Below are 72,089 nucleotides of genomic sequence, written 5' to 3'. Positions count from 1 at the left end.
CTCGCGTGTACCTCATGAGCTACGGAAACAAAAGGTCTTTGTGACATTTTAGCTGGACTAACCAAAAAGACACGGGTGAGTGATTTCTAACTTGGGGTGAATAACACTATAATTTGGATTAAATAATTATTGAAAAAAAGAAGGACGCGGGATATAAAATATATCGCCACAACTAACGCCCTAAAAGTTTTGTCGCCTGACAAAAGTAAATTCCTGAACACCAAATTTGCTATACTTTCCAATTCATAATTGATTTTCGTTTATGTTTATACAATCATTATTTGACTGTTTCTGATAACTGTTCAGGACATTTTTTTTTATATAATTCAATGATTATCAAGCACACTTTGTTAAAAGTAAATCCATTAAATATGTATCCTCCTATCCTCGTCAGCGTCGTTGTGTGATGAATTCATTATGCAAAGATAACATAAAGTTCGTTTTTAAAAGTTATGAAAATGTTTAAACAATGTGAAATCCAATTCGTTTATCTAAAACTCGAAGTTGTTGACTCGACGAATTTACTATTCTTTTCGTAGTCTTCTTGTTTTACTCCTGATTTCAACGAAATTGAAGAATGAAGAGTCGTTGTCGTCAAGCAGATTTTGTCAACAAGTTAAAACTCGTTCCAGATCAGTGATCCCCCAAGAAAACACCATTGACCCCACCCCACAAGTGCTAATGTTATTTGTCGAAAGTCAGTGATTACCAAACATTAACACTCGGCGTGCCCAGAAATTGAATCAAATACTGGAACTTACGTTTCGTTGATACGACGTTTCGTCCGAAACCATCGGACATTATCATGTAACTGATTAGGTCGATTGGTCAAGTGGACGAGGATAACCAATCGACCTAGTCGGTCACCTGATGTTGTCCGATGGTTTCGGACGAAACGTCGTGTCAACGAAAAGTAAGTCAGTGGCGTAGCTTTGGTTCAGGGTACCCGGGGAAAAAGTTAGATCGGGTGCCCCTGACCAAGGGTGTGCCTGGTGCAAAGCAAATCAATTTTGGTATTGAAAGCCATACATACCTACCAATCAAAGTGATGTAACTAGGCGTAACTAGCCAAAATACCCCCTCTTCCTAAAACAATTGCACGCGGGTGCACGAAAATTTGCATAATCAAGTTGAATTTTGTTTTTCAAATGACAATTTATGTTGTAATGCGCGCGAAGCGCCTGAAAATTTTGTGTTGAAGGGAACACAGGATGTGGCACCCAAATGAAGAGTAATTCTATGCATAGTGGATAAAGGTTTCCCAATCCTACCTATAACAATTAATGTATTATCGTGTCGAAATGGTATCCAGGCCTGGGTGCCCCCTAAGCCCGGGTGCCCGTGGCGCGGCCCCCGGAGTGCATAGGAGTTACGCCACTGACGTAATTTCCCGTATGTGATTCAATTGCTGTACTTTGATTTATCAACTGGATAAAATAAGCAAATGTTCAGCGTAATAGTCGTTTTAATACAATGGATATCGTAGGCCATTAAATTTCTCACTATTGCGTATAAAATCGTCTTCAAAACTTTAATTTCTTCTTCGCTTAAATTGTGTCCTTGTTTCGAAATATAATTCACTTATCTTCTTTATCAGTATCTGTGGAACTCCTGATTCCGAATTGACCCGAAAATTACAAATTCAAGACCTAATTTTCAGGTAATTTCGGTTTCACGGAAAAAGTCAAGACTAAATTTATTTACATTACACAAACATCCCTTACATACTCTCACGTTCTTAGGCAAAATTCTTCTCCGGGATTATAATTACATCGAGATGAGATTTGTTTTCTTTGGAGGATTTTCTCACACTGATTTGCATGTTTCCTTCAATACCGCAATACATTATAACACGCGAAATATATATATGTACAAGAAACCTACTTGAATTGAGACAAAAATAAAGTGATGGTTGCATCAACATTACAAATCTACATTTTATCATTCTTAAATATTTCATTGCCTAGTTATTACTATTAGCTACAAACAATTTGTTTCAATAAGGCGACGAAAAAAAGAAACCCTGTTCTACGGGTGGACGGCATTTCAAGTAGGGTCGGTCGGTCGGCCTTTTTTTTGGAAATGACCCCCCAAAAAATCACCAAACTCTGTAAATAATTGGCAATTTGAGAAAATACAAAAACGAAATTTGTTCCTGAAATTATCGGAATTTGAGTCGGCATTCATTAATTTGTACAGGAATTTTTTCCCCAATTTGGTCAAATTCTGGGTCGGTTTTCATTTTTCGTCGCCTAATGAACATATCCACAACATACATGTACGCGCCAACCAATTATACCTCCGGGTTCATTGTAATTACCATGATAATCAAAATACACTATTCTGTGATAACACCATTCTAATTCCATAAAATTACTGGCTAGTGTACTGCTACCAGAATTTTCTAATCTTGTGACATTATAAACTTTTAATTTACAATGATTCAAAATCAATTAAACATACGACATACTTCCTGTATCTATCACCTGCCAAATATATTTGTTTTCATTTTGACATCCTTTGACTTTTTATATTGGTTATTCACAAATTTGTTGATGCACAATAAATCTATAGTATTCTTCTTTCTTATGAGCATTACAAATTATGCCTAATTTTACATTTTCGTTTTTATACAGCCTTTGATCGAGTTGCTTATAACTGATCTAACGATACTGCTTCCATAGTCTGACCTTTACAGTTTAACATTTATTTTGACAGGGTTGGTCTTGAGAGACTCAAGAGCATCTGCGTTCAAGTTTGTTTCTATTTCCCCAGTGTTTCTTGATTTTGGAAAATCCCGCCACTTTATTCAAGATATTCAAGACGCTCATTTCTATAGCGTCCTTTGATAACACGCTCAATTACGTATTCATGAGTTTTATCCTGAAGTGGTGGCAGACCTGGGATGATTGGAACCTTTGGTTTCTCTGTGTGGCCAAAAGAGGAACTTTAGAGTGCTCAGAAGAATCGTCCGGACTAAGTCCAGGAATGGGATCTCTTTGATGGGATCATATGTGACCGTACAACACGAATGAGCCGTGAAGTCTGCCCGGTCAATTTTGTTTTATTTGGTGTTTAGAAAAGATATATCATAAGCTTTAAAATGGTATGCCTATATCATTTGACTTCAAACGATATCCAGAAGCGGAGTTATGGTTTGTTGAACTTTGCTCCCTCAACAAAATGGTCCATTTTTCTACATTTGTCTCTTTTTCCACATTGCTGGTAATAAATATCAAACAAAACGTGGCTGACCAGGGTGCTCAAACAATAGCACAAATCTGATTGTTAATTTAAACAAAACTATCGAAATATTCAATTCTAGAACATTTTATAACACGCTAAATATTTCGACATTGGATGAATGACCTTGACCTCAGTACCCCACTATGGAGTTTTATGCCGGTCACTTCATTCAATCACTTTTGCTAAAACATCAATTAATGAAGAAGTGAAGCTCAGGCGAACTGGCATTAAAATTAAATTACACACAATCGTCTTTATTCACTCTAACACATCAACAGCATACGAAAATGCAGAATGCAGTACCGTACTGCACCGCGCGTTCCATGTACATGATGTATATAGTTTAGTATGTAAAAGTACGGCACGTTATGATATAAATTGTATAACCACGCAAAAAAACATCCAAATGTCTCAAAAATACTGTTGCTACTTTTTTTTATTTATTGTCTCCTCTGCGTCGTCCCAAAATGTATGCTTTAGTCCTAAAATTGCTTTATATGCAACATAGGTAACACCAGAAACACCAATCGCACCACCCACTACCAGTGATCCGCAAGCAGCACCTGCTAGGACTCCTGCTGCCACAGCTTCTGCTTCTACAACTGCTCCTAAGGCTCCTATCGCGGCGGGTGCAGCTATTCCCCCGGCTGACAAAGTAAGTAATGTGCTTGCGAGACTCTTTCTGGACTGGTCGCGGTCACCCGTCTTTTGATCCAAAGGCTTCATGATTTTTTCTTCAACTTTTTTGAAGTCTGCATTGGTGTAGTAGGAATTGCTTAAGATGATACTCATGAACATCTTGATAAGTTCAGAGACCTGTTGCCTATGCTCCTGACTTGTATATTTTAATCTGTTGTTGATGCCAAAGTATCTATTTCCACACTTCTTGAAAATATCTCTTATCTCCTTGTCATTCTCGAGAAGTTTTTCGACATATGTATGAATTGAAGTTGTTGTATCAGAGCGACTATTGTGTAATTGGTCAATATGGGTAAAGACAAACATCATGTGCTTGGTGCTGTTTTCTCCAAAGATTTTGCGGAACGTTTCAACTGTATCCTTGACCTCTTTGGTAACCCTTGCACCCGCAGAGAGGACTATAACAATTACATGAGGTCCTGGGCACAGCTGTCCAATAAAGTCCGTGATGTGTGTTAAAACCAGCTTTTGGTTTTGACTGGCGCTGTGAAGACCCGGGGTGTCTGTTACGCTCAAACAAACATCGGGATTGTCGTCGAGATCGATTCGTTCTGTTTGGCAAAAATGTGTACCTGCCTGAGGATCCACTTTTTCCTCGAAAATGTCTTTACTCAGAATTCCATTGCCAGTAGCACTTTTTCCAACGCCTGTCACCCCTAGAAGTACAATGCGAATTTCTGAAAGCAATCAAGGAAACAATAATTGAAAATATCTTTAAAATTAATAGCCTCTTGAATTATCCACAGTTTCAGCGATAAAAATGATTATCCAAAAGTGGGTTCTTCATCATCAGGTTGAACACAATTTGTCATGTTCTCTATTTCATATACTGCAGTGACGAAACTTAGATTACTATAAAGCGGCCCTATATAACATGTTAAGTATCCCGTGTTAGGCATCAAGTGAGGGCAATGGCAAAAACAGTTTTACACTGAATGCATCGCTGTAGTCACCCCTATGGCTTGGTTTATTATTGAAGGACGGTTTATAGTTATCGGTGGCTCGTTATAAACAAATCACATTAGGTGATCGTATTTATATTGACGCAGCATAAATTTTGTTTAACACATCATCTAATGCAGTATTTTTGTACCACTGAAACAAGTTGATGACTACTAAAAGTAAACTGCCTCCAAACATCTTAAGTTCTGGTCTGACGCCAAATGTAAACGCTGAAAGTAGACCGTATGATCCGCCACAAATTGTTGCCACAAATGCATCCTTGAAATTAAATGCCATACGTCCTTTATCTTGATATATCTTCCTCGCTCCTGCCAGAGCTATGATTCCTAGGACTGGTGGGACCGATCTGATAACATTCCAACGATCGATGATACAACGACAGATCCCAAAGGCCGTTAAAAGTGCCCCAAGATACAGGCAACTCATTGATATGATGCGGCTCGCCTTGCGTGTATTTGATTCCAATCCCAGTATCTGAGGCAGCCTAATGCGAGAGGTTTCGCGTGATCCAGTTTTTCTGTCTAATGTGACCATTGCAGACTCGATCTGATCACGGAAAGGTAGTGTGTATCTCTCCCGACCTGTTTCTATCATCAAGTCGTCAATCATGGTTAACAGAGTGTTCAGTTGATCTACAGCTTCTTTCTTTTTCTGTGTTGATATGTTGAAATCAATAGAATTATTGAAACCAATATAGCGACTGCAAACTTTGAACAGCTGATTCATGAAAAGGCTTTTGCTTCTGATCTCACTGACATGCTCACTAAGAGGAATGAGCTCTTCACTTTGCGAGGATACTTTCAATGCGTCAGGCGAGGTAAAGACGATGATCATGTGATTGGTGCATGATTCACCAAACATCTTCCGAAACAATTTGATTTTACTTTCAACTTCCTCAGAGAGACGACTTCTTGCTGTAATAACCAGAAGAATAATATGAGGACCTGGACTAAGTTGAGCTAGGAAATGGATACCATCTTCTTTCGTTGTGACTAGCCATGATTCGGAAATGTCAGGCGTATCAGTGATCGTAATTTGTTGCCTTGTTTCCAGTGGTTGTCCAGAATACGTCACTGGATAGGTCGTCGAACTAAGAGCAAAACTCGATTCATGAAATCGATTTTGAAGAAAGATGCTATTGCCAGTTGCACTCTTCCCTGCACCAGCATTTCCAACAAGGAGGATGTGAATTTCTGCAGGATCAGAATTGAAAACGAGTGCCATAATATTAGTCACCTTTGTCCGAAGATTATGTAGAAGAAGACGGTGTTTGATTGGGTACATTTCTAATGGTGTAAAATAATTAAAACTCTCAATTAAAACAAAACTGGTATACTCATAACCTGAGAAAAATAAACACAGGAATAAGAATCGAGCCCATGTTCGATTGTATAAACAACAGCTCAACCACATTGAGCCAGGGATTGGTTTGCATACGATATCTTAGTTTAAGGGCTCTGGCATAAACGACAGTAGTTTTTGTGGGACATGAGAGCACATCAGACATATCGAATTGAATTCTGAATTCGTGTTCAGAATGCAATTCGATATGTCTGATGTGCTCTCATGTCCCACAAAAAATACTGTCCAATCGTTCATATCCCACCTCTTAATACGTACATCGCGAACCGGGCCCTGGTCTGCCGCAGCAATTTATCGATTTCACCTGTGACAGCGCTACGATCGGATTGGAATTAGCAATCTCCGAATCAGGTAATATGCCCAATATTGTGTTTCAATACTAACCAGAATAAATCCAAAGTTGTAACCAGCTAAAATCAAAAGCATTTTGATCAATCTAGCATCAAAAGACGTCTAAGATCATATAGTATAACCATGGACGTTATCGTAGTCGTCTTTTGATGCTGCTTGTCATCCATAATTTAGTACATAGACAAAAAGGCATAGGCAATAAAGTCTTCTAGTTTTTAAGTTTCGTAGTTCCTCTCATTGGCATAACATGAAAACTTGATTAATCTATAGACAGGTAGCAACTCCAAAAATTAAACTGAGTGCTGAATATTATGGTTAAAAGCTGGACATATGATTAGATACATTGTTAGACGAATCCAATTTCACGCATTCCTACACCTCAATGGCAGCCATAGCTGGGTCACCGTCAGCTCCATCTCACCTAAAATGTGAAATGATGCGGCCTTGGCGGGTATTTTGGATTTTGGACGCAGGTATTTTTGCATTCCTATACACCTTGAAAATGTATACAAGTCTTTTACCAGCTTTTAACCACATGTTTGGCAGATTTCTATACACTCAGAACGGTGGTCAAACGATATCTATTGTTGCGCAAGGCTCATTCAGTCATTAAATGAGGCAATACAAACGATCGAATTTGGTGTTGAAATTTGTGAAGCAACATTTTGAGATGTATTTGATTTTTTTCAAACCCTGGTGTTAAACTTTCTAAAGCACATCATATTGAGCTATATGTCATAGCTTTGACAGAACTTCGGTTTTGGTTGCACCATTTTTTAATTTCGACTACCAATTTGGTCAAAATCAACTCGCGAATGCACCAATGGATAGATGATATTAAGTATCGATTATTTCTGCCCGATATATTAGAAATGAAGTTCTGGTTGAACATTTTAGCAGTCGGGGGTGAAAAAAAGTGAAATCAAAAAGGAAATTCTGACCAAACTATAATTTATAGACCCACGCGATGTGCCTTACAGAGGGTGGGAAATATCATTCTTCAGCAAACTAAGCGCAGAAGTAAATTCTGCTTTCAACACATTTTACAGATTTGTAATACAATAGCCCATTTTAGAAAGAGGTATTAACATCGATGGAGAATGGTTAACCGACCTGAGGTTTGCAGATGATGTAGGCCTTACATCACCATCAGTCAAAGACTTGGAAGTTCAGCTAAATAGTTTGAACACTGAGAGCAGGCAAATTGGACTAAAAATACACAAACGGAAAACGAAATACATGACCAACTTTGACACTAGAGAGTCCATTGGAATTGACAATGAACCGATTGAGAAAGTAGACATTTACAAGTATCTGAGCAAGACAGTCAAAATGGAGGACGACACAAGAGAGGAACTGTTACTGAGAATCAAGGCTGGCTGGTGTTGTTTTGGCAGATACAAAGACATCCATTGTGATAAAAAGCTACCAATGACATTGAGGAGGCGTATGTATGATCAATGGGTGTTACCATCCATGACTTACGGTGCTGAAGCCTGGTCGACAACTAAAGATCTAGAACAAAAACTCATCACGTCACAGCAAGCCATGGAGAGACGCATGTTAAACATAACTTTACGTGACAAAATCAGAAACAGTGACATAAGAAGTAAAACTGGAGTCAAAGACATCATGAAAAGGTGATGGACAAAAAGAGTCACCGAGTGGCAACCAAGAACAGGAAAGCGTAGAAGAGGAAGGCAAAGACGAAGATGGTGAGACGACCTAACAGCATAGTAGAGGCATCACTTGGGCAAGGGATGCGCAAGATGAGACAGAAATGGAAGATTCTTGAAGAGGGTTTCATACTACAGAGGATGAAACAGCCTAGGTGAGGTGAGGTGAGGTGAGCCCGTTTTTGAATAATGGCCATTATTTAAGGAGGTTTAGTTACTTCTTTTGAGATGTTTATTATAATAGCATTATAATTTCAATAATAAGTAACGTTAGACAAAATAGTCCAGCAGTAAGGTGGTCGCTGTTTATTTGTTTGTTTAACCGGTCGGTCTGGGTGGACACACGCTTTTGGTTCTGATTGGACCAGTCTCAATCAAAATGCTTAAGTCAAGCCTTAAAAGCTTATAATTATAAGCATGATGGCCTATATGAAGAGAAACAAAAGAAACAGGATTGAGGAAAAAGAACAAGGAAAGGAAAGATAACTCTCAATAAATCAATTGTACAATTTTGCTCTCAGCCCTTGGGTGGAGAAATAAGAATTTAAGAATTCTTATTCCATGCCCCGATAAAATGGTTTGCTGCACGCCGGAATCCCGGCCGGGTTGTAAACTCGGCAGGGAAATGTATTATTATTATTTTTTGTTTCTCCATTAATGCAATTTGACTGAATGTCCTTCAGTTCGTTCTGTCGTTCGTTTGTAACAAACACTTAATTAAAAACACCTCAAAACTGTGAGATGTCGCGGTAGAATTCAAGATTCGTTGCTAAGGAATTCAGAAAGGCTTTGAATTTTGCGCTTGCTCTACACAATAGCTGTGGACGCATTGATTTGCTCGCGTATTTACGCGATGACCGCAGTGTATATGCGTCCTATAATAAAATTTCAATTTAGTAATAAATAGATAAATAAATAAAGAAATAAATAAATAAATATATAAAAAAATAAAGAAAGAAAGAAAGAAAGAAAGAAAGAAAGAAAGAAAGAAAGAAAGAAAGAAAGAAAGAAAGAAAGAAAGAAAGAAAGAAAGAAAGAAAGAAAGAAAGAAAGAAAGAAAGAAAGAAAGAAAGAAAGAAAGAAAGAAAGAAAGAAAGAAAGAAAGAAAGAAAGAAAGAAAGAAAGAAAGAAAGAAAGAAAGAAAGAAAGAAAGAAAGAAAGAAAGAAAAAAAAGCGAACGGTAGCGTAAACGAGAAAAAAGAATTGCATAAAAGAAAGATTGATAGATTGATCGGAATGTTCCATGCCTGTGCTCACTAAGCGTACTTGAATTATGCTGACTGGAGTACATCGTTCAGATCTGGCGATATCGCTCATCTTGCGAAATCTCTTTTGTATACACTCGCGCTATTTGCGCTACTTTTGAGTTCGCTATCGCACCCCTTACTTATTGCTGACCCACATGGGCAACATGCTTATCTTTCGCGGTGTGGCTGTACCTATTATTGTGTTTACTATGAACACATATCAGGATGGATTACGCAGAACACAAAGATCTAATATTCTTATTAGATAACACTGGTTTATTTACTACTGGAGGTCGCCATCTTGTGCTACTCTCATATTATGGGCGCACATCACTATATGATTATTATGATATCAATACACCTTCCCTCCTTTAAAAGATAGGAAGTTACTAAATAACTTGACATCTGAAATTCTAATATCTCAAAAGTCCAATGTGACATAAATTATCCAATTCAGGAAAAATGCTTATCGAGCACAACCAAGCATTTCGGTTGATTAAGTTAACATGTCACAACATGTGAAAACTTTTAAATTATTGAAAACTTACAACTTCAATTAACTCACAAAATTTTGAAATGATACCAAATTTGACTGAATAAAGTGATTTAGAAAAACAATCAGTTCTTGTCTTCACTTTTGTATAATTAAAGTGTGATTATATATCAGACATGTGTACCATAACTTTGAAACAAGTTTTAAAGTTCTTCAGTTCAGAGTTCACAGACTCGTGGTACACAAAATTAATGTTCAAGAGTTCTATGTGCAATCATACACATCACTGCTGTACTTCGGATTAGGCTTCCGGACTCTTGTACTTCTGCGGATCTCAGGTGGATGGTTCACATCTGGTTGCGCAGCTGGTTGGTTGTTGTTCCCTCTGGTACTGGTTGTGCAGGTGCTTGCGGATCAACTACTGGTTGGTCGTCTGCGTCGTACCATTCATCTTCCTCCTCTGGCTCAGTTGTTGCCAACAGATGACGTCTGTTTCTTCTGAGGACTTCACCGGATTCAGTTCTCACCTTGTAGGAACGGTTTGGGAGAACTTCCACAACTACTCCTTTGAGTGACCATTGTGGTTTGTTCATGGTTGGTTTCTCCATGTTTTGTAGTCTAACTGTAGCTCCTTTTTTCAATGTTTCAAAAGGCACAGCTTTTGCTTTTTTTTTCATAGTTAGTCTTTTGTCTCTTTTTCAGCTCTTTTTTCTTTTCAACCACATTAGAGCTGGGCGACTGGTTCTCAAGTAACTTTTTAGCTACTGGAAGATTTGATCTGATACGTCTGTTGAACAGTAACTCTGCTGGGGATTTACCATGTTCCAGAGGTGTACTTCTGTATACTTGAAGAGCTTGATAAATATCTTCACGAGTACTAGTTACTTTCATTATCATGTTTTTCATTATCTTCACAGCATTTTCTGCTTGTCCATTAGACGATGGAAAGTGAGGACTTGATGTAGTGTGATCGAAGTCCCACTCCTTTGCAAACTCTCTAAATTCTTGACTTGAGAATTGAGGACCATTGAATAATGACCCGGAATATCATTATAAACTGGGTCAGCATAAGCAAATTAATCCCAAATTCATTTAGAAAATTTGGAAATGTCTATTAGCAAAGACAAATACTAAGCATACCATCGAGTTTAGCAACTAGTTAACAACGATATTTTAACCCATCATGTTAGTCATGTTGGTAAATTCACTTCCGAAAGCATGCACACCTCATGTGTGACTAGCGCGTGTGACAAACGGTAAAACACAGTGGCGCAGCACGGGGGGAGGGAGGGGGCTGGTGGGGCACGTGCCCACACCCCAATCGATTGCAAAATTTAGGAAATCCCATAGGAAAATGCAAAAAACGGCTTATGCATGCACCCCCGGGGGGGGCACTCACATTTCCCAGCTATACGGGTATGTGCCGCGGCGACGACCCCCTTTTTCAGAGCCGCTAGCCGTTCCTTAGACCCTCTGAATTCATTGATTGCCCGCTCTGAAGCCCCGAAATTTTCTAGCCGTTCCACAGACCCTCAGATCATCGATTTCCGCTCTCATTGGCATCTTGACAGGCGTGTGTTCTGTCCTACTATTTCAAGCCCAAAAGCTACTTTTTTGCGAGCCCAAAAACTTCAAAGGAATTTTCCATAAATTTCTTCCCCATTGAAACACATTGTATTAGGAATAAGGTGAACTTTGGGCGGAATTTTGGGCTCCTTTAGTAGTGGCAACACTGGTTTGTTGTTATAAACAGCACTGCACTGCTGAGTGCCGATGCCTTCAGCTGATGAACATTTTGCTAGAAATAAATGATTTTGAGATCTCTTTTGGGAATAAAATTGCCAAATATGAGGAAAAGTACCTCAAATAATTGTGTGCACATCTTTGCAGCTGGCCATAACAGTGAATTAAAAGGTAATTTACGATCTACTGGTCTAGTGGAATGGTGTCAAATTCTGCACACTTCACACAATCATCTCATGCAGTTCAATGTAGTCAAAATGTTTTTCTTTTCGGCACCGAAAAAAATATTCTTGTGAGTTTGTTTTTATGGAGGGCTTTTATGTAATACTGCTAGCTGCTGCTATAATTATCAGTAGGCTAATAGCATAGATTGTAGGTCTGCAGGGTCTAGTAGGCCTAATTTTGATTCGAATGCTGTTTTGCTTTGCTGAGATTTTCATCGTAATGAGGCTTCTGATTTAATAATTTAATGCACAATTCAAAGTGAAATCGATTCCTTCAAAAATCTGTGGCAAAAACGCAACAAAATTAAACCCTGGTTTGGCCTGCATGGTTTAGTTGCCGAGATTTTTCAGATTTTGGCAGCTGATCAGTTCCCAAGACCCCCCCTTTTGGCCGGTCAAACAGTTCCCAAGACCCCACTTTTGACCGGCCGATCAGTTCCCTAGACCCCCTTTTGACCTGCCGATCAGTTCCTTAGACCTCAAGTTCGAAACTGGCGGTGGCACACCCCTACCAAAAAAAAACTTGAGTGCCCCCCCCGGCATGCACCCCCATCAGATGACACGCTACGCTACTGGCAAAACACAAGTCAACCACGGTGCGAGCGCGGAAACCTTGTTTGTAGCTAAAAATTCCGTTTAGCTATAAACCGAAGAATGCCAAAAACGTTTTACGTCAAAAAAGAGCGTACTTTAAAGTCCGAAAATACCGCAAATTATCAATCGAAAAAATAACCGGGAAAAAGAAACCAAGGGTCCCGTGGAACCTCCTTTATGCAGTTAAGCATTTCGATTTAGAATGTATATTATTAATTATTATCTTGATAATTATTGCACTGCAACAGGCCTTAAAATATCTCACAAAAATAATCACTAAGGCTATAACGTATTTCTTTTAACAGTTGATTAAAGTTTAACTACATCATTATCTTTAGTCAATTGCAATCAAATTGAGAGCGGCTTGCGCTTGTTTCGAGAACATTATAGTATTTGGATTTAAGTAGGCCCTACCTAAAAGAATAAGAAGGATACTCACCTTTACGATTCCGGCTGTGATCTTCGGTCATTTTGCTTCCAAGATATCTAACCCTAAATTGGATGAATGTAGAACCAGAAATGTATAATATTCTTGACCCTAAATTGGATGAATGTAGAACCAAAAATTTATTCTTTGACAGACGTGTTGCTGCAGCGGGTTTTATATACTTGTAATCAATACGAAAAACATTACCAAATAAGGTAAAATAATTTTGTCGAGTGTCTTAACCACGCCTTCCCATATCACGCGACACACGATACACGATATCGGGAATAACCAGAATCGGTTTTTATGCCGCATTGTCGTCAATACATATACACTCTTATTTTCCGTATACGAAATCCTTAAACAACTTTATGCAATCGTAAGCAACGGGTACAGTATATGGCGCGGTTTCCCGATTATTGGTTAAAAGTTGTAACACTCTTCACGGTTTAAGAAACATATTCAATGGTTGGTTATATTTGTAACTTTTGACATATTGAACAGCGAAATTCGGCGTTAATCATCCCGAGTTAAACGTCTGAACATAGTTGTTCACAAAAATTAAGCACATTATTGTTTACATGTGTTTATTTTTATTCAGCTATTGTTTACTTATTTAATGGATTATATTGGAATTTGGGACCATGAAATTGGGCATTCATTTCCATCATTCCTTTTTCATTCTTAAAAAATCCAATTGTGTTGACATCAGAGTAGCTGCCAGGCAATGTCTTCCGTCCCATGTATACCGGTCATGTACACAACATTATAAACAAGACACTCATTTGGGAAGGATCCGACCAAAACAAACAAAAAACAAAAACAAAAACAGACAGATAACGTCCTGTATATCCACGTGTATCAATGCATAGAAATGTTTCTGTACTCGTTGCACATGCCTTCATAGCATGCAGCAATACACATTCCTGCAAGATTCATTATACACGGTGCATCGATCGCGTATCAAATGCCGTGTACCGTGTATGAATTTACACTGCACGGACCTCGGGCACTGAGCTGACAGGTTCGAATCATGTTATCTCTAAAACTTCCAATTGCCTGCCATGGTAATTCATTATTATCCTGAGCTTCCTGGCTACCCATCTAAACAATGTAGATGGAAATTGAAGTAGATATTCCAGCAAACTTTTATGATCATTGCTAGACGGTCACCACACAATGCCTTGTCGATATGTCGTCCACCATTTTATTGTACTCTTTAAACAATCTTCGATTAAAATAAGGGTTGCGCGAACTTTATTGCCAAAAAAAAACCGCAGTGATTTATAGTGCGCTATGCAAAGGCACAACGCCTAGACGTTGATCCACGGGCTTCAGCACACTTTACATGCTGTCCCTGACCACTACGGCCCCAACATCATTCCATAAACCATTTAACAACAAAAATCAGGGACTTGCTGCTACAAGACCGCACACCCTATACATACCACAAATGACCATCGCAACCAGGATCAGCTCCCCGAGTTTCGTACGGGTTACAAAAAGACAATTAGCATTAAGTTCCTTGTCCAGGGGAATTTCAAGCTAACTCAATTTATCCACAAGAACGTACTAGGCACCACCAGAATTCGAACTCGCAACCTCTCGCACCATAGTCGAACGCCTTGTCGATTGAGCTAACTTGACTCGACTGATCAAAATAGATGTTACTTAAAGGCATGTTATTTCTTTAATCAAACATGCTGATTAAAACATTTCCTTCGCAAATATCAATATCCCCTGATTAGCCCTTAGCAAATACGAGTAATTTATGCTGTTTAAAGCAAAAAATCGTAATCAGGGCAAAAATGTTAAACAATTTTCTCCTAAACAGCGTTTTCTTAATATCGGCGATAAGAGTGTACGAAAAACATTACCAATTAAGATAAAATAATTATTAACCATGCCTTCCCAAATCACACCACGCACATCCAAGTACCAGAACAACACATGCATTGTGTGTTCATTGGTAATACCACATTTAAGTAATGTTATTACAGACTTGACATTTAATATGGAATATTTTTTGCAAAGTTCCGAGACTGGTCTGGACGGAGTCTGCATAGACCGCACGGGCTAAATATTAATTGGGGTGTGTCGGGAGATGTTGTAAAATAATTGTTTGATAGAAAATGGGCTTTCGATATGTTTACATTATGGTGCTCATAATTTAGCGAATTTGCCTAAAATGGCGGATTTAGGGAGGCTGAATTTGAGCTTTGTGGGGGACACAATTTCGGACAATATGCAACGTGGTTCTGTTATTATCAAATTTATAGGGGTTTGAGGTGATATTTCTTAGACCTCGTCAGCAACTGCCATTCATCACAACTGATATACACTTCCAATGTACCAAGTTTTTGAACAGGGGAGGAGCTTAAAAATAGGGTTCTTAAAAGCTGTACGTACTCAGAAAGTTTGAATGGCACCCTGGGGTCAAATGTTATAAACTTACGGTACAAAAACAACTGTGCGGATTCCTGGTTGTCCAATGACCTCACACTGTTTCTTTGTGTACAGTAAGTTTATAACATGTGGCCCCAGGGGACCATTCAAATTTTCTGAGTGCATACCACTTTATAGAGCCATATTTTTAAAGCTCCTCCCACTTTCAAAACTGGTAGATCACAGGTGCATTTCAGTTCTGCCGAACACTTATTGGTATTTAGGTTCAATAAAATTGCCTCAAACCTCAATAAATTTGATAATATCAGAATAATGTTGCTTAAATTCAAAAATTTTACCTCCACAAAATTCAAATTCAGTCTCCTTAAATCCGCCATTTTAGGCTAATTTACTACAGTATGAGCGCCATAATGTAAACTAATGGAAAGCACATTATCTGTCAAACAATAATTTTACACCATCTCCCGACACACCCCAATTAATATTTAGCCCGTGCTGTTTATGCAGACCTCTACCAGACCAGTCTTGGAATTTTGCGAAAAAGTATTCCATATTAAATGTCAAGTCTGTACCTGTCAATTAATACTCTACTAGAATACTTAAATTACTAAACGACACAAGTTATAAAAACAAATACTGTTTTTAAGAAGGTAACATAAGGGGCTGTAGGGGAGGGTAAAAGGGGGGGGACAAAGGTTTGTGGCTGGCCAAAGTGGGGAGGGGGGGCAAGTAATCTTTGGCATGCCGAGAGGAGAAGGGGGAATTGCTGGCACGCTATTTCAAAATGCTACCGGGGCTCATAATAATTTTACAGGCGGGGCCGTTCGAAAGGGTAAAGCCAGCAGTGAACGATCCCATTGCTTACATTACGTTTACATACATTACATTATAACTTTACTTTTACAACAAATATGAAAATGAAAAAACATATAATATCTTATGCCCACGAAAATTGCTAAAATAATCTTCTTGACTTTTAAATCTAGTTCTTGAATTACAGGGGGAAAGGTCAAATGTTTGGTTTCCACCGGGGACAAAAAATTAAAATTCTATGATTTTGATCAAACCGGTCTCGGAATACTCCGCTTACAAAAACATATAAAATAAGGAATAGTTTGCCATGTGTCAGGTGGTTTATTACCTTTGTAACATGGCAAAAAGGATGATAATCAATTGAGCCCTGCCTTGTTGACTAACCTATTTTGTGATGTTACCTAAGCAAAAACAATGCAACTTTTCCCATTTGGGGTACTAAAAACTTGACATTTGACATTTTATAATCATCATTCATCCTATAACTCTAGAACTATACTTTTTGTATGCTTATGATGCGCGGAATATTTTGGTTTGGTTTTACACAGATTTGACAAACTTCGCCCCTGCATAAGCGGCCACTTTGGATTCATAAAAAATAGGCACTGTTCCACTACTTTAGTGGATTATGTTGCATTTAGTGGTGGCTTTAGGGGGTACTATACCCCTGTGGTAAATTTGTGACTATTTTTGCATTTTTCTCAAAAAATAATAACACACTGGTAACACAAGTTATGTAGATTAATGGGGCAAGGATCCCAATTACTACACGGAAATTTCAGTGACTCAAGACAAGCGGTTCAGTATATATGATCGGAAATGAGGTACATCCTAGCGGTACCTAATTTCTTATCATAAATAACGAACCGCTTGTCTTGGGTCACTGAAATTCCAGTGTAGTAATTGGAATCCTTACCCCTATAATATACATAACTTTTGTTACCACTGTGTTATTAGTCTTTGAGAAAAATGCAAAAATAGACACAAATTTATCGAGGGGTGTAGTACCCCCTTAACCCCTGATTTGCCTTAAAGCCGTAATGTACATCTTTGAAAATGAGTTCGGTCAAATTTTTGAAACCTGATATTTTTGGCATAATGTAATGATCACACAAGTCACAATACAGATATTTTATAAAATATTTGGCAAAGTAGTCAAAACTAAATTTAACTAAAATCGTATATGTGACCGTACAGCACGAATGAGCCGTAAATGTCCTCAATTGTATTCTGAGTTACAGTGTAAAATGGGCATGAAGGTCATATTCATAGGTATTTCAATTTGGTGCTACGTGTATCTCATTAAATGAGGTACACGTAGCACCCAATTGAGGTACCTATGAATACGACCTTCATGCCCATTTTACACTGTAACTCAGAATACAATTGAGGACATTTACGGCTCATTCGTGCTGTACGGTCACATATTAGGGGTTTAATTTGACGGGCTATTCTAACGTTTAATGGAGATCAAAATACAATCGGAAAGTGAGGTTTGTTAGAAGCTCGATCGTTCAGGCCAGCATTCGTGCAGTGATGAAATTATCTTTAGTATGAATAATACTAATACTAATGCTGAATAAACACTGGCGATCAGTATCACAAAGGATCAAGGTACGAATGTATTATATTTATTTTGCTCACTTGCAATTTATTATTACATCACTCACTCACAGTGTTATTAGAAAAATATTGATTGAACTATTGTTTTGGATTCCAGAGCGAATGGATATATAAGAGACACAGCCATCAGAAAATCACTAGCTCAGAATCGCGCCAAAGGGGTAGCAGTTCAGAAATTGCAATTTTTCCAGCCTTGAAAAAAGGCATAACTGTGAATCGAACCCGAGACCTACAGGTTGTGAAACTCCGTGCATTGCCACTAAGCCACCTAACTATCCTGTCAGACGTTCGATAGTAATCATTGATATTACTGAATAGAATAATAAATCAATACTGATTATTATCCAATGTACGAAGCTATTCAAATAGACATTCCATAAAAACTAGGAATATGTGAAATGGCTATCAATCGATCAATCAAACACGTTATCAACCGATGAATCATGGAAAATTACTAATTACTTACTAATCGACCAAATAAATAAACAAGTCAGTAAATAAACAAATATATAAATAGGCATAAATAAATAAATAAATACACAATGCAAAAAGCAGTTAGTATTTTAGTTACAACATTCCAAACTTTCTATCATTTATAATTTTCTGCTATACATGCAAAGGAGTGTATGTACCATACATCATGTATCGAAGCATTCTATAATTGCTAGCTATGAAATGTGTCTGCATCATCATAATTATCAGGCATACCTATGCTGCCCATATTGTAGTTGAATTATTATGAGTAATAATCATGCGTCCCCACACAGTGTCGACTTCCTATTCGATAAATATAAATTTAATACTCCGTTGGTGAGCGACGGGCGACTCTTATTTCACCGAACGCAAGAAAAGGAGTTCTATCTGATTGGCTAGCAATCGATCGCTTAGGTCGCTTAGTAGTCAACTACAAACTCAAAACTGAGCATCGTATTCAATTCGATTGAAATCGATATTCTATTATTGCCGTATATAAAGAGAGTGATAGTGTGTCAATAATGTACATTGTATTGCAGCAACTCTGCAAGAAGATCTGGGTCACTGAAACCTTCCCAGATGACTGGGGGAGGGCAATAATTACACCAATTTTCAAGAAAAAAGATAAGCTGGATTGCGGCAACTACAGAGGATCAGCCTTCTCAGTCACGCATGTAAAGTCTTAACCCTCATCATCCAAAGGCGTATCATGAATAAAACGGAGCAAATTCTTTCTGAATCACAAGCAGGATTCAGACCTGGGAGATCAACCATCGACCAGCTCTTCACACTTCGACAGATAATGGAAAAGTACCTTGAGAAGAAGAAAGACCTTTACTGCTGCTACATCGATTTCGAGAAAGCCTTCGACTCTGTGTGGCAAGAAGGGCTTTGGAAGGCCCTCGGCTTCTTCGGCTTCTCCAGCAAAATCATAAGACTCTTGAAGGCCCTATATCAGAAATCAACAAGTGCGGTAAGAGTAAATGGCGATCTAACAGATTGGTTCAAGACACTGGTAGGAGTGCGTCAAGGCTGCGTAATATCTCCACAACTATTCAACATCTTGCTAGAGCTAGTAATGCAATACGCCCTTCACGAAAGCAACAAAGGGGTTACTGTCCAAGGCCAGATCATCACCAACCTACGATTTGCTGATGACATTGCACTTATTGCGGAGAAGGAAGAAGACCTCCAAACACTTGTCAATCTTGTTCACGACAGCAGTTCAATATTCGGATTAAAAATCAACATAGCCAAAACTGAAGTACAGGTCATTAGCAGAGTACCAAAGCAAATCAACATCAATATAGATGAGAAACAACTTGTCCAGGTTGAAAAGTTCACCTACCTGGGAGGAACAATCAGCCAACAGGGATCCTGCACAGATGACATAAAACTCAGAATAGGGAAAGCAATAGGGGCCGTTCAGAAACTTCAAAACATATGGAATTCCAAGGACATCCAAACACATACCAAGACAGAGCTTTACAAAGTCCTTGTTCTCTCAATATTGCTCTACGGAGCCGAGACCTGGACACTGAAGAAAGTCGATGAGGACAGACTACTCGTCTTTGAGATGATGTGTTTAAGAAAGATACTGGGTGTCACAAGACTGGACAAAATCCGTAACACAGCAATCAGGAAGTGCCTAGGTATCGAGCAATCTGTTGTTGATAGGGTAACTAAAAAAAGACTCTGTTACTTTGGTCACATCCAAAGAATGACACCATCACGTTACCCCAAACTTCTGATCGATGCTCGCATCCATGGGGACAGACCCAGAGGTAGACCACCTAAACGATGGCTAGATTGCATCAAGGCTGACTGCACCAAATTAAACCTGAAGTCTGTGGTGGAGGCTAGTCACCAATCCATAAACAGACAGAAATGGAGGACCATCGTGAAACAGATGCCACCACTCAACCCCATGTTGGAGTGAACGGCATAGGTCAAGGTAGGTCAAGGTATTGCAGCTGGATTTTACATGCATTCTTTTATATAAATTTTTTCTCAAAGAGTTGAATATGATCAAAATTTTTACTCAGGATTTCAAATTTTTTACCCGCAAATTGCAGTTAAACATATCCACAGCAAAGTACAGGTCCTCACTAATTAGTGTATTTAATTTCCAGTTAGTGTATTTAAGATAAAACCTGACAACAAATAAAATTTTCTTGCAATAGAAATATCATATGGGATACTGATATGGTAGGCCGCAACCGCCACAACGTGGAGCTGCTACGCGTAGCTGACTTTTTGCTCCGTGGAGCCAAATTGACCAATCATGATCATGTTAGAGTTTTTCATTACTCGGAGGTAAAACTGACTAATTAAGTACGACTTACTCATTACGTGAAGCGAATTTATTCATTAAGAATTTGCCAGACGAGCGTCACGTAGTTGCAAGATATCCTCGGTCACGAAAGTTATGATTCAAAAAGTAGTTTATGAAAAGTACGAACTGACTTATTATTAAGATGGACATGCACTCATAAGAAACTCATACAGTATTGTACATAACTATATAGCTAGGCAGAGTGGTGGTAAACTATGCACGCAGTTCTGTGATCTGCAGTGTATCGCCGGGAGCTAATTTGTATAACTTGCGCGGTGTCCCTGCGGAATTCGACCTTCAGCAAACTGCAAACCAGTTCGGATTTACTTTATATACTAGTAGTAGGCCACACATACTGTAGTTACTGTCCGTTTTCCTATACACAATACTCAGTGCGCTCACCATTGACGCGTGACCTCTACAAATAGTGTATGTTAGAAGTATAGGCCATTGCCTAGTTGACGTCACTACTGTGTAAAAAATAACCGGCCAATATTTAAAGTATTCTCTGAAATTCTAGAAAATATAGTTTTGTAACATGTCCTAAATTTTTAGCTAATTTAGGTGTTTGGAAATATTGGTACTTTTGTACCAAAAAATATGAAGAAATTATTTCTAAACCGTGTTAAGTCATTAAGCTTCTCATTTTCAAGAACGCTGGTTAACAATAAGCAGACTATTGTCTCATTTCGTAAACAAAAGCCCACAGTATTGTTACCTTGCGTTCGCTTTATAATCGTTCACCCAACTGAAACTATAATACCAGCTCATTGCTCATTGCACAGGTAAAACAGACACAAGTGCAGTGTGTATTTAACCAGAGAAGATCTGATGTAACATAGTTGAGCCGTTTTCATTGAGTGTTATCTTGGTTTAATAGCTTTTAATAGGGTTTAAGTCCTTCAAAGGTCGTGGTGAGTTCTACTGTAGACATGACTGCATCATGATTATTTTTAAGTCAACAACATTCAACAATATGATCACCGTGATAGTATGAGAGTATCAGTACCGTGGGTGTCAGTGATCCTGGCCTGACACAGTAGACAAACAAACAAACACGCCGCACACATGACACATGCATGCATGCAAGGTAACATTGACTATACACTAATCAAACAATGGTATTGATCCTGTACAACTGGTCGTGGTTTATTTACAATCGATTCATTTAATATCCCCATAGTAAACATTAATTTTGGCAAGAGTTTTCTCTCTGGAACGAGAATGCATCCACTGGCTCCGCGTAATGAAAAGATCTAACATGATTGGTCAATTTAGCTCCGCGAAGTGAAAAGTAAGCTACGCGTAGCAGCTCCACGTTATGGCAAGCTAAGCGGCTCAGAACGTGGGACTAGCTACGCGCAGCTTCTTTCTCGTTACGTGCAGCTTATTAACCAATCAGATTCGCGGTTTTAAACACGTGGAGCTGATGTAAACATCCTCTCTCACAAATATTACGTTGTTAATTTTTGTAAATGAAATATCTGTAGTATATCAGCAAAAAATGGTATAGGTGCTATTAAAGTAATATCTGAACAGAATGATGATTGTTCTATATTTAGGGGGCTATCATTTTCTTCGGAAGGGGATCCCAAATATAGGGGGTCATACTTTTTTGGAAAGAAAAATAAGGGGGAGGGGGGGTCATAAATTGATAATGACAAAATGTAGGGAGTCACAAGATGACTACAGATAGTGTGTTTATTGTATTCAAAAGACTGATTTCAATACAATTTTAGCCTGTCTAGGGGTACGGTGTATCGGTGGTGGGTGTCGGGGTCATAACATTTTGATGCCGAAATAGTGAGGGCCGCAATTTATTGACGCCGACTTTTTGTAAATTTAGGAACCCACCCCCTTCCGAAAAAATTGATGACCCATTTTACTCTCTCCATATTTACACAGTGGCATGTGATATCGCTTTCCCTGCAATATCTTTACACAGCGCTTTACATCAGTAGTTGTTGTTGTTTGACCTTCATATCCCCTGCACCGCTAATACAGCCCGAGTATAAAGTTACTTGCTATTAAACACGGTGTAAACTTGGAAACACTAAATAAATATGCTTTGTGTCATTTTAGCCAGGCATTAGCAACATGTTCTCTTGACACATGCTGTGATTTGGCCTCCTTTACCCGTTCGTTATCTATGCTAATTCCGTAAATTAATTACAAGATAATAATTGTGAAAGAGGATACCTATAACTATACTACGCGCAGCTAACGACCCAACCACGTGATTAAATTTGACTATTTTGATTGGTCAAACAGCTGCTCGTAACGAGAAAGAAGCTACGCGTAGCTGTTCCACGCTTTTGGCCCCCTTGGCTTGCCATATACGGCCAGCCATATATTGATCTGATCATGCGAAAATCGTAAAACATAGAATAGAAACAGTGTGGCAGGCGCTCAAAATCTCAAATTGTATGCTTAGCCTGAGTTGCACGGCCTATCTCGAATAAAATCACCATGCGTAGTTGTTGAAAAACGTGAGGATTCATCGTACTATCACGGCAATTTTTAACGCGAAGATATAGGGATGTTGACAGTGTGCCCCATGTCGTTTTGGGCCATTCCCCTATTCATTTTGGCTACTTCAAAGATATACTATGCATGAATATAAAGCATTCCTCGATAATAACTTTATAAAATAACAACTTTATTATCGGTGGCCTAATGGGTTATGGATTTTGTTAAGTGTCATTAATTTGGGCGAAATTGATGTGGGATGGGACTTCTTTTGCTATACTTGCAATTTGTTTTTCTCGGTTATTTTACGCCTTTTTGTTTTATTATGTTTCTTACTTTCTTACTTTATTGTTTCTTTTTATTGATATCATAAGTCATTTCTCTTTTTGGAATAAAAGGTAGCCCTGAAAAGCGCTGTTTAGTTTGTCAATGGTTCTTTTGAAATGAGTTAACTGTGCTGCTCTGCCCTCTACCTGGTTGCCTCCTTGACGAATACAGGTTTCAGCCCTAGTCTTCATTGCATCAATTGCGTTGCGTACCAACCTTGTGTGCCGGATACCAGTAGCGTAGCCAGCGGGGGGGGCAGGGGGCAGAGTGCCCCCTGACAAAAAAAATTGTAACAATAAAGCCCTTTTTTTTCTGGTTAATTGGCGAAAATAGTGTAAAATACCATTTTTTTCGCGCTACGCGCACACATCATCCCAATAAGGCCCTTTTCGGGAAGCTCGAAGACATACAGTCTCTATGTATTGTATGATGCAACTGCAATTTTTTCGTCTGTGCCCCCCTGACCAAGAAAGCTGGCTACGCCCCTGCCGGATACTTGCGAATTTAGCAGTAATACGTTTGCAAAGATCTTGGATTTTGTCACAAATGAAGAAATCAAGTGGTGTGAGGTATGGTGATCTTGCAGGCCACTCCACAGCATGACTCATCCCAACCACTCTGTTTGCTATCCGTGGACAGAGTGAAAACGGGTACTTGTCTTTAAAAGGTCATATCTTCAAAAGTTGTGAGCCGATTGAAATAATTCTTATGGTTAATAAAAGCTAACAATTAAAGGTTTCCTTACATACCAAAATATCTTTGACCAACTTTCCAGAAATAGGCGAAAAAGAGAGCGCAATGAGAGGCCTCTTTTTTTTTTTGGGGGGGACACCCTGTATATTACCACGTACGTATTATAATCGTACGTATGGAACTACATATCGTATGGATTCCCCTCTTTCTCTTTCCCTCTCCCCCTTCTTTTCCCCTCTTTTCCTCTTTCTCTCTCTCTCCTCCTTTCTCTTTTTCCCTGTACTAGGGGGGCACAAACAGACAATTTTTGCCATCGTATGGTATTGCATATCGTATGGATTCCCCATTTCTATTCACCTCCTCACCCACTTTTTCCTCTCTTTTTTCCTCTCTCTCCCTCCTTTTTCCTTGGACTAGAGGGCGGGGCCCAAATAGGAAATTTTGCCAATTTCTGCCCCCCGTCACCTACGCCACTGCTAGAGCTATCTGAGTTGCGTTTACAAAGTAATAGGATCAAGATTTGTTGTTTTAATTTAATTGATGACGATTACACTTCAAACAAGTGAAATATGCAATGTTAATAATTAACATGAATATATAGATACTATTTCGAACGTCAATGACCATTAGCATCATGTGTGCCACGGGCTAGCACGTGTTCAATGGGAGCCGGCGCTATACCATTAGGGAAGCCCCCATGTCACTTCGGAAAACGCGGTAAATCGCAACATAATTTGCAGAATCTATCCTCTTTTTTCCCACCATTTTCAAGATTTTAAGCTTATCTGCCAGATTTTGTAGTGATCTTTGGCGATTTTAGCTTTTTTGAGCGATTTCGCTCATTTTACCGCGTTTTCCGAAGTGACATGGGGCCTCTATCACTCACCTTACACCAAATTTTTTGAAGGGGAAAAATGCACCTGTCTGCCAGGTGATTTGACGTGGAAATTCACTCGCGCATCTCAAGCAAAAGCTGTTCAGGTAACTTCATTTGAAATTCACACTGTCTGTGTTGAAGATTAAGGGTATTTCTTCCATAGGGGGTGTATGGATTTCAACTGGAATAGCCCAATGGTTTAATCACCCCTGAGTTTCTGCATATAAAATCATCGGCAAGTAAGAGCCCACGTGTCACTTCGGAAAACATTATTTGCAGAATATATCCTCTTTTTCCACCATTTTCAAGATCTTAAGATACACAAGTTGAGACCCTCAAATCATGTGCAGTGAACTTGAATATTTTTCCGAAATATTTTAAAATCTCAAGGTGAAACTATTAGTATATACACCAGGAAGGGTAAACTGAATTATAACTGAGAGAGAAAAATACAGATGTTACACTCGAACCCTACAAAGCTCTGCAGACGGAAGGGACCTAGCAGTAATATTTAAGAACCACTACCTTAGTAAACAAAATACTGCCTACATGGCAATGAAGACCAATACCTGAAACTAGATCATAACCCTACTAAAGAAACGACAGAAACAGTTACACAATGAAAACTTAGTCTGTGAAAATGCACCTGCCATGTGCCCAAAATATCTAGATCCCCATAATTACCAAATCGGAATTAGGGAAAAAAACCAAGCAGAAGAGATATCTTAATAGACCCGTTAAAAGCAAATAAAACATATCTTAGTTGGCTCATTATAATACAACAACGAAAGAATGCCGTAATCATAATAATTACAAGGTATCTTTTCCTCACGTTTGCGAGCGTAGCGAGCCAAAAAAGTCAGGGTTTCTACGCTTTTCTGGACAAAAAAGGTCCAAATTTTAGGAAGAAAGTCCACTTTTCAAAAAATTTGGAAAAAAAGGTCCACTTTTTCAAAATCAGCACCCCCCCAAATGAGATCCTGCGTAAGGGTCTGAATACATGCATGTAGTTTTAGCTTGACCAACATGATCAATGAGACGAGATATTATATGTAGACGATGTTCTATAAACAGCTTGCGATCAGATGATGATTTAGCTCTATGTCATTTTCTTTTAAGTTGCTTACATTGACATTTCTTGTGCATGTTATAGAAGGCTCGCCTTTACCATTTTTAAGCCTTTTCCACAACAATTTGACAATAATCATGATGATTACTCAGTTTTTAGCGGGTTCGCCGTAGGGCACGTTTGGAACTGTTTAGAACTAGACAGTTCCAAGGTTTCACAATTGCGAGCACGCCAAAAAATTACTAATTATTATCCAGTCGTAAAAGCCTATCCCACAATAATCATGAATAATCAAATAATGAATAAATATGCAAAGGTAAGGCGCAGGTCAAAATATATAATTGACTCAGTTGTTCTATACAAACTTGTTGTACCGTTCATTGCCATTTCACATTATCGTTTCAACAAACAAGAAAATATCATGCTTGATATTATTTATTTACAAACATCCCGTGATTTGATTTATCGATCAAATCCAGGGATCTAAATAAGTCTAAAGTCTATTTTGCAGCATTTTATGTCATGATATCAAAACTAATAACAGACATGACAGATTTTGGGATCAAGAGGTGACTGGAGTAACCATGCATACCCTCTTCTGCATACAGGTAAATGTCAATATTTTTATGCTCATTAATCAGTCTCCGTGGCGCTTATTTCACGTCTGTAACTTTTCGGTGACCGATAACCTGATAAGCTACATGCGATGGTGATGGTGATATTTGGATATTGAACACAATTGTGGAGCAACTTCAGGGATAATGCCCGCTGCATACTTTTTTTCGACGTAGAATATCCGATCATGATGCAGTCATGTCTACAGTAGAATTCACCGCGACCTTTGCAGGACTTAAACCCCATTAAAAGCTATTAAACCAAGATAACACTCATTGAAAACAGCTCAACTGATTAAATCAGATCTTCTCTGGTTGTGCACATGTGTCTGTTTTATAAGTGCGGTATCGCAATGAGCTGGTATTAATAGCTTCAGTTGGGTAACCGATTATAAAGGAAACGCAAGGAAACAATGGTATGTGAACCTTTGTTCACGAAATGAGACAATGACCTGCTTTTTGTTAACCAGCATTCTTGAAAATGAGCAACATAATGATTGTTGACTTCATATTTTTTGGTGTTATCTGTCGTTTACATATCCTTCCTAAAACACCAAAGTACGAATATTTCCAAACATCTAAATTAGCTAAAAATTTAGGACATGTTACAAAACTATATTTTCTAGAATGTTAGAATAGTACTTTTAATATTGGCCGGTTATGTTTCACACAGCGACGTTAACTAGGCAATGTACTATTACCTATAACATACACTAAGACACCAAAGTACGCATATTTCCAAACATCTAAATTAGCTAAAAATTTAGGACATGTTACAAAACTATATTTTCTAGAATTTTAGAAGAGTACTTTTAATATCGGCCGGTTATTTTTCACACAGCGACGTTAACTAGGCAAATCCCCATACTTATAACGTACGCTATTTGTAGAGGTCACGCGTCAATGGTAAGAGCACTGTGTATTGTGTATAGGAAAACGGACAGTAACTGCAGTATGTGCAACATATTTTCAGTATTTAATCTATTGCCATTCTATTTCCACCCACGTTTAACATCTAACGAACGTTTGACGACGTAAAATCGATAATATAATAATTGATTTTTTCGTCAATAAACCTTCGTTAGAAGATAAAAATAAACTGAAACAGATTGAAATAATTAATAATTGTTGAACGAATATTCTACGTCGAATATTTGGAGTACTTATCTTAAGAGCCACAACCCCAATTTTCACTATTGTGAACAATCAATCCCACATAAAGGAACAATACGTCATGTAATGGATTGTCTATCCAAGTTTATTAAACGAAAATCCTAGGATATACACATTGGACATTTTGAGAGGTGTCGGATGGAGTTTTCGAGAGGTACAATTCGGGAGTGCAAACAGATTCTGACCATGTGGACATACTTGTGGTGTCGGTTCCCCACGGAAATTCGAGGTGTCGAACCACCAAAATATTCTGGTTGTCGGCTGATACTCTAAGTTACCTGAAGTGAAACATGGGGTTCGTGTCGTTTCATTTCCTGCTCCGAGCGAGCATTTTGAGACATGGTTTACTTTGAAAACTGCTAAAATCCAGTGACCGCTCCCCTTAATTTCTCTTGGGTGGAGCGCTCACTGGGTTTGAGCGGTTCTCGGAGTATAGTACCATGCCTCGGAGTATAACGTATTTAGAAGGTGACCTTGTGGTGCGGCTATATCGTAATCTAATTTGATTACAATATAAAGATATTTCCATGAGACATGGGAAATCCCCATTGCAAGAGTTGGTGTATAATAATATTAATTTTGAGAAAACCCCATTATTATGTAATCACTGTAAAAAATAAAGTCAGGACTATATATGGATGGGGAATCCCAAAGATTGTAAAGTGGATATAACATCATATTGAAATTTCCCACAGGAAGTGATGTAATGTGAAAGATTAATGGTTATAATTGTTCTTGGGAATTTCCCAGATTACATCATATGTTGTGAAGATGTGAATGAAGTAATTGGCTATTAATAGAAAGGGATTTTTGTGTTTGGTATATATGGAAATGTATATATACAACAGTACAACTGTACCTGTTCACGAAAGGAATCTATTCTTCACTCGACTTGCGGAAGTTCGGTTTATGAAACAACACATCTGTCAATGTAAGTGGAAATAGGGGACAACTGCTGAATGCAGGCCTGTTTTCCATTAGAAATTGTGTAGAAGGTGAAAAGAGTACGATTTTGGAGATTGTCAACTGTGCGAGGATTTTATGCAATGGATATAAAACTATTTAATGGACTTCGCTGAAAGAAACCGCCATCTATCACGTTTAAAAAAATCTTTCTTTCTTTCTTTCTTTCTTTCTTTCTTTCTTTCTTTCTTTCTTTCTTTCTTTCTTTTATTTCTTTCTTTCTTTCTTTCTTTCTTTCTTTCTTTCTTTCTTTCTTTCTTTCTTTCTTTCTTTCTTTCTTTCTTTCTTTCTTTCTTTCTTTCTTTCTTTCTTTCTTTCATTCATTCATTATTTCTTTCTTTAATTATTCATTTGTTTCTTTCTCTGTTTCTATTTCTTTTTTCTTATTATCTTGTACTAGCAACATATATACCATCCAAAAGGTCAGAAGTCCACCTAACGGCAATTATACATCTAATCAAACCGCCATATCTTTGATGTGCAATTTCGGTGTCTCATCGGTACGATACATCCCACACGGAAAAATATTAGACGGAACTAGAATTATTGTGATTCCAAAATGAAGATTTCATCGGGAATTAGCAGATTTTTAGTATTAACAAGTATTTTAATCAACGTGCCATGTTTAGGTAAGTACAACCAAGTTCAATATTATTGTGCTAATGCTAGGAATGTCAAATGTTGTTTTAGTGGATATATGCCAATGTGATATTTTTCATAAATGCGTACGACAAACTTGTATTACGAGTACAGTTATGTTTACATGGTACCACCTGGTGTACTCTGTGGCCATTTGGTGTGATATTTGTAGCAATGAACAATGCCATCATCAAAATTGTCACTACCCAGCAAACACAAAAACGTTTTAAAAACGTTTTTAATAAGTTATATTTTGGCTTTTGGTTTACATAATAACGTTTTAATAACATTAAAATGTCGGGTTATATAAAGGTCATGAAACCGTTTTAAAACGTTTTGTATGAAAACACACTCTACAATACTCAACAATATTTTTAAAATGTTTTCAAAAATGTTATTGTAAACTATTTTTGCAAACATTTTTTGACAAATATTTTGTCAACACTTAAATAACATTATGTTAAAATATTTGCACCCAGCAAACACAGAAATGTTCTTAAAATGTTTTTTCAAAACGTTTTAATAACATTTAAATGTCGGGTTATATAAAGGTCATGAAAACGTTTTTAAAACGTTATTGCAAATATTTTGGGCAAACGTTTTTCGCAAAATATTTTTCAACCCCAAAATAACATTCTGTTTAGAATGTTTTGTATCAAGTTTTCAAAAATGTTTTTGGAATGTTATTAAAACGTTTTTATACCCTTTGTATAACCCGACATTTAAACGTTTTCTGTAAAACATTTTCTGTTTACTGAGCAGTAGATTATCAAAAAATGATTTTTAATATTATGAAAACGTTTTATACCCTTAATATGCCCTTTATATAACCCGACATTTAAACGTTTTCCGATAACCTTTTATAACCTTTTGCGAATGATGTCGAAAACGTTTTGTGTTTGCTGGGTATGCTTTGATGCAGTAATCAATTTTTAGACCTGCAACCTAGATTTGACCTTACGTAAGAAAAAAAACAACATAGTAACAGTAAAATGAGCTCACTTAAAATGAAATTAAAAATCCTTTAGGCCTAGACCTCAAGCTATAGGAGAATATCGAGGGCTTATAGACAGAACCACCTATGTCCATTTGTGTTCTCAATTACATGTTACTTATTTCGGTAACAAATGGACGATTAATTCTGCCCTCCTTAAGAAAATGTAAGTGACTTTAGGTGTATATGCCTGGTCACTTGCTTCTAACTAAATGCTTAAGTGACCATGAATATACCCCAAAGTCACTTGCATTTGTTATGGAGAGCCGAATTAACCGTCCATTTGTTGCCGAAATGAGTAACATGTAATTGGGAAAACAAATGGACATGCTTAGGTGGTTGTGGCTCTAAGCCCTCGAAATAATGTTCCGCACTATTTGTTATGGAACGGGCTTCGACTCATAATCGGAAGGTTGTGGGTTCGAGCCCCGCCGACACCATCTTGTTGTGCCCTTGAGTAAGGTACTTCATCTTCCTCTCCACCCAGGTGTATAAATGGGTACCGGCATTCTTAAATAAGGTAACAGACTCGCTGTGGAGTAGGTGTAGCGATACATCTATAGCAACATTACATGGAGGAGTCTGGCCCAATCGCCAGTGAAAGAGAGATGGGCACTCCGATTACTGTTTGTACAAGATCGTCTCCTTCACCTTTACCTGTTATGAATAAAGACCAAATGAACCTTATTCTTGTTTATGCCATAATATTGTAGTCTTTCAACCCTTTCACAGCTTCAGCTGTGTAACATACAAAAATTCCCGCTAAAGAGTGGTTCTTTTAATTTTAGAAAATTCATTAAAAATCGCTCTTGGAGTTTTTCCTCGGCTCAGCACAGCTCAGCTCAGCAGCATACAACAGTATCAGTCGTAGTATCTCTTGCAACATATAATAATTTGCACATTCTGTTTTCTAACAGCCGATCTCGACATCTTCCCTTCCGTTGGGAGTATGTTTGGTGGTGAGCAAGTGTTCCTGTTAGGTCCACGTTGGGACGCTGGAGCAGACATCCGATGTCGATTTTTATACAACAATAATGCGGTTCAAACCGTTACAGGCTCAGTTTTATCAAAAGAGGTAACCAGTGGTATTTACGAATATTATAGCCTCTAGTCTACAACGATATACGTCGATCCTGAAAATGACGGGTGAGCGTCATCGATGACGGTTTCCCGTTGAATTCTGTGATATCTGTGGCGTATTTTCGTTGGTATTTTTCGTATCAAACTGCTCCAAAATCATTGCCATATATCTTAGCTAAGATAATCATTGAGCGCTTGATGATATTAATTGAGGAAATACCTTCAAAAATGAGTGAAAATTATTTCATGTTTGCGGTTCTTTTATAATTATATTTTTTTTTTTGAAACGTCATGTCCGTATGATTTCATACGTTTTCTACATAATGGTGTCAACAATTTGATGTATGTAGAAATCAAAGAAAACTTTCAGGAATATAATGGAGACGGTAAAGAGCAAATTGACGAAAAATTGGCTTTGCTAAATGATAAATATTATTGCCGTTATATTCTCAGGCCGCCGTATGTGTTCCTGATCCATTTTACCTATCTGGAGAATTAAAGATGGAGGTTTCTGTAAATGGTGGTCGCACGTATACATACAGTCAAATCTACACTATTGGTAAGTAAAATTGTATTGACTTTTTGCACATTCCCCATAATACATAGCGTAAGGATAAAATCATCATTGTATTCTGGTTAATAGCTGTTAGTCACAAAAAAAGAAGAAAACACACGTCATACACGCAACGTAATTATGACGTAGTGTTTGTTTGTCCAGACACGACCGGCCCAAAAAATAAAAAAACAACAGACACTTTTTTTAACAATGATATAAAAGTAAAGAAAATTATGTTTTTTTCCTATAAAAATGCAAAATGACACTTGAAACTTAATATTCCTGGCAATCACAGCTTAAATGTTTCCTGTTTAACCATCCCCAACAATATTTCACCATCCATCAACATCAATATAGAGAACCAAGCATGACAAGTATGGTCAGGGGTTTTGTACTACAGGCTTCTAGTCCATCACCCTTGCAACAAGCATATATGGTAAGGTTGAAATACATTAAAATTTGACGCAAGTACAAAATGTCAGGCTGATGAATGATTTTTTTCTTACCCCACTTGCTGCAACACGTGAACAGATCTAAGACAAAAAAAAAAAGACACAGTTCACGGATCAGGTGTATAGTAATTTGTTTTCCATTTTCATATCTAACCTACTCTGCACTGATCTTACAAGAAATTAGTGATTTGAGGCATTATGGTACCTACATCCTCTCCCTGGCCTTTATAACTCTCCATCCAGCAAGAAACTCATTGAAATACAAACTTTGAAATCAATATCACTATCATAGGCCTATTGAAATTCAATTAATATAACATGCAGATAATAACCTTGGCCCAATAATGATTAAAGGGTTCCAATTAAGACAAGCAAACATTACTGGGTAGATAACAGGAACTAAAGTTTGTCAGTAAGTACATAATTGAGTAAATCGCCTGTATCAAAATAGCAGGGTTTTTTTCATAGGTGCAATAATATGCTCAGTCAGCCTTATCACAAAATAAATAATAGCATTGACCTTACCCACCAATCAGTAAAGCCTATTATAATCATGTGATGGCTCAATCTAATAGTAAACATGCTTAAAAAAAAAAAAAAAAAATAGTCCTGGCTGCCATTGTCTCAATACAAGATAAGAAAAGTCCTTGTCATGTGGGGTAAGATTAGATAAAGGGATACAAACCTGGGTATGAGACATTGGGAATTATTTCCTAGACTCTCAACGACAGGGATGATGGGCTACAATAGCCATTCATGACACAGTGTATGTAAGGGATAAACTGTGCATATGAGATATGGGTTCAAGTGGGGGAAATGTTCACTCCGTGAACAAAAAGAAATCGAGCTACCGACCCACTCTTTTCTACCCCATGTCTGGGCAAACAAACACTTGTTTGTTTGTTTTTCGCCTGATTGCAGTTTCTTACGACATCGCTTACTTCAATCCCATGTGTCATTACAAAAAAGAATTGTTATAGGTCTAATGACTGGAAGTATTATCAGGCGGCTGACACTGAAAAATTTGCATGGCAAAATAACCCGTCTCCTCCGCAGCCAATTTGGTTCCGCTCCATCGAAATCAAGCTGGTCACGGAGGAGACTACCCTCCTTTGTGTTTGTTCATTTGTGTATGGAGAGCCCTTCTTGGAGTCCGTAATGACTTAGGCTACGCTCTCAGCTAGAGTCCGACGCTGCATTGCACTAGAAATACCTTTTCTGTGAAATCGCTATAGAGCCAACCGGGAACACGTATTCGTTTTGAAAATATAGCATTAAAATTAGTATCACCCTTGTGGCCCCGTGCAGTGGAAAACCTTAATTCTTTCATTAAAAGGAAATGAAAATAAAAAAAACACGGATCCACCTGTGCACCTATAAAATGGGCACAGCAATTTGTCTCAAATATGAATGAATTTTAAGAAACATACGGGATATGATGAACATTGACCTGACGCCATGATAGTAGGATCTATTAGTCGTTTTATATACAATGTATATACCGTATTGTTATAATACAGGGTGTATCAAAATGATTGGTACCGGGTTATGTGTCATTTTCAAAAATATATCAAAAATATAAAATTGCTTATTAATATAGTTTTTGTACTATAAATAGAAAGGGCATATGTTAACTTATTGATCTAATAATCTGAAGTTGATAGGTTGATGCATCTGGGAGCTATCGTCATTGAAACGAAGTTCCACGTAATCATGGTTTTACTTACACAGCACAAGATGAATAGGTTCACTGCTTGAACCATTTATTGTATACATGCTCTTCAATATCTCACCTCAGTCTACATAATATAAAATTGCTTTACACATGCTTTTAGAAAGATAGTTCCTGAAGTCCATGCCTTACGACTCTGGGAGTGTGAGGTGAAGCCCTATTTTGAAATAACTTAACACCAGGGATGGATCCATTCTGTAACTGCCCATATCAAATTCTGACGCATTGCAAGTTATAGCATGTTTGCATGGGATACGCCTTGCTCTTGGAAACTGTCTTCTAAATCTTCTCTGCATTTCTCAATAGCTCCGTGTCAACCAGTGATTCTTATCTATGAATACACACTGAAGTGTGGAATATTGTAGAGCCATTCCAATAACTTTTACCAGGTCTAAACTAGCCTACACTGTGTACAGTCTATCGCCATTCTGCCACACTATCTAGTAATCTCAATATATCAATTTAAATTACCGCCCTGGAACTTCTTTCACCCCAACTAAATTATTCAAGTCAATAATATTACTAAAAACTAATAAATATTGATTAAAACATTTATATATATTATGAATGAAGAAATAGGTAAGGAAAATATATTATTATCAGGCGGCTGACACTGAAAAATTTGCATGGCAAAATAACCCGTCTCCTCCGCAGCCAATTTGGTTCCGCTCCATCGAAATCAAGCTGGTCACGGAGGAGACTACCCTCCTTGTGTTTGTTCATTTGTGTATGGAGAGCCCTTCTTGGAGTCCGTAATGACTTAGGCTACGCTCTCAGCTAGAGTCCGACGCTGCATTGCACTAGAAATACCTTTTCTGTGAAATCGCTATAGAGCCAACCGGGAACACGTATTCGTTTTGAAAATATAGCATTAAAATTAGTATCACCCTTGTGGCCCCGTGCAGTGGAAAACCTTAATTCTTTCATTAAAAGGAAATGAAAATAAAAAAAAACACGGATCCACCTGTGCACCTATAAATGGGCACAGCAATTTGTCTCAAATATGAATGAATTTTAAGAAACATACGGGATATGATGAACATTGACCTGACGCCATGATAGTAGGATCTATTAGTCGTTTTATATACAATGTATATACCGTATTGTTATAATACAGGGTGTATCAAAATGATTGGTACCGGGTTATGTGTCATTTTCAAAAATATATCAAAAATATAAAATTGCTTATTAATATAGTTTTTGTACTATAAATAGAAAGGGGCATATGTTAACTTATTGATCTAATAATCTGAAGTTGATAGGTTGATGCATCTGGGAGCTATCGTCATTGAAACGAAGTTCCACGTAATCATGGTTTTACTTACACAGCACAAGATGAATAGGTTCACTGCTTGAACCATTTATTGTATACATGCTCTTCAATATCTCACCTCAGTCTACATAATATAAAATTGCTTTACACATGCTTTTAGAAAGATAGTTCCTGAAGTCCATGCCTTACGACTCTGGGAGTGTGAGGTGAAGCCCTATTTTGAAATAACTTAACACCAGGGATGGATCCATTCTGTAACTGCCCATATCAAATTCTGACGCATTGCAAGTTATAGCATGTTTGCATGGGATACGCCTTGCTCTTGGAAACTGTCTTCTAAATCTTCTCTGCATTTCTCAATAGCTCCGTGTCAACCAGTGATTCTTATCTATGAATACACACTGAAGTGTGGAATATTGTAGAGCCATTCCAATAACTTTTACCAGGTCTAAACTAGCCTACACTGTGTACAGTCTATCGCCATTCTGCCACACTATCTAGTAATCTCAATATATCAATTTAAATTACCGCCCTGGAACTTCTTTCACCCCAACTAAATTATTCAAGTCAATAATATTACTAAAACTAATAAATATTGATTAAAACATTTATATATATTATGAATGAAGAAATAGGTAAGGAAAATATTAAACATTTCTATGATTTTCAACATATCATTCTCACAAGGTATTTGCAGTAAAATAGAGCTTTGAAAATGGTGCGCTACTGATCCAGCGTTACGATGAAAAGTGTAAAAACACCTACTTTCCTTTAGAATCATGTAACTTCTGAACAGAATGTGCTATCTTTATTATCTAAAATTCTTAGAGAAGATAAAACTACTATAATTATAAATATTTAAACAATTAACCCCACAACCGGCACAAAAAATAGTAAAAAAAATCGACAAAAACGAGAAGTCTTCGGTACCAATCATTTTGATACACCCTGTACCAATATTTGTCATTATATATAATGAGTAATATTTAGCAACGTAAATGTGCAGTTCATATGCACAAACGAATACTGATCTTTATGATATTCAGGTTTTGTACATCACATATAACATGTCACATAGGAGGTCATACGTGTTGACCTGCATCTATTGTATTTGTTCATCTGTGTATGGAGAGGATTAACGCCATTAAACGCCATTAAAACTCCATCAGTATTAGGGCGTAGTTCAGTGAACTCACCGTATTGCTATTCCAAGTACTTTGATAATACAGATAATATGTATTAATGGGTCGAGGCGATTGCATTGAAAAACCTAATAAATTATTCATAACAGTTACGTAATCAATCGATAGTGCGGACACTTTTCATTTGCAAACCACCAAAATTCGTGATCTTTTAGCGTTGAAAAAGAAACCACGTGAATAGAGTGCCCTCTCAAGAATAGGTTCTCTGTGGTATTATGTACTTAATGTTTTCACTGCCATAGTTTATTGAAATCATTTCCCTAGCTTAAATAAATATTGTCTTCTCCACATCATAACAGCTAATCTAGACCGCATCTTTTCAAGCGGCGTCACCAGAGTTAATTCTGACGATCTCAATTGGTATAGAGCCGGTTTTGATCTCGAAGTACGCTGGGATGCCACAAAGCTTGCAGACAACGCAAACATTACTATCACTGTCCTGGCTTACTTAGAAGACGGCAGTCAAGGCCCAAGGTGGGAAGAATTCTACCAGATAGCCGAAAACACAGGCAATGACGGCTCTTATGATTTCGAAGGCGTTGCTCAATCTGGTGTTTCTGAAGATAATGCATTTGGTGCAATAAGAATACATGATGCTAACAATCCGTGAGTAATTGTCATCCACTTTGGACTTTTACACATACAAAGGCAAGTATGCCATAAATCAATCGTTGTGCCGCTGGGGACCATAATGTTTAACCGGGAGCACACCAAGACAAAGAGTTGAAAGGTAATGGTAACCCCTACACTAGACGTTTTAGTCATTTTAGCTTACTGGATTATCAATGGAAACATTCGGTGCACCGATAGTTTTATTAGCTCTAATTGGATGTCGTGCCTAATGATAAACAACAGAGGATTCAGAGCGTTTTCGTCTGTTATTTTTTTTTACTTGGAGAATGTAGCTATATAGATACACCCCAACACACACACCCCAGTCATCTATATATACCCACCACACCCCCACCATGCACCCCACCCTACACCACCCACCACTATGCACCACCATTACACACGATAACACTAATGACTGTTATATTTCTTTACAGAAACGGTCTAAAATTCTGGAGTGACATCCACGCATTGGGATACATTCTTAACCAAGAATACCAAGACAACCCAATAGGCTGGTCATCAATTAAATGTGACGAATGGAGTCAAAATGAAACATCTCTTCCAGATTTTGTGGATGAACTTATGGCGTGTCCATGTACGTTACAGCAGGCTATTGCTGACTCAGGACGATTTCAACCAGATACTGGTTGCAGTATCTACTCAGGAAGCGTGTGTAAATATCATCAAGGTGCTAAACACTGCGTAAGAAGTGTCGCTGCTAGGTACGTCTGCAATTAAGGCAATGTAGCCAAATTTGCCCGAGCTTTTGATCGACCAGCAATACATGATCGAAATATCAATCAATTGACTGTTGTTAATATTAATCTTCGTATGTGTATGCATATATGTTTGTTTTTACGAAAGAGACGAATGGCAGACAACCTTCCACACAAATATTATTGAGTTTGAGCAACTATATCACTAGTACAGGCGGCGGTACCAACATGTATCATTATAAGATCAATCTAGTATTATATAGACTAATGGGTTTCTTGGCTGCTTTTTGTCTCTTTCGTCAAAATAAACACCGATTAGAGGCACATGCATGCTTATAGACGGAAATTTACGGTGAATGAAATGAATGCCCAATGAAATTTTAACATTGATATTGATTAGTCGATAATTCATTGATAACGTGTATCAGTGCAATATCGAATTTGACTGCGGTAACAAGCAACCCGATAGTGTGGAGATTCTCGCATGGATCGCTTGGTGTTTGGCCCTTTTGGACCACTACACCGCATTGCGGTAACATAGAGAAAGATTAAAATTGGTCCGTTATAGACAATATAAATCAATAAAAATCGTGTTTTGAAGTCAGTCTGGAGGTGATTTCTGATCATTCAACGCTCGACTCCTATATAGTCCGTTTATTTGTGTCAGCATAAAATACACAAGTCCTTTTTTTCACTATAATTTTCGCAACTTTTTATACAGCGAAACAACCTCCTCAGGAACTCAATGTTGTTACCAAGATAACGGTGACCTCATGTTCGCTGGGGATACCGACCAAGGTAGCACAGCAGACCGTAGTCACGTTTGGGGAGCCGCACCATACCAAACAATCGATACCGTGCCAGGTTTGTCGCATTGGAAGCATGACGTGATTACGTTTTATTATTGCTGTATATGGGGGAATGATTGCAAGACATATCTGACTCTGAGACCAACGGCTGATTGCAAGGAATATAACCCACCCCGATCATGTAAGTAGGACGTTATGTCCAACTAAAAATTAAAACAACGCTGTATGTAAAAAAAAAGTAACGTAATGCCGGAGAATGCTCATAAGCCGAATTGCCCGTCTCTTTGTGCCTTATATATATTATGTGGAGGGTTCGCCCGGGATGGTTCGCCATTTCTGGCCTTCCGCACAACTGGAATGACGAGACTGTTTCACTTTTCAAGCACTTATGCCGTTACCCATTAACACCTGAGCGGAGAGAGACAATAAAGTAAGAGGCGTCGTCAAGTGCACCGCCCGCGGTGCTAACCGCAACCTTCCGATCATGAGTCAAAGAGCGCACCACCGTATCGTGCCTTGTACTCAGTATTTCTATTCTAAATTGAACCTGATCATATTCGTTATCGTTACCGTATCACCTTGACCACCCGTTAAAGATAATAGGAGTGTAGAGTCGTGCACAGAGAGCCATGCTCAGCCAATGTGATCATGTTTTTATTTTGAAAAGAAGGAACAGTCAACCAAATTAAGCTCATATATTCTCATTTTCTCTTTTCCATTAGCCGCCACATTTGGAGATCCACATTTCATCACCTTTGATAATCTACAATATACATTTAATGGCAAAGGAGAATTTACATTGGTCGAGGTTCCATCTTACAATTTTGAATTACAGGGACGGACAGAGCAAGCCGTTTGCCTGTCGTGTGCTGGAAATGATACAGGTAGGACTAATAGGCTATTCCAGTTGAAATCCATACACCCCCTATGGAAGACATGACCTTATCATCCCACACAAAGGGTGAAGATATAAAATGGAGTCACCTATACAGGCAACCCTATTTGAAATGTACACTCCCTATAGGGTAAGTCCATATGATATCAAGGAGGTCCCCACCTGACCCCCTCAGATTTGCTTTATATTTTAGTCATATGTTGTACCTGTAAAAATATTAAAACCTGCAAATTTGAGGTCTGTAGCTCTTACGGATTTTCTGTGGCAGCCATTATTTAAAGTTGGAGTATGGGGGTCTAAATTTGGATTCAAAAGTTGCCCTTTAAATAAATGTCATCTTTGGGAGTCTGTGACTTCTTTACAAAATAAGAGAGAGGTCTGAAACCTTGTATACACACTAACTGCATGCCCAATTTGTCAAAAAGTAAAAAAAAAAAATCTGTAATTGCGCGTTGTGTCACGGGGTCATTAAATATGCAAGAAAAAATGTAATGTTTTGTAAACTGGCAAGTTTAGCCCCTCTAAATTCACATTTTTTGTCAGATTAATTATTTTTTGTTGTCACTGATGCTAAATATAGGATAAATACAATACATATCCAAAAATTGAGGTCACAACTCATTCACATTTCGAACAGCGCCCTCACGAAGATGAAATTTATTGCAAATTCAACATTTTCAGGGGGCCCAAAGTCGATGTGGTCCACCTTCAAAATTTATATAACATTTTTTTTTATATGACTACTAGTCTTAAATTACAACTTTGCAAAGTCCCAGTAATTGTCTAGGTTGACTTCATATAAAACGACAAGCCCAAAGTTGACCATTTTCTTATGATTGCATGTACTGCAAATGTTCCGAATTTGGAAGGGTTAAAGTCAAATTGGCCCCAATATTGAAAATAAAATGGAAATTAAAGTAAATAGGGCCAATAACTACGCATCTAGTCATTTATTTTCAATATTGTGGCCATTTTGACTTTAAAACCTTCCGAATTCGGCACATTTGCAGTACATACAATCATAAGACAATGGTCAACTTTGGGCTTGTCGTTTTATATGAAGTCAACCTATAAAATTACTGGGATATAGCAAAGTTGTACTTTAAAACTAGTAGTCATATAAAAGTGATGTTTTATGAATTTTGAAGGTTGACCACATTGACTTTGGGCCCCCTGAAAATGTTGAATTTGCAACTTAAATTTCATCTTTGCGAGGGCGCTGTTCGAAATGTAAATAAATTGTCACCTCTATGTCTTGGATATGCATTGTATTTGTCCTATATATCGCATCAGTGACAACAAAAACAATTATTCTGATTAACAAATGTGAATTTAGGGGGCTAAAACATTAATGTTTTGTATACTGGCAAGTTTTAGCCCCCCTAAATCCACATGTGCCGAATTCGGAAGGTTTAAAAGTCAAAATGGCCACAATATTGAAAATAAATGACTAGATGCGTAGTTATTGGCCCTACTTACTTTAATTTCCATTTTATTTTCAATATTGGGGCCAATTTGACTTTAAGCCTTCCAAATTCGGCACCTTTGCAGTACATGCAATCATAAGAAAATGGTCAACTTTGGGCTTGTCGTTTTATATGAAGTCAACCTAGACAATTACTGAGACTTTGCAAAGTTGTAATATAAGACTAGTAGTCATATAAAAAAAAAATGTTTTATAAATTTTGAAGGTGGACCACATCGACTTTGGACTCCCTGAAAATGTTGAATTTGCAATAAATTTCATCTTCGTGAGGGCGCTGTTCGAAATGTAAATGAGTTGTGACCTCAATTGTTTGGATATGTATTGTATTTATCCTATATTTAGCATCAGTGACAACAAAAACTAATTAATCTGACAAAAAATGTGTATTTTGAGGTGCTACACTTGCAAGTTTACAAAACATTACATTTTTTCTTGCATATTTAATGACCCCGTGACACAACGCGCAATTACAGATTTTTTTTTTTTTTTACTTTTTGACAAATTGTCATGCAGTTAGTGTGTATACAAGGTTTCAGACCTCTCTCTTTTTTGTAAAGAAGTCACAGACTCCCAAAGATGACATTTATATAAAGGGCAACTTTTGAATACAAATTTAGACCCCCATAATCCAACTTTAAATGGCTGCCACAGAAAATCCGTAAGAGCTACAGACCTCAAATTTGCAGGTTTTTAATATTTTTACAGGTACAACATATGACTAAAATATAAAGCAAATCTGAGGGGGTCAGGTGGGGACCTCCTTGATATCATATGGACTTACCCTATATGGAATATTAAGGTTATAGGGGTGTATGAATTTCAACTTAAATAGCCCTAAAATGCCTTAAAATTATGTTTAGACGATCTTGGACTAATAGTTGTACACTCTACACTCTTAAAACAGTGTGGTTAAAATTGACCACGTAGTATTTAACTGTGCACCTTACCCAAAAATTGTGATCAAATTTTAACCACAAAATGTTCACCGTGTTGTTTTAAGAGTGTTTAGGCGAAAACAGTATAGTATATAATGATAATTATACTGAAATAAACTTAAAACTAGTATTGCGTTACACAATACAATATGTTGTTTGTTCGTAAAAATATTATACAGGTTTTTCCTCCTTTTCATTTCTCTTTTCCTCGTTTACCTCATTATTCTTTTTTTTTTTTTTAAATTTGACTCTCCCACTGCCTTGCTCCGGTAGCAAGTCACCCACCTGGGAACTTAGCAACGTCACCATGGATATATACGAGGTACTCACATAATGTTGGATAGAAAGAATTAATTCGGACCACAACTTGGCAAGAAATAAACTTGTATTTCTTTTTGGTCGATTGATTGTATTTCTTTCTTGTATTTCTTTTCTTGTATTTCTTTTTGGTCGATTTGTTTAATGGGGAGTGCAACGTACGTAATTCAATGTTTTGTTTTGTTTTCATTATAAAATTATATAGGTATACCCCAGAAGGTCACATCTCTTACAGCCATCGCAATGAAGGAAGACACCTCTGATACCATTCATGTTGAACTGGATAAAATAACCACAATGAAATTTGTTAGAAAGTACTCGGGAATTACTGAAATAGTGTCTTTCCATGATCAATTTTGGCTAGATTTTAACGGTAAGGTGTATACTAATTAAGTTATTATAAGGAAAGAAAACGGTAACATCATTTTGTGATCAATGCTATGTTGGGCCAACGAGTCATAGGCCTACTTCTATACACTATTATAATCTCACCATCATATTCCACCTGTGAGATAGAGCTGTGTTGATTACTACGATGATCACGGAAGATGAAAATTTTGTACAGGACAACATCGGGAAAGCAGTACAAACTAGGCGGATATTTGTGCTAGGATGTCAGAGGCTGGACTTGACAATTCGACAGTTTCCAAAAGAAGTGGGGCGGGGCCTAGCGGATTCACTTCGATAGGACTAATTACTCATACAAAAAGGCTGAAGAAGCTGGTAGTACGGAATGAAATCATCAAAACAGCCAGGCTTGTTACCGGTACAGAGCTCGAGACAAAGAAGTCATGATGCATAAGCCATGGTTTTTATTATTACTATTCGGCCATTGCGTTAACCTCATTTTAATTTTAATTATAAATTGGCATATGCAGGTGTTTCAGTCGTCGTTGTTGAGTCTGAGGGTGAAAATATAATGAAAGCTACTATTACGTACTGGAACTCCGGTATTGGTGTTAATGTAACTGCCAATGACCAAATGCTATCTGTGGTGGCTATTCTTCCACCAGTATTACAAGTAAGTAATATTAAGCTTTCAGTGATAACTCCATCAGGGGCGTAGCCAGCCCTCCCTGCCAGGGTGGGCAAGACTGCGAATTCCCTCAAGTTGATTAAGAAATATATCGTAGTGTTTATAGCGTGGGGTCCAGGGGCCCGCACATGGGCCCTTGGTGGGGGTCCAGGGGGCCATGCCCCCGGAAGCTCATGGATTCTGGGCATTTTATACCATGAGGATAAGCCTCCTTGTATACATTTGTAATATTTTTATGAACATTTCACCATGTAAAAATGTAATGTTTGATTTGAAATGAAATGAAGCAAAATGTACTTATTCCTTGCATTAAATTACTTCCCCAGAAGTTCTTCCCTTCTCTTCCTTAAGTTTCCTTCCTTCTCTTTCCTTCTTCATATATTTCAATCTCTTCCCTTTCTCTCATTCCTTCCCCTACCATTAAATTACTTCCCCTAAACTACTTCCCTTCACTTCCATAAGTTACTCTTCCATCTCTTTCCGTCTTCTTCATATTCTTCAATGTCTTCCCTTTTGAACATTTCACCATGTAAAAATGTAATGTTTGATTTGAAATGAAATGAAGCAAAATGTACTTATTCCTTGCATTAAATTACTTCCCCAGTTCTTCCCTTCTCTTCCTTAAGTTTCCCTTCCTTCTCTTTCCTTCTTCATATATTTCAATCTCTTCCCCTTTCTCTCATTCCTTCCCCCTACCATTAAATTACTTCCCCCTAAACTACTTCCCCTTCACTTCCATAAGTTACTCTTCCATCTCTTTCCGTCTTCTTCATATTCTTCAATGTCTTCCCCTTTCTCTCATTCCTTCTCACTTCCATTACACTGGCTTAAATAACTTCCCCCTCAAATAACTTCCCGTTCTCTTCCTTCAATTTCCTTTCCTTCCTCATATTCTTCAATTTCTTCCCCTTTCTTACATTCCTTCCCCTTGTGCATGAATTGCTTCCCCACAATACACATGCAAGGTATTTTCTTTATCTCTATTCCCCTCTTTCGTTCCCCTTTCCCTATTCCGGCCCATTCCTCTATTGCTCCCGTTTTGTTTTTTGTTTTTTCATTTCCCTCTCTTTTCTATTTATTCTTGTTTCCTCTCTGTCTTTCCTCTTGACCCTTTATTTCTCCATTCCTCTTCCTTTTCTCTTCTTTCATTTCCCCTTTTTTCTTCTTTCCTTTCCCTTTCCCTTCTTTTCTTTTTTCTTTTTAAATTTGACTCTCCCACTGCCTTGCTCCGGTAGCAAGTCACCCACCTGGGAACTTAGCAACGTCACCATGGATATATACGAGGTACTCACATAATGTTGGATAGAAAGAATTAATTCGGACCACAACTTGGCAAGAAATAAACTTGTATTTCTTTTTGGTCGATTGATTGTATTTCTTTCTTGTATTTCTTTTCTTGTATTTCTTTTTGGTCGATTTGTTTAATGGGGAGTGCAACGTACGTAATTCAATGTTTTGTTTTGTTTTCATTATAAAATTATATAGGTATACCCCAGAAGGTCACATCTCTTACAGCCATCGCAATGAAGGAAGACACCTCTGATACCATTCATGTTGAACTGGATAAAATAACCACAATGAAATTTGTTAGAAAGTACTCGGGAATTACTGAAATAGTGTCTTTCCATGATCAATTTTGGCTAGATTTTAACGGTAAGGTGTATACTAATTAAGTTATTATAAGGAAAGAAAACGGTAACATCATTTTGTGATCAATGCTATGTTGGGCCAACGAGTCATAGGCCTACTTCTATACACTATTATAATCTCACCATCATATTCCACCTGTGAGATAGAGCTGTGTTGATTAATACGATGATCACGGAAGATGAAAATTTTGTACAGGACAACATCGGGAAAGCAGTACAAACTAGGCGGATATTTGTGCTAGGATGTCAGAGGCTGGACTTGACAATTCGACAGTTTCCAAAAGAAGTGGGGCGGGGCCTAGCGGATTCACTTCGATAGGACTAATTACTCATACAAAAAGGCTGAAGAAGCTGGTAGTACGGAATGAAATCATCAAAACAGCCAGGCTTGTTACCGGTACAGAGCTCGAGACAAAGAAGTCATGATGCATAAGCCATGGTTTTTATTATTACTATTCGGCCATTGCGTTAACCTCATTTTAATTTTAATTATAAATTGGCATATGCAGGTGTTTCAGTCGTCGTTGTTGAGTCTGAGGGTGAAAATATAATGAAAGCTACTATTACGTACTGGAACTCCGGTATTGGTGTTAATGTAACTGCCAATGACCAAATGCTATCTGTGGTGGCTATTCTTCCACCAGTATTACAAGTAAGTAATATTAAGCTTTCAGTGATAACTCCATCAGGGCGTAGCCAGCCCTCCCTGCCAGGGTGGGCAAGACTGCGAATTCCCCTCAAGTTGATTAAGAAATATATCGTAGTGTTTATAGCGTGGGGTCCAGGGGCCCGCACATGGGCCCTTGGTGGGGGTCCAGGGGGCCATGCCCCCGGAAGCTCATGGATTCTGGGCATTTTATACCATGAGGATAAGCCTCCTTGTATACATTTGTAATATTTTTATGAACATTTCACCATGTAAAAAATGTAATGTTTGATTTGAAATGAAATGAAGCAAAAATGTACTTATTCCTTGCATTAAATTACTTCCCCCAGAAGTTCTTCCCCTTCTCTTCCTTAAGTTTCCCTTCCTTCTCTTTCCTTCTTCATATATTTCAATCTCTTCCCCTTTCTCTCATTCCTTCCCCTACCATTAAATTACTTCCCCTAAACTACTTCCCTTCACTTCCATAAGTTACTCTTCCATCTCTTTCCGTCTTCTTCATATTCTTCAATGTCTTCCCCTTTTGAACATTTCACCATGTAAAAAATGTAATGTTTGATTTGAAATGAAATGAAGCAAAAATGTACTTATTCCTTGCATTAAATTACTTCCCCCAGAAGTTCTTCCCCTTCTCTTCCTTAAGTTTCCCTTCCTTCTCTTTCCTTCTTCATATATTTCAATCTCTTCCCCTTTCTCTCATTCCTTCCCCCTACCATTAAATTACTTCCCCCTAAACTACTTCCCCTTCACTTCCATAAGTTACTCTTCCATCTCTTTCCGTCTTCTTCATATTCTTCAATGTCTTCCCCTTTCTCTCATTCCTTCTCACTTCCATTACACTGGCTTAAATAACTTCCCCCTCAAATAACTTCCCGTTCTCTTCCTTCAATTTCCTTTCCTTCCTCATATTCTTCAATTTCTTCCCCTTTCTTACATTCCTTCCCCTTGTGCATGAATTGCTTCCCCACAATACACATGCAAGGTATTTTCTTTATCTCTATTCCCCTCTTTCGTTCCCCTTTCCCTATTCCGGCCCATTCCTCTATTGCTCCCGTTTTGTTTTTTGTTTTTTCATTTCCCTCTCTTTTCTATTTATTCTTGTTTCCTCTCTGTCTTTCCTCTTGACCCTTTATTTCTCCATTCCTCTTCCTTTTCTCTTCTTTCATTTCCCCTTTTTTCTTCTTTCCTTTCCCTTTCCCTTCTTTTCTTTTTTCTTTCCCCCTTTCCTTTCTCTTTTTTCTTTGGTCCTTCCAAATTTCCCCCCAGATTTTTTCCAGTGTGGGCGACTCGCCCGCCCTACCCACCCCTAGCTACGCCACTGAACTCCATAATACGTTGCATCTCTCCTTTAAAAATGTGTCAATGGGAAGCACCCCGTCACTGAAGTGAACAGACGAACAGTTTGTCACATGCGTATGAACCAGATGGACCCAATGGTCGATCATGTCGATGAGTTACATTTATAAGCTGACCTAATGCAGATAATTCTAGGAAAGTAAGTTAAAGGGCATGATGCAGTCATGTCTACAGTAGAATTCATCTCGACCTTTGCAGGACTTAAACCCCATTAAAAGCTATTAAACCAAGATAACACTCATTGAAGCAGCTCAACTGATTAAATCAGATCTTCTCTGGTTGTGTACAAGTGTCTGTTTTCAATGTGCGACATCGCAATAAAGCTGGTATTACAGCTTCAGTTGGGTAACCGATTATAAAGGAAACGAAAGGAAACAATGGTATGTGTACCATTGTTCACGAAATGACACAAAGAACTGCTTTTTGTTAACCAGCATTCTTCAAAATGAGCAACATAATGATTGTTGACTTAACACAGTTTGGAAATAATTTCTTCATATTTTTGGTGTTATCTGTCGTTTACATATCCTTCCTAAAACACAAAAGTACGACCTCTCCAAACATCTAAATTAGCTAAAAATTTAGGACATGTTACAAAACTTTATTTTCTAGAACCTATTTAGAATAATTTAAATGTAGCTTTTACCGTTTTTTTGTGGCATTTTTCAGAAGTGAGCGGTCCGATACCAATTTTTTCGGTCAAATCTCCATTCAATTAACACGGGGAGTTGGCTAGCTATGCCTTGCCCTCACTCATATTTTACAAAAGTGCGACCATTTCTGAACATCTAACCTAGCTGTAATTTTAGGTCATGTTAGAGAAATATATTTGCTAGAAGTTTTGGAGAATAAATAAAATATTGGCTGGTTATTTTTCACACAGTGATGTTAACTAGGCAAGTGTCCATTCTCCCAACATACATCATTTGTTGAGGTCACACGTCAATGGTGAGAGCACTGTGTATTGTGTATAGGAAAACGGACAGTAACTGCAGTATGGCTAAGTGAAAGTTGTGCTATGATACATGCATTGTTGTATTAAACGAGTTATCACCCCGAGAGTTATCACTATTGTTTTGATTGTCATAATGTTGTAAGAAATGACATACCGGTACCTTTTAAGGGAACCGGTCTGTAACTCAAATTGTAAATTTATAGTAAAATATGTGTCAGAAAAGTCGTACGACTTTGATACAGGGCCCACTATACACTTTGTTACTATGTTTGAATTTACATCATCTTATAAAATGCTGTATTTCTTTTGTTATTTTTTATCTAGAATAACATGAGTGTCAAAGGTCTCTTTGGTAATTGGGACAGCTCTTCCGAAAACGATCTCATCGCTAGAAATTCAGAACAGCTTGACCCTGAAAAGGCAACGCCTGAAGAAATAAGAAACTTTGGATATACATGTAAGTATAAATTTTATTATCAATGCACCGGAGACCATTTTGTTTGCTCTTGAAATCGACCGTCGATGCTGCTTCGATACTTCTTATTAAGGAGATTTATCAACGAATTAATCGAGACGTAATGGTAATTTGTTAGTTCATTCCATTACATGCAATGATTAAATATTGTCACAATAAACAATTGATATTTCATAAATAACAAGGATCGACCAAGCATCGACGGCTGATCGAAAGTTCAAACTAATTTGGATATTACCAGCATTCAACTTAAAGTAAAACCTTTCTTTTGGAAAAATAGAATCCCCACAATTGGGCCTCTCCTCGGGTGTTCAGCCCCCAGTGAAAACAAAAATCAGTGAAGGAAAACTATTGCGCCGAAACTTTTATGAACATATAGACCACCCTCTTCCATGCCTACAACAATATTAATGGTAAAAAAGTATTAAACTTTCACATGCTTTAGATAAAATATCTGCTGAAAATAATAGCTATGCTTTGGTACCGTAAATACTCTCTCGATCTCTCTTCATTTTGTCAGATGTCGCTATGGGCGATTCCATTTGAAATCCAAAATCCCCCTCTGGAAGATAATTCTCTTACACATGAGAGGGGGCGGTGTAGATTTCAAAAGAAGTCCCATTTGACATTCACAGTAAGGTCATGTTTTCCATAGGGGATGTATGGATTTCAATTAGAATAGCCCTATGTGCAAAAGTAGCAAAGCTTTCTGTACTATCTCTGATGGTATTCCTGAATAGATCTGATCCACGTTTGTCCAGCACTCAGTTGCCAGGACACTATGATAAGTCACCTGTTATGTTGGCATCATTTTATACCGCGCCTTTCACGTGTATCAATGCGCTTTCCATTGTAGTTAGAATAATGTCAGCTGCCATATGCCTAAGGCATGCTGGTGCCTTTTGGCGTCGCGGCGCTCAATGACCAATATTCATAACAGCTTCCCATTTCACCCCTGTGTAGAGATAGAGGCAAGTGGGGTAAACCGCCTTGCCCAAATGAACAACACAAAGGCACTGCCGGAGCTCGAACTTGCAATCCTGCGGTTGAGAGGCAGAATCCGTACCGCTGCGCCACCGTGCCCCCAGACGTATGCAGGTCCACATTACGAAAGCATTGATGCATTGGCTTCCTCGACGCTGCTTACAAATACTTGTTCCCTAATAGTTTACATGTCTATTTTGACTTATAGGGGAGGTAGAACAGCCTACGCTATTCTACTACGAAACCGGCGGCCATACAGATTATCAAGACAACGATTTCATACCTGTTTACGAGGCGCCCGATAGATCGACGCTTCCACCCGATTTTGTTAACGATATGGATAGAATATGTGGCGACAATGAGCAGTGTATTTTTGATATGTCATTGACAAGAAATACTGATGTTGGAGAATTAACCATGGAAGCTGTGAATTATGATAGTTTAGCGAAAAAGTATACACAACCTGGTAAGTGTTGCTTTTCATGGTAAATGACATTAAGGGTCTTACCTTCATAATAGGCAAAATTAACATTGCATAATTTTCAATTCTAGACCTTAACAATAACAACAGCTATACATACATAATTGTTTGGCTATTTTCTTTTTTAAACTTAAATTGTCTTTTCTTGATCGAATTTTTCTTCCTTTCTGTGTTAATTTTTATTCCATAAGCGGTATATTGTGTGCAAATTGAGGGCGCTATTTACATATATTTAAGCTTTAGCCCAATAATATGAATTCTTTCATTGCATGATAAAAAGTAGTTTGAAAATGTCCTTGATGTATCTTACTCATTTTTATGTTGTTTTATTAAATGCCATTTAACAAGTGTCTACCCCTGTAAAGATGCAAAAAAGATTTAAGATAAATAGCGCCATCGGTGTTCAACTTTGCTAAAAATGAATACAGTTCTACATGCCGTCAAACAACCGTGCGCATGTTGCCTTCAAACATCCATACCTTTATACTTATCAGCCATATCATTAGCCGTTTGTCTATAATTGTTTCCAAATAACTCTTAGATATTCAATTGGATATTTGAAGTACATTGTAACGAATATCATGTGGCTTAGCCATCATTCGAGAATAAACGGAGATGGACAGTCATACGGATTATAGCTAAAGATAGCGAGTCGTAGCTAAAGATAGCGGGTCGTAAATAAAAGCAGCTGAAATGAGGGGACTTGTATATATAGTGCTTTCCTCGGGCCTTCCCTAACTACTTCAATTCAGTCACAAAACATGGAATGGGAGGTTTAAGTTCGACTCCTTGGTGATTAATATAATGGGCTATTGCATTTGAAACCTGCCATGCCGTGCCATTGAAAATTGAATTGGCTCAGGCTAATTATTTTGAAAAATAAAACCCGACGATGTCGCCCTCCGTAGACAGAATAAAATAAATGTTCACAAGTTCGAGTTCAGGTGATATGAATTGTGTAATAAGTAATATATCATTTTATAGTGTTTTCTTACTATTCTGTCATGTTGTATCTGTACATTTTATCTGTATAATTATTATTAATGCATATTTTGTTATTTGTTCCAGTTACTGTGTGCCCATATATTGCAACACCACGTAATGGTACCAAAAACTACCAAACAGACCAAGAGAATACTTTAGTTGGTGCTCACATAATATTTGAATGTGCCGAGGGTTTTACATTAACTGGATCCCCAGAAAGAATATGCCATGAAAACGGGGAGTGGACTGGAGAAGGCGACAACGATTGTGTTGGTAAGCTTTGGTGATAACCATTAAATAGTAAACCTGACTTAGTTTTGAAAGTTTTAAGCGGTAGATCTCTGTGTTCTCACTGACGGTTCTACACTTGTCCGATTGTTTCAGCGAAGCTTTGTTTTAAAAGTTCTATCTCATGAAGCAGTTCATACACAGAGGCTTAGTTATGAGTCTTTAAGTTTGACACTTTTACATTAACATTTTCATGTCATGCATTTTTCTAATTTTCTTCAGAAAAGCTGTGTTTCAAAGAGCTCTACCTCATACCTCCAATTTTTAAATTTTAATTCTTTGCTTCTACATGTAAATATGCAGTCCATAATAATAATGCTGAATATGGTAACCGATAACAAGTTGTGATATTAATCACCTATATAATACCACGATGCCAATAACATAATTAGTTCCAATGACATGTCTATATCCAAAAACAATTGAGCTACAGCACCATTGGTGCTCTTGTATTTAAGTGTTAATGACAAAATATTTTGCAAAACTATTTACCGAAAAAAATGTTGTTGCAACGTGTTGATTTTTTTTTATTTATAATGTTTTGACAACGGTTTCATTACCTTTATATAACCCGACATTAAAATTGTTTTAAAATGTATTGACAAAACTAAAACACATTTATATCTCTTAAAAACTTTTTTTCTGTGTATGCTAGAATAATACTACAAAATGTTTCAAACAAAGATAATCTTCACAATCAAACAAAGATGTTTTTTTTTAAATCACAGCAACTGGATGTAATTCGTTAGAGCCTCCTAATAATGGATATATCGATATCAGATTCGAAGACGGTGAAGTTAGAGCAGAGACAATTTGTGAAGAGGGGTATTTATTACAAGGCAGTGCAATTCGGAGATGTGTCAATGGGAAATGGACTGGATCACCGGCTACGTGCACTAGTAAGATCAATATAGATATTTGTTTTGTTTTTCCAACTAATCTGAACTAGAACTAAAGGTTGCAACTCACTTTACTTTCCGATATTATATCGGACGTCATCGACATCTCATTGATGATGGTGAGCAGGGGCGTAGCAAGCGGAAACGCATTATTCCTTTGTGACGGTATGATTTGCTGACAAGCTATACATCGAGAGGTACCTTTTGTTCAAGACAAAAGGGTTCCGCCATTAAATATGTAATTGGCTCGAGAGCGTTTTTACGCTTTACCAAGGAGGCTACTGTCAACAAGTAATCAAAACAAAGTCATGTGAAAGCACCTATTTGAAGGAAAGTACCTTTTGTTCTCATACAGCCCACGGGTGTGATTGAGTCTTCGCCAGCACACAAAAGCACACTTTACTACCAATGTACAGCTATTTACAGCCCACCTTACTTTAGGCGCCTCATTTAAATAAATGTAATTAAGTTGCTGATCGAATATTCGTATACAACGTGGCGTGGCTGCCAGGTATAGGTCCATGTCTATCTGCGTCATTTTTTTTATCGATTAACTATTTCGCAGTTCATGTTGTTATCATGGTTAGAGACCTATTAAATAAATTCAAATGGGTTTCTTAATATCATTAGTATCAATTTAAAAGCCAGTGGAAAGTTAGGTAGTGAAGGTGGGGTCGAGGGGTGAAAAGAGGAGAAGCTAATGGGCGATCGAGATTGGAGGGGGAGGGGAGACATAAAGATATAAGAAAGAATAATTATTATTATTATAAAAACTAAACACATAACAGGCAGCCATTCAATAATGCCAAAACCTTTATTCGTTACGTAATTAATACACACAGTCAGATGTATTTCACACCTGCCAGACACAAGTCATCTAATTTCGAGAACTGGGCGTTGATGTACACTCTTATGAATATTGATAAGCAAGATGTTTCAATATGTCAGCGCTCTAATCAGGCACAACAGAACAATAAACACTGCAGTGCATTGGGCCCGAGCACAAACGAAAATGAAATAGGGTTGATAGAGGAGATGTTAAAAGGGTTTGCGCCACTCCTTGTCTATGGGTGCTTTTTGTTACGCTCCTGATGGTATGACCAGGGCTACGACACTCAGCTCATCTGCATGGCAAAATTACCCGTCTCCTCCGCAGCCAATTTGGTTTCGCTCCATCGAAATCAAGCTGGCCACGGAGGAGACTACCCTCCTTGTGTTTGTTCATTTGTGTATGGAGAGCCATTATTGGAGTCTATAATGACTTAGGCTACGCTCTCAGCTAGAGTCCGACGCTGCATTGTACTAGAAATACCTTTTCTGTGAAATCGCTATAGAGCCAACCGGGAACACGTATTCGTTTTGAAAATATAGCATTAAAATTAGTAGTGGAAAACCTTAATTCTTTCATTAAAAAGAAATGAAAAATAAAAACAACACGGATCTACCTGTGCACCTATAAAATGGGCACAGCAATTTGTCTCAAATATGGGTGAATTTTAAGAAACATACGGGATATGATGAACATTGACCTGACGCCATGATAGCAGGATCTATTAGTCGTTTTATATACAATGTATATACCGTATTGTCATAATACCAATATTTGTCATAATATATAATGAGTAATATTTAGCAACGTAAACGTGCAGTTCATATGCACAAACGAATACTGATCTTTATGATATTCAGGTTTTTGTACATCACATAAATAACATGTCACATAGGAGGTCATACGTGTTGACCTTCATCTATTGTATTTGTTCAACTGTGTATGGAGAGGATTAACGCCATTAAAACTCTATCAGTATTAGGGCGTAGTTCAGTGAACTCACCGGATTGCTATTCCAAGTACTTTGATAATACATATAATATGCATTAATGGGTCGAGGCGATTGCATTGAAAAACCTAATAAATTATTCATAACAGTTACGTAATCAATCGATAGTGCGGACACTTTTCATTTGCAAACCACCAAAATTCGTGATCTTTTAGCGTTGGAAAAGAAACCACGTGAATAGAGTGCCCTCTCAAGAATAGGTTCTCTGTGGTATGACGACGATGGAGGACTTGTAATACGGGGTAATAATTAAGCATGTTAATGACAGTATCCTCCATTCCCTCCCATATGGATTCCCTTACTAGTCTCTTGAACCACCTCTCCTAGAATAACTGGCTCAGTGTTTAATATTCTTTGAATATAAACTCCCGTGTATGTGCCGTTTGTGTCTGGGGATGTTAGCTTGTAGGTGTGTAAATAAAAGGGGATGGGTGGGGGTGTGTATGTGCGCGGGAGTATTTTCCAAGATACGCAATAATCAGGAGCGGTTAAAATGGTAGCCCGTACATAAATATGACATATGTTCACAACTTCTTTCTTCTATTTCAGGTGGATTATCGGCGGGTCAAAAAGCTGGTGTATCTGTAGGGGTTCTTCTTGCCGTAGCCATGCTTATCGTGGTTATCATTGTAGTTAGGCCTATTCTATTCAGATACAGAGATTTAGGTGAAGATGATCTTGATAAAGGGTAAGTTGAATAGTATGTGGTATAAAGAAGAAAAGAAATCGCATTGAATTGAATGACGACTGATGCAATAATAATAATAATAATAACTTATTTTGGGATAGGCTTTTACGACGGCAGTTCATAACAATAATGAGTAGGGTTTTTTTTAAGTTTAGGACTGTCAAGCTTCCGTCTGGAGTAGCTCTGATTTCTTCAGGTCAACGTATCTAAGAATGACATGTAGACCGCCTCTTGCCTACTGATGGTTCTGTAAAGAGCCGCTCATTGAAGACTGTCCCTTGTCATCTGCTTGTTTTTTGTTGAGAACAATAACGAGAACTGTTGGCCCTTCCAGGGTTTGAACCCACAACCTCGGTCACGGGTGTACTGCCCTAACCATTAACTCACCTGGTCATCGTGCCCCAACCCTTCATTCTTTCTTTCTTGCATATATACAGGACTAAAGTTAAAGAAGCCGGTCAGGGCGAGAATTGGGGTATGGAAGCCGAAGTGGATGACGCATCAGCAGAAAATGGAATACCTGAAACAAAAACGTAATAATAATTTTTATTTACAGAAACTTAAAGTCAAATATTTAGGCAATATTATTTGAAAGGTCAGTTTTCACGACAGCGGTTAAAATGCCGCCGCGCTTGTGGCAACGGCAAACGCAAAGACAATTTTTGCCTCAGCGTTTTTCCTGGTGTAGTCAAAGTGTGACACAGTGACACAACTAAGAGAAAAAACAGGGCTACAAATGGCTAATTAATTAGAACTGAAAAACATTGTAGCGTTGAACCAAAACTCGCTGCGGAGAGCAGCAAAAAAAAACCCAAAAACGCAAGGGAAATACGCACACAAAAACATCGGACCTGTTTAATCACACCCCAGGGCACTCCCATAATGGAAGTGACGGGTCGCCTATGTCTATATACCTAACGGCGTCTGGACTGAGGAGGAGGCTGTCGTTTAATAAGTGAAAAAGGGGAAGCTATGCGTAGATCCCGGGGATTCCCCCAGGGGGAATGGTCCATACAATTACCCCCCCTCATATTTGGCCATTTTTGCCTCAAAAGTGCAATTGTTTGCGCGTTTTGCGCGAATATATATCACGTTTGCACCATATTTTATTAGTTTTTATTTTTCTCGCGCATTTGTACCATAAACTTATTCTGTCACCAAAAGGTACTGGATTCACTATACTTCGGCACATTGTTTTCAATCCCATCCCCCAATGTCAAAGAAATCTACGCCATATTGTTGGGAAAGGGGGCAGTGAGTAGAAACTTTCGAAGAAATGGAACAAATTCTCATTCAATACAAGTATTTTATTGCATTGGGCTATTTCATTTGAAATCCATTCACCCCCTATGGAAGACACGACCTTAATCTCACACACAGGGAGTGTGAATTTTTAAATGGGGTTGCATGACTGGATGGCTCGATTAATTAAGTCTACACTCCTTGTGTAAAAGATTAAGATAACCCAGTGACCTTGACCATAATATATGTCTGATGTGATTTCTTTTGTATAGGAACAATTTACAAGTACTACGGAGGTCGAATGGAAATGAGAACAGGCAGGAAGTAAGATTTTAAGGTTACCCGCAAGGGTTTTTCATGAGCTTGATTTCAGAGGTCCGTAAGTTCGTAACATAATCAGCCATGCAGAGATTGCACAAGCGTACCGGGCGTACTTATAATAGAATATCGATCCACAAGACAAGAAACTTGGCTTAGCTCTTAAGTTGGGGGGGGGGGGGGACAAGAGGGGCGGTAACGGGCCGGGGACACCATCCGTTTTTCTGCAATTTTCATAAGGATTTTCTTAATTTTAAAATCGATTGGGCCACTTCCTCTGTACCCATGAAGCTACGCCACCGTCTTCATCTTTATTAGATAAAGTGCATCCCTCAAACTTGCTGCACCTTATAAAAGGGCATTTCGTGATCCACAGCCTCATCCCCACTTTTCTCAAAAAAAGTTGAGATTTTTTATACCATTGGAAACCTCTGGCTACATAATGTTTATGTACAAAAAATTTCCTGCAGATTAATTCGTTTCACAAAGATATCTACTGACAAATGTCATAAAAAGAGGATGCTAGGATCACGAAATACTCCTTTAACATGTCGAGGCGATCAAAGTGCTAGTGATAAACGCGAAGAAGTGCTTCATGCGATTAAAAATAGCATCAGCAAATGGAAGCTACAATGCTGGCCATAAATGTTGGGACGGTTTGATAGGGTAATGTAAATAAGCCCCCCACTCCCCCCGATCAATGTTGAATCCGACTTTTTGGTCACACGCGCCTTGTGGCACCCAACATTGATTGGTGGGGAAGGGGGAGGGTTGGGGTGTTAGGAAATGGTTTAGGCTTGACACCAAAGAAACCTCCATTTTATCACGTTAATAATAACGGAAATAAGGCCATAATATAGTGTACGTTTTCCATTAGTGTCCCAACACATTTTGGCCATGGTTGTAGATGCATAAATGTCTAAATTAACGTGCCGTGATCAAGATATCGATAATTCAACAAATCAGCTTTCTGTCGTGCATGATTCTCCAAAATGGTCCCCAAAAATGAGCTTCTATAATTTAATCAGTACTATATTTGGTTCTGATAAATGGTTACATTATTTCTTTCATCGGTTTGTAGCACAATACACTCTGAACGCTGATCAACCGATTCTTTTGTTGTGGAAGGCGCACTCAGTTATTTAATGAGACAATACAAACGATCGAATAATGTATTGAAATGAACAACATTTTGAGGTACAACTTTTCAATGTAAAATTATTTTTCTTGGCCAAATGAAAAGCAATAACTTTCAATATTTCAGTAAATGGCAGGGAAAACTATAATGGTTAATACTGAATTGTTTCAAATCCTTGTGTTAAAGTTAGGCCTAAAATTCAGTAATTTAGATAGGCTTTCGATTTTGATAGGCTTCAACTCTGTCCGCGAGCTTTTGGTTTGATCAACCTTTTAGCTTTTCAAAGTAATATAGTTCGCTAATGAAGAATGTTTCCCCATTTTCTATTAAACGCACATCACCGTGAGCGATATATCATAGTTTTGTCAGAATTTCCGTTTTGATTTCACCATTTTTTACTGATGGCTGAAATGTTTTCAAAATCAACGCGTAAAATCTGAAGCTACTAGCATTGTAAATCGATATCCATGGGTGCCGTAAGAAGATTGTGGCAAAGCTAAAGTGTTGCCAGAACTTCAACATTGGAAACGAAATTCTTAGGCTTAATAATGACACTAACCATGTTGACCACGATCTTTCATCACGTGAGTGATAACTATTTGATTTCATCATCACCGTGATCATCGGACCAATGTGTTAAAATTTGCCTCTCCTCAAAACAACTTTGCCCAACGTTTGGTAAAAAAGTCAACAATCTTACACGCAATTGGGGAATATTTTTAACAAAACTTTCATTTACAAAACATATATACGCTGTAGGCCTATGTTTTAGCAAGCAAACCGTTTGGAACTCACTTCCAAATAACCTTCATACCATCCCCACACTTTCGTTATTTAAACGCCAACTTAAAACACATCTCTGTAAACTGATTGTTTTTAAGTTTGTTTGTCATTTTCGTGTTTTTGTGGGTGAGATGCCTTTTGTTTGTGTTTGTTTGAAACTGCTTTTGGAAACCCACCGAAAGTCATGATGAAGCAGCCAAAACAATACAAGGTTTTTAAACATGGAAGTTTATAAAAACCTATTCCCGGTTGGCTCTATAGCGATTTCACAGAAAAGGTATGTGGCAACAATGAGCCTTGCATTGAAAGTCATGGTTAAAATGTGTTGAGTACCACCCCAAAGTTATCCTACATACACGCTCACTACCCACCCCCACACATATCTGCACCCCACCCCACCCCCGTAGGCCTACATATATTACATACCGGTACATAATTATTAATTATTTATATGAGCGCGACTAGCTATACATTTAGAATGTATAGCGCTAAATGATGACAAATAGGCCTACATGTCAAAGTAAAAATGAGAGGGTAAATATTGTTAAAATAAACATGAAATCTATTAAAAACTGTGAATTTAAAACTGTCAGTTCTGGCATATGAATGATGAAACTTAAGAGTGTCTGCATGACGCAAATTAATCTTGATATATTTGAAGGGATCAACATCGTACACACTACAGAGACACTTGGTAACATAGGCAATGGCAAGATATGTATATATCTGTTCTCCAGTGAGGTGAGACTAAGTCTTTGGAGGCGCTCATTATAAGACAACTCGCCCCAAGGTGCAGGAATACAAGAGCGTGCTAAGCGCTTCTGAATATTTTCAAGTTTTTTAAGATGACTAGCCTGAGGCGGAATCCAAGCTGGGGCCCCGTATTCAAGAATGGGGCGACATAATGTATTGTAAAGCCTAACAAGGAGGGCCACAAATGCCATAATGGTGCAACATTAAAAAAAAATTGATGACTCACTTTATCAAAAGCTTTGCTCCAATCAAGAAAAATGGCATCTACATCAGGAGGTTATGGTTATGGTTATAGCAGACTTATATCTTATTTGATATTTAGTTTGGAGGGCTGTATATTACTATTAAGAGTTCAAAACAGGGTCATAAAGTCTCTTAACTGCTCCATCGATCGATATGAGCAATCCGGGAGCTTTAGGGTTGGGGTCATAAAGGGGTCAAGAGTCAAGTTTTCAAAATGCCAGCTTCTCACGATCAAGGTATGTTAAATCGGCAATTGATGAAAAAGTCTTATTAAAATGAATCTTATCCAGCACAGTATTGCTGCTTGATCAGGTCGTCAAAGTCATCCTCCTAACTTACCTTGTGCCTTGCAAAGGGCACAATTGTCTTTTGTTTTTTTTTTTGTTTTTTTAATTAATATTTTCCTTCTGGTTGATTCTTTAGATGGCCAGGGATAGGTTTAATCAGGGAAGTGCCAGGTTTAATGGATATATCAATTCTGCTGGTGCACCTTTTTGGAAAGGTATTCATCTTTTTCGAGTGTCTGTGTCTCTATGTCTGTCTCTCTATCTGTCTATCAAACTGTATGTCTGGTCATGCTGTATTTCTTTCTCTCTGTTGGGTGTTTCATTTTATTTCGCAACCAGTGGCCTTAACCATATGTCTGATGTGATTTCTTATGTTAGGTACAACTGGCAAGGTCAATAGGATTGGGAGGAAGAGGAATATCCTAGAATTAATAGAAGGTAAGATAGCGTATCAAATCTACTGGTGCACCTGCCTGGACAGGTAACCTTCTTTTTCGAATGTCTGTGTCTGTGTGTCAGTCTTTCTGGGTGCATCTCTATCTGTCTTCAAACTGTCTGGTCATGCTCTATTTCTTTCTCTATGTTGGGTGTTTCTTTTCATTTCAAAACCAGTGACCTTGACCATTATCTGATGTGATTTCTTGTGTTTAGGTATAGGCCTACCTGACGATAATATTCTGGGTGTGTATTGTTGTGGATGTACAAATGGATGTACCCGTGAGAAATGTAAAAAGCGGAATGCGGAGATCATGCTGAAAGTAAGATTTTAAGATTGTACACAAAAGTGACAAAAACACCAAAGTAACACAAAGTTGCATTAAGCTGCAAAGTTGCCCAAAACTTTTTAAAAAGTTGCATAAAATTGCGCAAAGTTAACAAAGTTACACAAAATTGCCCCCCCCCCCAAAAAAAAGGCGAAGTCAATTGACAAATTTACGCAATTTAGCAAATTTTGCGAAATTTTGATAATTTTGGACAACTTTGGATAACTTTCCCAGTGACATTGGGCCTAGCTATCTTACAATGTCGTTTCCATACATCTTTATGTTATGTTTTAACATTAAAATACCACCATTTTTGACTAAAAATGTATAAACAAAACATACAAAGCGATTAATTTCAGTCGATGTCTTATCACTTTGAACGCTTATCACCTTGAAATATTCAAAATTGCTGTCATTTGCACTGTAAAGGTTAAAACCACTGAAAATATATTGCTCTTACATCTTTATGTGAAGTAAATGTCATCATTTTCAACTAAAACGTATAAGCAAAATATACAACATATCAACTTCAGTCAATGTCTTATCACTTGACCTTGAAATATTGGCTGCCATTTGCAATGTTCAGGTTAAAAATCATTGAAAAAATAATGTTTTGACATCTTAATTTGAAGTCAATGCCACCATTTTTGCCTAAAATGTATAAGCAAAATATACAAACAGATTAACATTAGCCAATGTCTTATTACTCGACCTTGAAATAGTCAAAATGGCTGACATTTGCACTGTACAGGTTAAAAAATAATTTTAACAGTTTGGTATATCCTTGGTATAATCATAATAATAGCCAGCCTACGTATACAAAGCAGTATAATATAGACGTGGACGCAAGCTTTCATTCGGGAAATATAACACACTCACTGCTCTTTTTCTGAGATATTGATACGGTACAGAAGACTACATCTGTTCCGAAATCAGCCCGAAACTCTTGCATACGAAAAAGACATACAGAAATACGACATCTATCCTGAGCCAATCTACATTCTGTTGCCTGCAAAAGCCGACGATCAGACCTAAATTCTAAAAGGAGCATGTTCAGATATCAGCGTTAATGTCATGGTAAGCTTTTCATACTCGCTTACCGCTTCCTAAAGTTTGTGTATCTCATTAAATTTAGTCCGACGGTTTTATATTATTCATGTTTTTACTGAAGATGAAGTTATTTTGTCCGATAAAACATTGATTTCTGCAATTGGAAGCTTTCCAACTTTAATTCTTTAGGCTGTGCAAATATATATGTTATATTACTTTCCAAAGAACATTTCAGCCAAAAATGACAATGATCAAGTGCTTACAGCTTTACGTGTGATTTTTGATACCATGCAACATTAATGTTGAAGTTTTAAAAGATTTAAACTTTGCATTATAATTTCTTGGAAATATTCCAAAAACATTAACGTGTGTGAGAAATGTTTAAGCCAGCTGGAATTATTTATGCAATAATTCTGTATGCAACATTTATATCAACATTAACAAAAAAAGATATTTACAGGTACCGAGCATCATCATACATGTAAGCTTCTATTTTCGATATTGTGCAGGTTTTCAAATTTGTACAAAACCTAATTAAATGTTTTGCAAGAAACAAATTGTTTATAAAGAACGAAAATGATTTCACCGAACAAAATATGAAGCCCATTGACAGTTAGGCCTATTAACCACTAGAGCGCATTGTGTTGAATGATCTTTTTTTTTTCAAAATTGGAATGAAGTGAATTGACGCATGCGTTATGTAATCGCTCAGAGGATGTTTAAAGGCATTCCCATAACAAAATGGGGTTTCAGACCTTGGTATGTCTGGCTTTTGTACACATGTGGCCCAGTTGACCATACCTTGCATTGGGATTGTGTGCAAATATCTGGTGTTTTCATCCTTTTATTTAACATTCAAAACATTGAGACTTATGAATAAAATTAATGCAGTGGGACAATATGAATGTTCCCTGTAAGAAAGTCAAATATAAGTTATAAGTCTCAACTATTAGCTTGTTGGCTGCATTTTTAAAATTACTATTTTGTGTGTGTGGCAATGGGGACTTTGCCTTTAAAATTATGTTATATTGATCAAATTTCCCAATCATAGTGCATTGTAGGAATGCCTTTAAGCCTCCTCTAGTAATCGCTCATACCTTCGCAATCAGTCAACCGATTCCAGTAAATTTCGCATATATGTGACCGTACACCACGAATGAGCCGTAAATGTCCTCAATTGTATTCTGAGTTACAGTGTAAAATGGGCATGAAGGTCATATTCATAGGTATTTCAATTTGGTGCTAAGTGTATCTCATTAAATGAGGTACACGTAGCACCAAATTGAGGTACCTATGAATACGACCTTCATGCCCATTTTACACTGTAACTCAGAATACAATTGAGGACATTTACGGCTCATTCGTGGTGTACGGTCACATATATATGCAGAAAAGATGGGCTACACGCTGGTTTTTAGATTTTTGATTTCTGATGTATATTTCTCGACTTACGTCCAAATTCATTCGCCCGTTAGTTTTTTTTCTGGGACACCCTGTATATCAAGTAGTATTATGTAGCACTCAGGCGTGTTAGGGTTAAGGCATTTGTCACGAGATTTTATTTAAAATTTAGTATAACGAAATGTCATTACGTTTCACTGTCTGGAGAGAATTGACCAAAAATTGAATTCCCTCCTGAGGTTCGTATCTGTCAATGAGTTGACCAGATCACAAGGATGTCATTATAGCTAGAAGCAGTATAGGCCTATAACGCAAATGGGTCAATGAGCTACATAAAATGATCTTATGTGGTATTTGGCTCCCATGAAGTGAGGTTTTCATGAGGCAATTAAGTGGTTTTAACCACTTAATTGCAGGTTACACAAAGAAACGTATAAAAAACGTATAAAAGACGTATAAAGTTGTTCTCTAAAACAGAGTTTTCTCAGTAATCAAAAATCGCAGCGAGTAAAATGTTGGTGCATTTGATGTAGTTAAAAATATTATTATTTGTGTGTGTTTATACAATATCATGGTTGCCACCTCCCTATCCTTGCAACATAGCCACATAGGATGCCTCACGTGCCACTGTTTCATAGGTTCGTGGTCATTGTGCATGTAGATTGATACACCAAGTACGCTTGAGTTCATTTTTTTTCTGCATGGCTGTTTCTATGTTTCTTACGCCCCTCTGGAATCAAGCCTTGAAAAATCCATTGTATAATCTTAAATGTTGATCCCTCACTACAAGAGTTATTTACCGTTCATTTGGTTGAAAAAGGAGGTGAGACATGATCAAATCTCTCCAGCTCCAGGTAACAAACGCAATGTGGTACATTTCCGTAAAATTAATAGGGCTTTTAGGGTAGCGCTGATGTTGGGAATGCGAAATACCCGTTGCAGAATATATCAATCAAATACTACCATCAAATGATGGTGTTATCGTTTTCAGTATAGGTAGCAATGTAGGCCTACGTCATGTTTAGTTAACACTTTCATCTCAAGACGTATTTTAAAAGTGTTTACCGGGTCCAGGCCTTTTCGTTTGGGGCGAGCGATCGCTCTCGCTTGCCTAAACTGGATTTCTAATTTTTAATTTTCCACTCGCCAGTCGTCATTGAACATGCTTAAACAAATACTGCTAGTTTGCGGATCAACCCATCTTACCTGAAAATCATATCAGAAACTGTATGTCCCCCAGGAGGCCATGGGGCATACAGCAGAAGGTGTATGCCGCCCGTAGGCAGGGCTGGATTTACCTTTTGGTGGCCCTGGGTCAGGCCACAATTTGGAGGCCCCAAACACGATTTAATAGAATATTGCTGCATGAAAATATGGAATGATTTTACTTAAAATAATGATATAAAACTGTTTGCTATGTCTATTTGAATTGGGCAACTTATTCTCAATAAATTTCATGTAGTTTGTATTTTAATTAAAATTCATTTTAGTGCCATTGTAGCCTGAATAAGGGTCGGTTCATAGTGAATATTCGAAGGCGAATATTCGGCTTCGAATATTCACTTTGAACCAGCCTTTACTGTTGATCAAACTGGGAATGAAATGCATTGATGCACGCATTATGTAATCGTTAATTTTGTCGCAACCAGTCAACCGCTGCATTTGATTTTGTTTGATTTTGACACCTTGTATGCGCTGTTCGAGCGTGCATCCCACGTGGTGTGATGACACAATCACCCTAAGTGATATATATAGGTACGGTTTCGCTGGCCAGCGAAGCCCAAGACCCGTGGCAAAGTGTCGCCGAGCCAGTGGTTGGCATGCGAGGGGTCTCGGGTTCGAATTCCAAACAACTTCTTTCTTTGTTTTCTCTCTTTATTCCTTCCTTCTTTCCCTTCCCGTCGCCAAAAATCCCCTGGCGGGTTAGGGTTAGAATGCAACGAAAATACTAAAAAATGTACTACACCCCGTAAATTCGAGAACAAATGAGATAACCATGCATTTTCGGGGGATATGGGGGAGAGGGTAAAGTGAACTTCAGGCGGGCAAAATCAACAAAGTTTGCGTAAAATGGCCACAAAAAGTTAAACTTTCCGTAATTTTTGAAATCTGTAAGGGGGGGGCGAAAAATGTTCGTGATGAATTTTTTTTTGCATCAGGCCCTCCTAACAAGTGTTTGTGAACGGTCCCTAAATCGATTAGGACAACAGCTAGTAATCAGTTCAAGCACATCAAATGAATAGTTGGGTACCTTATATTGAAATTTAAGGTGCTGCGGGATTTTTGAACAAAAAACAGTATTTTGCGCCATTTTTTTCACTGCAGCTAATGTTTTTTTAAATGACGCGCCATTTTTGGTCTATTTTTGAGATCTTTTAGCTAAATCCATTACACTACAGAGAGCCAAGAAGCAGTGGGATTTATGTATTTGGCGTAAAGGAACACATTTCTGCCAGTTTGGAATTATTTGCATATTTGAAATTCAAGATGGCCGCCAGAAGGGAGGGTAAAAGTGTGGGGGGGGGGCAAGAAATTTTTGGCTAGCCAAACAATTATTGGCAAGCCGAGAGGGAAGGTACACGTGCTTTTTGGCACACATTCATGGAGCGCTTTTTAAATAAAACGCTCAAAAACAGTATGAAAACGCTTAAATATGCAAATTCTGATCCTCGCTCCGCTCACAGTAATATATCTAGACCATTTTAGGCTTGCAAATTGGGATCCCAAAAAATTGGCATGTGCAAAAGGGGGGGGGTATTTGGCGGGCCGGGGGGGGGCAGCGATTTTGGTTAGGCCGCTTGGAATTTTTATAAGGGGGCTCATACTCACATGACTAGATATATGTATTTGTCACCAGGAATACACTTCAATTTCTTTTGAATGGCCGCCAAAATAAGCAGTTAACATGGTTAAGCAAAATCCATAAATGTTAACATGTAAGCGCCTAAAATGATGACTCGATATATGAATTTGGTTACAAGGAACACATTTCTGTTATTTTTTAAAATATGTGCTTTAGATTAAAGATAACCGCCCATATGGTGTCCAAAATGGCCCCCATAAGGAGTGTTTTAATTGAAATGGATTATAAAGGAAGTCCCATAAAAAGGTTGCATATAGAAAATGAACCTCATTTTGCGATGGTACAACAAAACACATTATTCTTGTGATTGTCTGCGAAGTTTTGTCTGTATCTGTAAAGCAACTCAACTTATTAGCTTTAGAAGCCTAATTGTAATAGTTGTCCAGTTATTTTTTGTTATTGGAGGCTGATTCCTACTAAGGTAAGGGTGTCTCAGTCATGACGATACCATGTTAACGATCAATGAGTTGAAAACAAAACGGCATACACCAACAAATCATGTAGTCCTGCTGTGAAGCAACAGAGAAGTTCAACTTCACTTCACCCTTTCTGCAATAATATCCAAGCACCCAACTAGGCCTTGCTACTTCAGTCAGAGAGGCTCACGAATGGTCAAACAATCTAAAGAGACTCAGAACGTAACTGATATGGCTAGCTCTAATTGTTTAGACATTTCTGATCATTATGTGTAAAACTTTCCTGCCCGCAATTTACTAACCGTTTTTTCAACCACCCACGTGTCTATGCTTATGAAGTTGCCATCACCCACTGAAGGATTGAAGACCCAACAAGGAGTGACGTGCTGCTAATAATCAAATCTGTAAGATGAAACTATAAAGAGATAACCTTTGCAAGGATCTTTATTTTTCAAATCAGACTTACTGTAATATGCTCACCAGTGCCGTGTAGCCAACAATCAGTCCTCCGAGTGTACCAGAGAAACTGCATCCCATGTTTGGACAATTAAAACCAACTAACCTGTATATGCCTTTACATGAAGCTTTAATTTTGAAATGAGAGTGAACACGATCTACGTATGACCCTGCGTATGACCCTGTTATGGAATAAGCTACATAATGACCCCTCATATGGACAGTGAAAAAGATACGCATGCCCTCCTATGGAAAGTGAACAATATCCTGCATATGAACCTCTGACCCCTTACTTATGCCACGGTTGTTTGATAGCATTTAAAACTACTTCAATTTTAGGAAAAGGTGTACACTGATGGCGCTATTTATCTGAAATCGTGTTTTCAACTTATATAATGTTTTGTTAAAATTTAATAAATGATCACATCAAACATATATGTACATATTAGTGTGGTAGTTATTGACCTTGTCCAGGACTAGAATTAAACGTTATAATGTGTTTTTTAGAAAATGTATTAAATGATTACATCAAACCACCGCGATGCTCTATTGGCATGGGAGCATGAAAAACTGTGTCTTTGCTGCCAGGGGGCTGATGGGAGGAAATAGAGTGACATAGCTTTACCTAGCGTTGAAGAAAGTGGTTGGAAATCAAACAGTTTATTATACATGTACCTCCCATTTGACTTTTTCTAGAAGAGGCACGGTTGTTTGTAAATTAAATCTACGTCATTTTAAAGAAAAGGTGAACACTGATGGCGCTATTAATCTTAAATCGTGTTTTCATCTTTTCAAGGGGTAGACACTGGTATAATGGCATAAAACATCAGAAAAGGAGTATCAAATAGCAACGAAGTTTTCAAAAAACCTTTTATCATGAAAATAATGTTAGGAATATATGTAAATAACGCCCTCAATATGCTCAAAACTATACAGTTTAAAGTAAAAAAAAAATACCGCAAAAAAGCAGAAAGATATGAATAAGTTGGAAAAGAAAAGAAAATCAATGTTAATCAATGTTAATGTACATAAAGTGTGATAGTTGTTGGCATTGTCCAGGTCTAGAATTGAACAGTATAATAATGTTTTAATGTATAATAATGTTTTATTCTCAAATTTAATAAATGATCACACCAAACAACCATGGATGCAGATGTTTGTCTTTTCAGATACTCCCATGCAGCAACATCTTATAGCACTACATTTCAAATGCATCTAACTTCTTCCTGTCATTCTTTGTCATTGGCCAGGATTCGCAGCCGTATGTTGAAATTGAGAAGACTGTTGCACAAATTAACCGTACGTTAAGGTTGATTGATAAACCACGACTCTTCCAGATCTTTGACATACTCTGAGTTGTTGTCCTTGCCATAGCTAATCTTCTTTTAATCTAAGATGTGCTATCACCTTTGTTGTCTATAATTGAACCAAGGTATTCAAAAAGTCCTCTACAGTTCCATTTCTATCAATATAACCATTACTTTAGTCTGCTTGGCATTTAGAAGGTGGCCTTCTCCTCACTGACTTCATTGGTGCATTTCAAAAAGGACAGCAGTTCCTCTCTACAGCTGCATATTAGGGTGGTATCACCAGCATAGCGTAGATTTGTGATACTGCTGCCACCCCATTTGACTCCACCAGTAAACCCGTCCAAGACTTCTCTAATGATGTCTTCTGAGTAAATGTTAAACAGGTTTGGTGACAATATGCAGCCCTGTTGCAGCCCTCTTCCAAAATTGTACCATTTTGTACATTACTTGTTCTGCAGATTCCTGGTCCCGATACAGTTGACTAATTAGATCAATAATGTGACCAGTGAATACCATCATTCTCAGTGTCAATTCAAGTTTATTTGGTTTCTTCTCATATACAAATTATTATTAAATACAGATAATCATTTGGGGATGACTGACACAGTCAAAGGCCATGCTGCAGTCAATGAAGCACATGTAAAGTGGTAGTCTGTGATCTTTACACTTCTCAATTATATTCCTGATTTTTACAATCTGGTCTCTAGTCCCTTTTCCTTCTCGAAAGACAGCCTGCTCCTAGACCCTCTCTCGGGGCCATGGATAACGACTAGTACTGTAGACTACATTAAAAATCAACCCAATACACGGACCCTTCCAATCTGTAGGCAATACGCCTTCCAGTTCCCAGTACTTTGTGGGAATTCACTTTTACCGATCCTGGGTCACGCGATCTTTCTATATACCACGGTCATGTTCTCACTACATTAACGTTTGTGTAAGCGACTAACACAACGATATTGTATCCGACCAATCAACGCAGCTTGACAGCGCGGGGATATTTGAAGAGGCTTCCCTAGCTAAATAATGTGCAAACATTTGCAAACCGCACGCGATAATATACGCAATATGGACAATAGGCCTAAGTCCGAGTCGAGTGGTTGCCTTTTATTATTGCGCGTACCATGGGTCTATCAGACGCGTGCCAGTTGAGCTCAATACCTCTCAGTTGTTGACAAGTGTCCTATCCGATCTTGCGTCACATCCCGCGGCATAGCTTTGTGCTACCATATTTGAATTGAAACTGGGGCGGGGCTTTCGTAATTGACATCGGAATCACCGGGCTTCGTTGAACGATTATTTGGAAGGGAGATCTCAAACAGATTGGTCCAGTCGAGGAATCAGCGCTCAGTGGACTTCCGCGTTCACTAATAATACGAGCATGTTTCTATATTGCTGCCTGGTTGACTGTGTGAGTAATCAGTGGCGTCGATTTGTGGATGAAGAGGAATGTGTTTTTGGCTTTGAGAAAACTAAGCTGTGTGTGTGTGTGGGGGGGGGGGCGGAGGGGGTTACAGGACTTTGGCATTTTTTCATAGGGCATTATGTAATTATTTATTGTTACATTATCCAGAGATGGAACCGAACCGAGACTGTGGGCCAGTCTAGCCTGCTCCTCATAAATCTTTTAGTTTTAGCTTCAGCCTTCTGATGATGATATTTTACAGAACCTGCCTTGCATTACATATCAAGTTGATGGTGCGATGATTGGATTCTTGGGGAGTGGAACAAATACAGCTCTGCACCATCAGTCTTTCGGCCATTCCTGCTCCTTCCATATGCGACAGCATAAATGACACATTATGTCAACACCTTCCTTGCCTGTTGCTTTCCATAGCTCTGCTGGTACTTCATCAATGCCAGGTGACTTTGCACGGTTGTTTGATGTGATCATTTATTAATATTTCTAACAAAACATTATTATAATGTTCAGTTCTAGACCTGAATAATACCAACAGCTATCACACTAATAAACTGTACACATATATTTTGTAGCAATTTTTAACATAGATTTTCGTTTCTACAGCAAATTATTCATCTTTTTCTGCTTTTTGTAGTACTTTTAATTCTATAAATTGTGTATTTCTGTGCAAATTAAGGGCGTTATTTACATATTCTAAATTTAAATTATCCAAATAATATGAGTTCTACCTTACATTTCATGATAAAAAGTTTTTTGAAAATTCCCCTATCATTTGTTAGTCTGTTTGCTGATGTTCTAATATCATTTTACAAGTGTCTACCCCTTGTAAAGATGCAAACAAGATTTTAGATAAATAGTGCCATCATTGTTCAACTTTTCTTTAAAATGACCCAGCTTTACATGCCATCAAACATCAGAAAGTCCATCATTGAGAGGAAATTGCACTACTTTGGTCACATTGGATGGTGGAGTTGAGAAGTAGAATCGGGACGTCCATCAACATCTTGGACAAACGAAGACAACAGCAGTGCAATCCTGCGCCATCTGACTCAGAGAGCGAGAGAGAGACCGGGCACTAGGCTTGTACGTTGTTCTGTTTTTCATCAATGCCTCTCATGTTTTAACCTATAACGGCAATAAAGCATGAGTTAGGGGTCAGGTGGGGCCATTCATAGATCTTGTTCACTTTCCATAGGAGGGGTCATACATAGAACTTGTTCACTGTTTCTACAAGGGGGGCCATGCACATATCTTTTTACTTTGCATAGGAGAGGCCATATGCAGATCTTGTTAACTTTCCATAGGTCAAGTATCCAGCGCGGGGGGAGTTGATGGCCCCTAACTAAAATGAAAAAGAAACGTGCCCCTCTGACAAAAACTGAAAGAAATGGGACAATAAGCCCATTTTTTGTAATCAGGTCGAGAACCTTTGGCCTCGATACGCCCCGGGGATACGCACACCAAGTTACGTCACTGTACCCCCCATACGATAATCTGTTCACAAGGCTGTTTGCTTGATACGCATAAAATACGCACAATTTATACAAATTATACTTATAAAGGTACTTAATTAGTATATTTTGCGCTGAAAATGTAATCAGGTCAAGACCCTCTGGTCATACTATCCCGCGCTACTCCGGACCAAGTTACGTCACTTTTCTGGCAACTTTTTCTAACCTTTTGCGAATGATGTCGAAAATGTTTTGTGTTTGCTGGGAATCCATACAGCATCCCAATGGACGTCGTAAACTTACTATAACAGACTAGACATAAACTATTTTAGGCAACAAGACACATAACTGCCTGAACTTTGATATCAAAACACACAAACATCACTGATATACACCAGGCACAAAAAGAAACTCGTCAGTTGTATTCATCCTTGTTGTTCAATAACTTGATAATTTTAGATTATTCTCAAATATACATTTTGTTAATTGGACTTTGCTTTCTCATTTGACACCCTGTTCGTGAAAAACGAACAAGAATTGACCAAGATATACGCCTCCAAATCCTCAAACCCCAAAAAGAAAAGTTGCATTTTCAACGGTTTTCAATGGGAACGCATCGTTGTATTGTACACAAGCACCACGGGCCAATCAATAAAGCACACAGAGTAACAGGCACAATTGAATCGTTAAAATTGCAACTTTTCATTTTGGGGTTTGAGAGTTTGGAGGCGCATATCTTGGTTAATTCTTGCTCAATGTTCACGAACAGGGTGTCAAATGAGAAAGAAAAGTCCAATTAACAAATGTTTATTTCAGATAATCCACAATTATCAAGTTATTGAACAGCAAGGATGAATATAACTGACGAGTTTCTTTTTGTGCCTGGTGTATATCCCATTCATTTATTGCAGCGTTTGAACATGAGAGCCTGCGCTGTTAGTCTGCCACGACCTTGAAAACATTCAATTTTACAAATATATTAACCATCACCTAAAAATTGCTTGCAGAAAACACTGATTGAATGTGCCTTTTCAACCAAATTATTCACTAAAAAACCTGAAATGACACCTAGATTACCCCCGATCCCAATTTTGTGAGAACATCCTATACAAACTGGCTCATAGCTATGCATATCTGCAACTGTCGTCATCCTGCTATATTGCCTTTGCCTGAAAAAGCATCTTGAAGGTATTTCGTCTCGGACCAGAAATGACCCCTTAATGGCCTTCTACCCCAAATCGGTGAACACCCCAAAGGCACGTGGTAGTAACAATGCAAGTGTGTACGTGGCGTTATTCTACTATGTTGTTTGTGACAGATAAAACATATTG

The 72,089-nt window shown here is 37.9% G+C and overlaps 2 protein-coding genes across 2 annotated transcripts; one reads left to right on the top strand and one right to left on the bottom strand.

The window, feature by feature from the left end:
- Positions 1 to 3,662: 3,662 nt before the first annotated feature.
- Positions 3,663 to 6,132, bottom strand: LOC140169418 (GTPase IMAP family member 8-like). Its single transcript, XM_072192677.1, has 2 exons — positions 5,073 to 6,132; positions 3,663 to 4,622 (listed from the first exon to the last, which is right to left on the bottom strand). The coding sequence occupies exons 1-2, from the start codon at positions 6,130 to 6,132 to the stop codon at positions 3,673 to 3,675; spliced, it is 2,010 nt and encodes a 669-aa protein (XP_072048778.1). The 3' UTR covers positions 3,663 to 3,672.
- Positions 6,133 to 28,729: 22,597 nt separating this feature from the next.
- Positions 28,730 to 55,397, top strand: LOC140169417 (sushi domain-containing protein 2-like). Its single transcript, XM_072192676.1, has 17 exons — positions 28,730 to 28,829; positions 31,412 to 31,569; positions 32,028 to 32,133; positions 37,089 to 37,395; positions 37,839 to 38,126; positions 38,842 to 38,984; positions 39,652 to 39,813; positions 42,769 to 42,936; positions 43,442 to 43,588; positions 45,085 to 45,252; positions 45,758 to 45,900; positions 48,548 to 48,680; positions 49,891 to 50,148; positions 51,232 to 51,420; positions 52,164 to 52,334; positions 54,722 to 54,860; positions 55,298 to 55,397. The coding sequence occupies exons 1-17, from the start codon at positions 28,730 to 28,732 to the stop codon at positions 55,395 to 55,397; spliced, it is 2,880 nt and encodes a 959-aa protein (XP_072048777.1).
- The last annotated feature ends 16,692 nt before the right edge of the window (positions 55,398 to 72,089 follow it).

This window comes from Amphiura filiformis, chromosome 14, assembly GCF_039555335.1.
Source record: "Amphiura filiformis chromosome 14, Afil_fr2py, whole genome shotgun sequence".
NCBI classification, from domain to species: Eukaryota; Metazoa; Echinodermata; class Ophiuroidea; order Amphilepidida; family Amphiuridae; genus Amphiura; species Amphiura filiformis.
The sequence above is the reverse complement of the archived record's forward strand: the minus strand, read 5'-3'. Positions and strand labels throughout refer to the sequence as shown.

What these genes read in the sequence shown, in the direction of transcription:
- LOC140169418 (XM_072192677.1), bottom strand. Translation starts at nt 6,132, where the DNA reads ATGGCACTCGTTTTCAATTCTGATCCTGCAGAAATTCACATCCTCCTT. An exon ending in ACTTAAGATGTTTGGAGGCA is followed by an intron (nt 4,623 to 5,072) that starts GTTTACTTTTAG and finishes GATTGCTTTCAG; the next exon opens with AAATTCGCATTGTACTTCTA.
- LOC140169417 (XM_072192676.1), top strand. Translation starts at nt 28,730, where the DNA reads ATGTATATATACAACAGTACAACTGTACCTGTTCACGAAAGGAATCTA. An exon ending in GCTCAGTTTTATCAAAAGAG is followed by an intron (nt 31,570 to 32,027) that starts GTAACCAGTGGT and finishes TTATATTCTCAG; the next exon opens with GCCGCCGTATGTGTTCCTGA. An exon ending in ATTTTGGCTAGATTTTAACG is followed by an intron (nt 45,253 to 45,757) that starts GTAAGGTGTATA and finishes TGGCATATGCAG; the next exon opens with GTGTTTCAGTCGTCGTTGTT.